Source organism: Cavia porcellus, unplaced genomic scaffold (genome assembly GCF_034190915.1).
Source record: "Cavia porcellus strain 051 isolate PalLab524CR breed Dunkin Hartley unplaced genomic scaffold, mCavPor4.1 scaffold_23, whole genome shotgun sequence".
In the NCBI taxonomy this organism is placed as follows: domain Eukaryota; kingdom Metazoa; phylum Chordata; class Mammalia; order Rodentia; family Caviidae; genus Cavia; species Cavia porcellus.
Window position 1 is genome coordinate 17,892,762 of NW_026947506.1, and position 72,089 is coordinate 17,964,850.

At 38.8% G+C, this 72,089-nt stretch overlaps 2 protein-coding genes across 2 annotated transcripts; both read right to left on the reverse strand.

Annotated features, from left to right (window-relative positions):
* Positions 1-4,709: 4,709 nt before the first annotated feature.
* On the reverse strand, positions 4,710-5,960 carry LOC134472350 (speckle-type POZ protein-like). Its single transcript, XM_063233683.1, has one exon. It carries the CDS (start codon positions 5,958-5,960, stop codon positions 4,872-4,874), a length of 1,089 nt encoding a protein of 362 aa, XP_063089753.1. The 3' UTR covers positions 4,710-4,871.
* Positions 5,961-23,683: 17,723 nt separating this feature from the next.
* On the reverse strand, positions 23,684-24,772 carry LOC100730731 (speckle-type POZ protein-like). The gene has a single exon (XM_063233684.1). The coding sequence runs from the start codon at positions 24,770-24,772 to the stop codon at positions 23,684-23,686; it is 1,089 nt and encodes a 362-aa protein (XP_063089754.1).
* Between the last annotated feature and the right edge of the window lie 47,317 nt (positions 24,773-72,089).

Sequence of the window (72,089 nt, forward strand, 5' to 3'; positions counted from 1 at the left end):
GACAATAGTGAGTCTGTATTCTGCACCTCTACACAAGGCAATTGTGAGAATAACAGGCAAAACTACCCAAGCTATGCTTATTCAGGGTCCCAAGTAAGAGCAGAAGGAATTGCATAGTTTGGTCATATAAATACTCAATTTTGGTGATCAAACATCCTGAACTGGTCTTGAATGTTATGATTTCTATCAAAATTCTTGTCTTCCGTGTTCTAAGCAGAAACTCATGCTGCAAAAAGTATAATGTGATATAGCTTTATCCATTAGGAGACATCCAAACATTTCCAAAATCTACCCACAAGAAATTCCCAAAGGCTCTTGAAATACATGGACAGGTATTCAAAGGAATCCATTTCTCTGGTGCCAATTTCTCTGTTGGTTACTATTGTCTCATTGTTGAAACAAAATATTTGACCTTTAAATTAGGGACCCAAAGATTAACTCAGTTTACCATCTTGGGAGCCTTCAGTCTATAATCCACAGTCTACAAGTCAGAATGAAACATGGCAGATGGTATCAGATCTCAGCAGCAGAAACCAGCACAAGCAACAGCAGCAAAAGGAGAAGAATCTTTAAGTCACTTATATTTTATGTAGTCCACTCAAAAATTTGAATGTAGCACTTAAACCTAATATCCTAGATTTGGATCATGAGTCATTCAGGCACACTATAAGCCTGCCTCCATGATTGCATGGGACTTTGTGGAACCACCAGACTCAAGCAACAACGCAGGTTCATCCAGAGAGACAACTGTTATTGTATTAATCTCTGATAGTCCTTTCAACATAATCCATATGTACTGCTATATTAATATTGGCATGCAAAATATGACAGATTTGTTTCTTTAGGTACACCTAGTGTATTTCTCTCTCTGTCTCTCTCTCTCTGTGTCTGTCTGTCTGTCTGTCTCTCTCTCTCTCTCTCTCTCTCTCTCTCTCTCTCTATATATATATATATATATACATATATATGTGTGTATATATATATATACATATATATGTGTGTATATATATATATATACATATATATATATATATATATATATATATATATATGTATGTATAGCAGGGTGTGAACTCACAGACCTGACACTTGCCAGGCAAACATGTATGCCAGTGAGTTAAATGAACAGTCCTATTGTTTCATAATTTTAATATCTGAAACTAACATAATTGTTAAGTATCAGTAAAATACAAAAATCAGTACAGTACAAAATTATATATTTTCTGCCCTCCCTTGGACATCTTTATGTTCTAAATACTCTTTAAATTATGATGACTTTGTCTTATTTTATTTCTGTAAATTTTGACATTTCCAATATATGCTAAATGACACTACAAATACTCCTGCATAAGGTGAAATGAGTTTCCTTATGCACAGATCTTTTTACAAAAATGCACCGCCATACTCACAGTCACACATACACCCAATAAGAGTGTCGTTAAGCTAATAAAATTCTACCGCGTCAACTGACTTTCAATTAAATGGTAGAGGAAACTTTATTCAGAAAATTGAATAAGTGTCTTCATTAGGTACACTAGGGAGGTTTCTCATTAATGAAATATTTGTCAGTCTTGAAAGAAGAGCTTGAACAGGTTTCCATCTAATATTTTGTGCAGAAATTCTGGGTTTCTACAATGGCCTTCGACAATGATAAATCAACGGTGGGAAACTTGCTGCTACATCTAATCCATCAATTGGGCAGCTGTTACAGTCAGTTGGCCCCAAAATAGACCAGATTTTTTTTTGTCTGAACTATAAGTAAACAAATAAAAAGAATTACATAGCATACATCTCATAAAAATAATATTACTGTGTCTTTTGAGACCAAAAGATGAGATCAACAGGAATTGACAGAATGTAGACAGTAAATTGGAGGAGAAGGAGGAGCAGGAACCTCAATGATTCAGGCTTCATGTACTTTAGGAATCAGACTCAGGTGCCCTCCATAGTGTTCAGACAGCTGTACTCCAACTGCCTTCTCTGGTGGCCAGATCCCTCTGCCTGAAGGTGCCTCCCACTATGGTGAGAACCGTCTAATTCTCCTGGCATCCCCCACCATCTCTTACTAATTTCGATGATTCACTGTCCCAGTTAACTTACATATTGATAATCAAGATATTTGTGTTTATAGTAGAATGAAGGAAGGGGAGTGGGTCCCTCAGCTTCACTGTGTCCAACTGTACTGCCACCTGGAAACTTTGTTAATCTGTTTGCTTTAGTCATCTAAGTGTTGAAATATTTACCCGAATGTCTTGTATTTTTATATTACTTTATTTTTATATCACTATGGACCTGTTGAAAACAACTGGGGTGCTACTCACATGTGTCCTTAAAGGCCCATGAAATTTAAATGTCCAGAGTGGTTCCAAAACCACACCAACAATGATTGTTGTTAAAGGTAAAAGGATGGTACCCAGGCATCTTTGGATGACACAGATAGGCTGGTGAGGTGAGTTCAGTCTTGCCAAGTGCAGTTGGACCTTGTTTCCTTAAAAGGACTGAAAATTGATGAGAAATGCTTGTTGGTCTTCTGCCATCAACTAGTTTTTATAGCATGAGAAATCAAACAGTGGCATTTTCACTAGAATCTTTTGCTATTGTTTAAAACACATAAATCTACGAGACTGGGATTGTGATATAGGGAGACAATTCTTTCCTGGGTGCAAACCACTTTTCAGTCAAAAAGATTCTGAAAGAGTGACACCAGCCTAAGGAGTTGATTATGCATCCCCAAGACCACTTGCAAATTCTTAAGAGCCCACCTCCCTCTCTTGCCAGAGAGCTAAACTAGACCTTAGATCACAATGATCCTGCCTCCAGCCACCTAAACTGCAGACCTTGCATGGCTTCATTTATCTTTGCAATTAAAACTATTTGTGTGTATTTGTGCTTCATTTTTAATTTCTATCTCTCCAAAATCATTTGACATTAAGTTACTGTGACATATACTTGCACTCTAGGAGTCTCAGAGTGTGGCACTGGTCCTGCACAATTGTAGGCTCTAATACACTCTGCTTCATTTCTTTCAACAAGTGAAATTTTCACTATGTCAGTTATTTCTTTGTTAGTTAATTTGAGGTAGAGATGGAACCCTGATTTTAATATGCAGATTTATTTTAAAAATAGCAATAATTTATATTTCCAAGAACAAAACACTTTATATTTGAATGTTCTGCTTTGTAGGAGGTGTGGTTAATGAGAAGATACTGCGATAGCTCCAACACAGGCAGCTAGTTTGTTATGAACAGCTGATGAATCTTAATATTTTTAAAAAGCATTTAATAGTAAATGTTTATTTTTCCTCTCAGTCGCTTTCCTTTGCATTTTCTGGTTTTAAAGAAAAGGGAGAAGGGAATGTAAGAGAAATAAATTCATCAAAATGCTTCAAAAACATTTCTGACAATATTTAAGGACCATAGACCTTGTGAAGACAAATGAGTGAAATGCTCTTTAGCATTCATCACTGTTATCTTGTTGCTGGAGCCCTCAAGAAAGACAGATTTCTGTGAGTGAGGTTGCAATGTTGAAGAACACACGGGTGTATGAAACCAACAAGTGCAGGCAGCATGGGGAAGTGTAGAGCAGAAGAGCCTCAGGGAGAGCCTCCTGCCTCTTTAGAATTTATACAAGTTGCTATCTCACATTTGCATTCTCATAGAGTGCCATTAAAGTTGATGTATAATTGAGGGCTACACATTTTTATATCACTATGCACCTGTTGAAGACAAGTGAGGTTCTACTCTCATGTGTCCTTAAACGCCCATGAAATTGAAATGTCCAGAGTGGTTCCAAAACACCACCAACAGTGATTGCTGTTAAAGGTAAAATTGTCAAAATAATCATCTTCCACATAAAACTCCTAATGCCTCTTTTATCCCCCATCCCTCATTTTTAAGATAGGAAAAGAATGTATATTGTGTTCTTGCAAGCAATAACTGTTAACAGTGTAAGGACTCCCTTGGATTTTGTACAACAAGGAGGCATGTTTACTAGCACCTTTATATTGGCAAAGTTGAAAGGATTAAAATTTGCTCCCCGAACATGAATTCTTGTGTAATACACAAATTGTCTCTATTATTTTTTTCTCTAACTTTTCGTTTTTCTTAAAATGGAACACTTTTCCCTCTCTTTGACCCAGGAACGTGATGATTGGTATGCTCCTTCAGAGGCAGGCAGTTCTTGCACTATCACTGCTGGGATGTGCAGGCCAGTGCCTGGAATGCATGGCAATGTCCCTCTGTCATACACAAGGGAGCAAAAAGATGCTTCACAGGTAATTCCTTTCGTCCAAATGTTCAAGTCCTGGGTGTTGTTCTTCTCCCATTCCTGAAGTTGATTAGTGCGAATATAAATCTGGGATTCCAGCACATGGGTGGGCTTCAAGGCATCTGGCCATCCTCAAATTTCCCCAGACTTTTAACTATTCAATGTACAAAAAGGAAAAGAACTCACACAACTGCATAAAGTAAGATTAAACTTTATTCATGAAAAAAAAATGAAGGAAGAGACAAACGTCCTACTTTCTTATGGCAGATCTACCCCTAGGTGTGTCTGTTTTGCTGCTGAATCCTTTGATTTTTACTTTGGGATCAACACTGCAAAAATTAGCATGCATTATATTGTAAAAGCCAGAATTCTGATTACCTCTAACTTACATTCTGAGGACTTTTCAAAAGTTACTCTCCTAAATTTTAAGTTCCTATCTGCTCATTATTAAAATTGAAAATTGGTACCATCTATTCCTAGGGACAAACAAAATTCAGTGTTTCCTTGAAGAAGTGTGAACACTCCAAAGATTGTCCTCTCTAGCAAAGGCTCAGTGGTAACCACTGTGACCCCTGTTTGTGGGAGATAAATGGACAGGTTGGATATTAGGACAGCCTTACACGCTTATATGGGGGTCCCAGGAAAGCACAATGCATGGAAGCCAGAGACTGGTAGGCTTCAGCCACCAAATGAGGGTGTGACACCACTAAGGACTTCCACTCCTCAGTCTCTAGGATGTCAGAAATATGCAAGTTGATGAAATCCACTGCACAAACTTTCAACTGATGTGCACTGTGGAAGTCAGCCAAGATGAGGATTTTGATGACATTCTTCACAGAGAGATTGCAGCAGAGGTGTTTCTCACACATGAGCTTCAGGCACCCCAGGCCATACCTGTCTGCAGCTGCCAGCAGATCAGGTGCCATTCTGCCAAGGTTTGGTGCCTTTCCAGTGTACATGAAGAACATTATTTCCTTGAAAACTTCAGGTTCCATATCACTGATTTCAACTCGATTGTTTTTGCTCTCCTGCATTTCATGTTGAAACATGGCCTTGAAAACTGGAGAACGAGCTGCTAAGATGGCTTTGTGAGCCTGGAATTCCTGGCCAGCCACAAAGAAGCAACAGTCTGCCAACAGGGAATTCTTCCACAGCCCTGCTAGATCACTTGCTAACCAATTCTCACAAGCCTTCACTATATTCTTGTGATTCAGGCTAAAACTGTCGGTAGTGTCTTGTGTCACTTTCACCTCACAGAAGAGGGTCAGCTTGTCATCAGGGAGTAGCCCATTGGTTGCATCCAAAAGAAAATCTCTAAGGATGAATTTTCTGAATCCCCATTCTGTGCCTGGATCAAATCTCTGAATTTCTTGACTCGATAGACCTTTGGTGTTCTGTCCTTTATCATTCACAATATAAAATGTGAATTTTGCCCAAGCTTCTCTCATCGGGCAGCTGATCAGTGCCAGACATAGGGACAGGTAATCTTTGCTTTCTTCATTGATCCCTTTTGGATATACTCGTAAGCACCATTTCAGGTTACCATTTGCTTCAGGTGAAAAGGTTGAACTTTCAATGGCACTACCTATTTCCTTTAGGGAAAAGCTAAAGTTACTGATGGTCCACATGTAGGAGAATTTCACTACTTTGATCTCTGTGGCATGCTGGTTCTCAGCTACTGGCCCACTGGACATTTCTTGAATTCCTGACAGCACCAGTGTGAAAGTGAAAGAGGGTCTCCCAGGTTTTCTTTCTTCACCAGACTGTAGACATGTCACTCTATTCAGCAGATCCAAGACAAGCAGGGAGATACGGCAGTCACAAACTAGATAGCCTGATGTGTAGATTTAAAAAATTAATTAATCAGACTTACATTTACCAATATTTACTTAATAATTAGTCACTATTCAGTCCTGTCTTGATTCCTTTAAAAAACAATTCACTAAAGAAATCCCCTTTTTAATATTTTTTGAGTACAGTTTGAGTTCTTCTGGAACAGATGTAACCCTTCCTTTTTTGCTTCCTTTTATGCAAAGGACTACAAGCAAGAGACACTTTCAAATTTCAAACAAAGAAATAAATGACAAATAAAAAAGAAATTCAAAAGTAGCAAAAAGTAATCTTTTTCTGTAGTGAGACAAAATACTGGTGGTGTAAGTATTAACTTAATCTGTTAATTTGAGTAAGCATGCCTAACTCCATGGGATTAGACCCACCCTAGGGTGGATACTCGCCTAAGTGGTATAAAAGGTGGGGATCCACCCTAGAGTGGGTATTCCTATGCTATTTAAATCCATTTGAGTTAGGCATGCCTTAATCAAATTAACACATTCAGTTAATACTTATACCACTATATATGCATATAATTTTACCACTCAGATGACTGTGGCATGAGAATCACTAAGCATTGAGTAGAGCTGGAACTCCACAGCAAAATTTAGTCCTACAAGCAGCAAATTACATTATTAAAAATCTACCTTCTGATGACATTCTATGACACAGTGCATCTTGTTTTGTTTTTTACTACTGGAGATTGAGCATAGAGACTGCCCACTGAATTACATGTCTTGTCCTTTTATTCATTTTATGGTGTTGAGATTCAGTCTAATTAATTCACTAGGCTTCCAAATTTGGGGTGCACTTTTCAGAGACCTCCTACGTAAATCCCCAAGAATGCTGGGATTACAAGAGCAAGCTAGCGTGCCTCTTGGTCAACTGTATCACTAACACCTTCCCATTGCTATTAACATTCTGAAGCAGTCCATGTGTTTGACGGGTAACTAGAGTGTACTTCAGAGAAACTGTGGCTCTGAAGCCATTGTTATATGGGCCAAATGAAACACCTTTCCTCATCTACGCTTTTGGCCTATGACACTGTATTGTACTTCACACAGAATTTTGGAATTTGATGGGTTAAAAACCTTCCTCAGGATAAGAGAAAAAATGCTGTACCTCTCTCTATTGTCCCTGCTCTGGCATTAGGAGCCTGTGATTTGACCAGCAGATGTCTATCCCACTCACTTGCTCTCCTTTGCTCCCTCTTTGATCCCAAATAACTGGGACAATTCTCTTCAGTATTCTCCTGGTTTATCAATCCTTTGTCCTCCTCTCCTACATGAGAGCAGCCAGGCTAATCTGGGTAACTTCCCCAATCCATCCCATTTGATTCATATAGTTGCAACTGGGAACAAATAGTGCACCTGGAATCAACCAAAGTCGCTGACAGAGGGACCTGGGTTCCCTATTCTCATAAGCAGTATGCACATCAAGCCTTCTAGAGGAGTCATTTACTTGTGCCCTTTGGCTGGCTGACACAGGCCTGCCACCACTAGGGAAGATCAACAGCTGAAGAAAAACTGAGGCTCATGGAAGAGAAGCTTGCCCATGACAAGGGAGAATTATTTTTCAGGACAAGTGACAGAAAACTGTCCTTAATGACATCATGCCAATCTTGGAGCTCACCCACTGTCTGACTCCCCTTAAGCATGTCCAGTCAGTATTCTTATTGCTTTCTAATAGTAATGCCATGAAGATGAATTAAAATGAAATAGTGCTGCTTCCACAAGGGCTCCTTGTTGATTTAAATCTAAGATACTATGATACAGACCAATGTAAACTACCTAAATTATCCCTACCTGTGACTGGCAGTGCTCTCTAAATAAACAGATTTAGTGCAATGTAATCAAATCTGCAAAAAGTTCGAAGAATACTTACCAAAACTGCATGCAGAGTCACATATGGGAGACACAAAAAGTCTGTTGTCAGGCTGAAGACACAGAGAATCCTGTTGAAGGCTTGGATCTGAGTTGAGAAAGGTGTGATTTCTTCTGGAAAAGATGTAACTCTTCATTCTTGGCTTCCCTTTTATACCACTTAGGCGAGTATCCACCCTAGGGTGGGTCTAATCCCATGGAGTTAGGCATGCTTACTCAAATTAACAGATTAAGTTAATACTTACACCACCAGTATTTTGTCTCATTAAAGAAAAAGATTACTTTTTGCTACTTTTGAATTTCTTTTTTATTTGTCATTTATTTCTTTGTTTGAAATTTGAAAGTGTGTCTTGCTTGTAGTCCAAGCAAGCCTTACACTTTCCATCATCCTACTGCCTGAGACTGTTGTGTTCTGGGACTGTAAACAAGGCCACTGGTCTTTTTCTTCTATTGCCTAATTTCTAAAGAGTTAAAGCACGTTTCTGAAATTTGAGTATTCATGAATCAACAGCAGCTAGGCGGGGTGGTACACACCCCTAATCCCAGCACTCCAGAGGTTGAGGTTGGAGGATCCTTGCTAATTTAAGACCAGTGAGAACTATATAGCTAGATCATTTCTCACAAGGACATATAAAGAATCAACAGTAATCAAACTATGCATGAAGGAGGGAAAGAAATACAGAAAGACTTCTGAAGACTTGAGAGGAATTAAACTCCCATATCATCATAAAAATTCAGAAATTCTACAAAGGGAAATGTGAGAATATAAGGCTGCACTGCAGGAATCTTTGTGGATTTGAAGTTCCAAGTAAGAGTAAAAGGAATTGAATAGGCTGAACCCTATGGACACTCAATTCTGGTGGCCAAAACATGTGTTTAGGAAGAAATCCCCATTTAGGAGAAACTTCTGTGGAAGTACAATCCTACCTGAGTTTGTCAAGAACAGAAAGTGCCAGTGATTCTGAAATTTCAGTCCTAAATAAAGAAGAAATTTTATAAGCCGGGCATGGTGGCTAAAGCATGTAATCCCAGCTCTTGGGATTACCCAGGCTCAGGTTGGAGGATTGTTATGAATTGGAGCCCAGCCTGGGCTCCAAAGTGAGTTCAAGGCCAGCCTGAACTGCATAGCAAGACCCTGTGTCAACAAAAGACAAAAGAATGAAGAAAAAATGCTATGAAAACAACCAAAATGTTTATTGGAGGATGTGTCCAGCTACTCTCCTTCCACTTTGCCTCTACTAGAGAAATAATTATCTCATGGATTGTGTGTGGAGGATATCAATTGTAGGGTTACATTCATGTTTGAAGACATAGGATCCATTTACACACACACACACACATACACACACACACATACATATACACACACAGATATTCAAACACACACTTCATGTGCCATGAACAAGCTAAAGCAAGCAGTTCATACAACTCAATGTAATGCAGTGGTATTATGATGATAAACAAGAATACAAAATAGAAATAAGCCACTGCATATTGGAGGTACAACCAAGTTACACATTTGGGAAAAAAGTATATTTTTAATAAAATATAGGTGAAATTTGAAGTAGTGTATCAGATAGAAAAGCTCTGAACATAATGTTGAAAACAGCACAATAACAACTTGAATATCCAAAAAAATTATCAATTTCTAAAGACGCTAAAATACCATTTTACAGGCTGCTTTTTTTTTTTTTTTTAAGGAATGGTGTTGGGGATTATACCTTGGATTATCATACCAATTCAGATTGTTTTGTTTGAAACAAGGTCTCACAAAGTTCCTAAATTGCCTAGGCTTTATCAAATATTTTAGTAAACCTATTTCACTACCAGGTGGCTGAGATTACTTCGGCACAGCTAAATTGAAATTCTAAAACCAAATATCTCCACACAGCACTTTTATCTGCCACTTCAAGTACCTTTGGATTGACTGGTCACATGACTCTGTTCCAGTTAATCCAAATCATCAATCTGATGAGATTAGGAGTCTCTGACTTGGGAACTACACTTCTGAGGGGACTCATCCATGGATGTTCATAGTTGAATGGGCTGTTAAGAGTTGGGGCCCCCTGGAGCTGAGTTGCAGTGGCTGTTCCTGGGGTGGGGGAGAATCTCTCACTGCTCTTTCTCTTTGATCCTTTCCTTCTTGCCATGAAAACGACAGATTTACTCTACCAGGAATTCTTTCACAAAGTTTCTGCCTGGAGCCACCTAAACTCTGAAGACACAAATCAAACCCACCCCTCCTGCTTTATGTTATGTGTCAAGCATATTTGTCTCAACAATGGAAATGCTGACCAGGGGCTCAGTAGTTTGCACAGCTGCCTGAATTATTGCACATTGCCATGGTTTTGGTATGGTTTGAAATTTTTTTTGTTTGTTTTTGGTACTAGAGATCAAATTCATGACTACATGCTTGAGAAATAGGAGCTTAGGCTACTGAGCAAAGTCTTGTGCTGATTTGAACTCTTAAGTTTCATTTTCCAGGAACTGGGTTCATAGTGTAGCAGTAATAGAGTAATGAAACCTTAAAGAGTTAGAACCTACTACAAGTTAATTAGGATATCATAGCACTACAATCAGGGGTAGAGAAAGTCTGGCTCACTCAGGGGAGTAGCTGAAGCTGAAAATGGATCACATGTGTGGCCAAAGCAAGGCTAGTAGGAAGAACAGGGTCTTCCTGAGTCAACTCACAGGGCTTACTGCTCTAATTTGAAGATCATTGTGTGCCTGAGACAAGTTATAGGGATAAGTTCTTAGATGGAGAGGTTGCACATGATACTGAATCTCCCAATGCTACATATAAATGTGCTACATCCAATGGAATGTGTCTTCCTCCTGCTCTTTCTCTCTCTCCTCCTGCTTTGTTGTAATTTCTATCAAGAAAGAGGCCTGCAAGTGGTCTCAGATTTCTGTACTGTGACCCTTGTGCTTTTTTCCCCATGCATACACCATTTGTATCCTAGGAAAATTGAAAGTTGCAACTCACTGGCATGGGTCCAATTACATAGGAATGAATTAATCTCCACAAGAATGAGTCATAACACTTGAGACTAATGCAGGCCATGAATAATTCAGTAGTAATAACTACTGTTATATCATCCATCCCTAGATTAGACAAATAGATGCCTGAAACATTCTCTTAAATCTCAAAAGCAATGAGCTAAGAAAATTACTTCAGAAACTACACTGCTTCATAAACGTTATTATATCAGCACAAAACACACAGAAATACCAGAATTCTTTGAAGAAATGACTGATTCCACATATAGGGTATAGAAAAGATAAATGTCCCTGAGATGACTTCTTGTGTTTAAACCCACAATAAAAATGAATAATGATGAAATACTCTTGTCTGTAAGAAATCCTAGAGAAATTATGTGGATCCTTTTCATTTGCACACTTCCAAATAGAACCCAATCTCATCATCACACTCGCTGGACAAAAACCTTAGATAATATGGTTTATCTGCTCAAAATGTGCTCAGCTAAACACTAGAAAACCAAAAGTAGAATAGATACTGGTGCTGGTAAGCAGTTTCTCCCCTGTCAGGATTTATGTCTGTGTCCCCCAGGCCTCATGAGTTTGCATTGTTTATTTGTGATTGGTTCAATGCCTAGTGCTTGAATTGATGGTGTCAGTGCTCCACACACATAGGGGTGGAGCCAAGAAGTGATGTAATGGCAGGAAGAAGGTATGTCTTGCTTTTTGCTGGTTCCTGTTTGCTGTTTGCAGCCACCATGGCCTGCACCCCAGCCATGCCCACCTGACTTGGAGCCAACTGAGTGTGGACTCAAACCTCCAAAAACTATAAGAAATAAACCTTTCCTATTCCAGATTGGGTTTCAGGTACTTTATGTCAGCAACAAGTAAAAAGTAACTAAGACAGAATTTGGTAAACAGGAACAGGGCCATTTGCTGTGAATTTACATGACCATGTTTTTTGAGAGGCTTAGGAAATGGCTTGTGAGCCGACTTTGGAAAGGTTCAAACATGTCACCTGGATGCATAGAGCTGGAACAGCTATGGCTATTCTGTAGAAGAGATTCTGGCCAGAGCTCAGGAGACCATCAGGCTGCTAGAAAGCCTCATGGTAAAGATCAGGCTTGCGAGGTTTATGCTGGGAAGAAGGACTGCATTAGTTGTTGGACCCCCTCATGGTTTGTGTTATGGATTGGCAAAAAGTCTGTCTGCATTTTGCTCCTGCCTAGACACTTTGCCTGAGCCTGTGGCAAAGGTCAATGGACTGATTAATCTTGAAAAAGAAATTAAAAAGCAATCAAACCTTGAGGCTGTGGCAATACTATTGTTGGGGTCTTTCAGCCAGCTATATGTTTCAAATCAAGAGCAAAGTGCCCAGCAGGATAACTTACAATGCTGTGAGTTTGGCCAGAAGGAAAATTCCAGAAAAGCTGTGTATTGTAAAGACAGAGTTGAGATTTTGATTGTTGATGGGAAACAGAGAAATAAGAAAGATGGCCCCTGGGCATCCCAAAAAAGCCAGTCCCCACCCTTTGCAGCCTCATGTCAAAGATGAAAGAATTTGTTCAGAGGAGAAGGCTGCAGAGCACCATGCTCCATAATGGCAACAGAGGCCACATGAGGTTCCAGAATGGCGGCAAGGTAGAGAAGATTTACTCACAATCAGGAAAACTGAGCCCTGTGATTCAGGCAACTGACCCCTACAGCCAAGAGAGAGAAAAGCCTGGCTACTGCTTCAGCTAGCAGCAGACCTTGGCAGCATCCAAAAGGTGCTGATTTTAGGTGCAAGGAAAATGCACGAATTCTGAGGGTAAGATGGCTTCCACCTTGATTGCAAAGGGCCTCGGAGACCAAGCAGTCTAACCCTGGGAGGGCAATTTGTGAAGATGTAAAGGGGAAGTGAAAGGTGCACTGGAGACCCCAGTAGTTTGTAAAAGCCAGGAACGTGGATGATCCAAGGAAAGCAACAAAGAGCGAGCAAAGGGGATTTAAGAAAAAAGCTGCAGAAGCTGAAATCCCAGGAAGTGCCATGGGGGTGGAATCACCCAAGCCTTTTGGAGCTTGTAACCAGATTTCTTCAAATGCTGAGCATGGAACTCTAGGACTTAAGGTTTGTCCTGCTGGATGTTGAACTTGCTTTGTTTCCAATGCTTTATATTCCCCTGTTTGTAATTTTTGGAATGGTAATGTTTGTCTTGTGCCTTTGCATTTCAGAAACGCTTAACTTTGTTTCATTTGTACAGGGGGTTACAGTTCAGAGTTTGCCATAGATGTTGGAGGAGATTTGGGACTTGGACTATTCAGCAATGCTGAAACTGTTAGGACTTTGGCATCTCTTGGAGGTGGACTAAATGTCTTTTGTATAAAAGATGTACATGAGTCTAGGGGGCCAGGGGTGGAATGTCATGGTTTATGTGTGTGTCCCCCAGGCCTCATGAGTTTGCATTGTGTATTTGTGATTGGTTCATTGCCTAGTGCTTGGATTGATGGTGTCAGTGCTCTACCCACATAGGGGTGGAGGCAGGATATGATGCAATGGCAAGAAGAAGGTATGTCTTGCTTTTGGCTGGTTCCTGTTTGCTGTTTGCATGCACCATGGGCTGTGGCTAGCCATGCCCACCTGCCTTGGAGCCAACTGAGTGTGGACTGAAACCTCCCAAAACTGTAAGAAACAAACCTTTTCTTTCACAGCTTGGCCTTCAGGTATTTTGTCTCAGCAATGAGTAGAAATTAACTAAGACCTACACCTCATACTCTTCTATTTAATAACCAAATATAAATTACTGGGTGGACATTTACTCCAAAAACTTAAAGAAAAAGAGATAAATAGCATCTAGTTTCCAATGTAAGTAATAAGATGTGGACAAATTTCCATATATGTATTACATAAATATTAAATTTTAAACTTGGAAAGAAATGATTAAGGATAATAATCAATTATAAAAAGTTGTAAATAAGTTAGCAGTTTCCCGTGTCTTTAAGTGATGAAGTGAATGTGTCCCAGTAAAAGAAAAGTGGTGGCTGAAAATGATGGGCTCAAAGACCCCAATGACTAAGCGTTTAGCCTTTTAGTTCAAAAGCAGAGCTGGATCCTGAGGGTATATAACACTTCTGAGTCAGGTAGAAAACTGGAACACACATCTGAGTATGTGAAAGCAGACAAAAGAGAAGCTTTTGAAAGAAGCAAGTGATATCTGTCTGTGAAGTGGTAGTCTTTCTTCCTTTCTTCTTCTTCCCTTTCCTTCTTCCTTCCATCCTTCCTTTATTAATTCCTTCTTTCTTTCCTTACTTTTTTTTTGGTTTTTGATCCAGGTTATTATAAAATGCCAAATGTCCTTGAAATTGCAGTGATTTTCCTGCCTCAGCCTACTGAATGCTGGCAGTATAGATGTGTGCTACCACATCCTGCAACTCAGGATTCTTGTTTTTGTAAATTTAAGGGGATAAAATTAAACACAACAAAACAAAACAAAATAGAACTTAGAGGAGATTTGCTTCTATTATCACTTTGAAGGCCAATACTTTTATCCGTGTTTTGCTTTGTTCTAAATAATGGTGTTATTTTAGCCTGTTTGTTTTAACTTAGCTTCAATATCTGAAAATATGGACAACTTTTTTGAAGTGAACTAGAGACTCTAGGCCAGTCATTAGTGACTTCCCTGTTGTCTGGTATCGAAGACCTAAAATGCCTCTCTTATTGTGTTCAGATCAGTTTTATATTATGTTTTTTTATGACTTCTCTGTAAGCCAAGGCATGGACAAGTATTTGGAATAAAACAAGAGATGATTTTATAGATGGTGAAGATCTGAGTTCATCTAGCTTTGAAATTTATATCTCTTACATTGCTTTCTTATGTCCTATTTTGTTCTATTTCGTTGTGTTTAATTTTAACCCCTTCAAAATACAAACACAATAATTCTGAATTGCAAGGTGTTTTAGCACACATCAATAATCCCAGCACTCAGGAGGATGAGGCTGGAAAATCATTGCAATTTCAAGGCATTTGGCATTACATACTAACCTGAATCAAAAACCAAAAGAATGAAAGGAAAGCAGGAAGGAAGGAATGGAGGAAGGGAAGGAGGGAAGAAGGAAGGAAGGAAGGAAGGAAGGAAGGAAGGAAGGAAGGAAGGAAGACGAAAGGAAGCCAGGAAGAAGGGCTACCACTTCAGGGATAGATATCACTTGATTTCTTCCAAAGCTTCTCTTTTGTCTGCTTTCACAAACACAGATGTGTGTTCCAGTTTTCTACCATCCTCAGTTTTGACATTTTCTCATTCTTGAATTTGCCTTTGGAGGTGGTTCCCCATGCAAACTTGTTGTTTTCCAGCTAGGCCTTCCATCAAGGATTCAATAGAAGGAGACCTGAATCCCACCTCACTGTTTTCCAGATGGCACATTAGAGATGTACTGAAAGTTTTTATTGTATCTATTTCTTTTGAATTTGTTTTATTTTTTTTACTTTCTTGTACTACATACTTTTCAGGCATATTGTTCACAGTCAACATAGAGAATGTGCACCTGTGCATAAGATATCAAAATTATGCTTTATGCCCATGTTCTTCTCATCTGCCTTCATTCAATTTTACCTTCACCATTTACAATAATTTCCATTTTATAACTCAATCATTTCTTCATTTCCTTTCCTCGTCCTATTCTTTTCTTCTCTTCCCTATTTCAAAGAATTCTTCTTAATTCTCAACATTTATCCTCTATTGCATTCCTTAATTAACTTTCCATGCATCCAACAACAGAAACAATATGATATTTAATCTCTGGTGACCAACTTCTGTCACTTAGATTTATTTGTATTGAAATAGATAAAGAAAGAAGAAAAGAAAATAGAAAAAAGTAGAATAATAAGGAATTCAAAAAATTAGCACTAAGAAATACCTAGTTGATATATTACATACTGATCTATGAGAATTAGTTCTTCAAGTTGCAAAATCAAAGCATAAAATATGGATAAACACTCAAACATTGAGAGTGCAGACTGTCTGTTCAGTTTTCCAACCAAAATTTAGTAACATGTACGTCTATATTAAACACTGTCATGGTTTATGTCTGTGTCCCCCATGCCTCATGAATCTGCATTGTGCACTTGTGATCGTTTTATTGTCTAGTGCTTGGATTGATGGTGTCAGTGCTACACCCACATGGGGGTGGAGCTAGGATGTGATGTAACGGCAGGAAGAAGGTGTGTCTTTCTCTTTGCTGGTTTGAGATGGCTGTTTGCAGCCACTGTGAAAGGGGGCCCAGCCATGCCCGCCTGCCTGGGAGCCAAATGAGTGTGGACTAAAACCTCCAAAAACTGTAAGAAATAATCCCTTCCTTTCCCAACTTGGGCATGAGGTATTTTGTCTCAGCGATGAGCATAAAGTAACTAAGATGGAATGTTGTACCAGGAGTAGTGTCATTTGCTGTAACTATACCTGACCATGTTTTTTGAGAGGCTTTGGAAATTGCTTGTGGGAAGAGTTTGGAAAAGGTTTGACATGTTGCCTGGATGCATAGAGCTGGAGAACCTTATGCTGTTCTGTAGAGGAGAGTCTGGTCAGAGCTGCAGACACCAGGAGGCTGATAGAAACCTCATGGTAAAGACCAGGCTTGGGAGGATTCTGCTTGGAAGGACTGCATTGGTTGTTGGACTCCACATGATGTGTGTTATGGCTTGGCAGAAAGTTTGTATGCATTTTGCTCCTGCCCAGAGACTTTGCCTCAGTCTGAGAAAAAGGGCAATGGATTGATTAATCTTGAAAAGGAAATTAAAAACAATCAAACATTCACACCGAGGCATGGCTCTTGTTGGGGGCTTTCAGCCAGCTTTATGTTTCTAATCAAGAGCAAAGAGCCTAGCAGGATAATTCACAATGCTGTGAGTTTGGCAAGAAGGAAAATTCCAGGAAGGCTGTGGATTGTAAAGACACAGTTGAGATTTTCATTCCTGAAGAGAAACAGAGAGATAAGAAAAATGACCCCAGGGAATTCCAGGTAGCAGGTCTCCACCCAGTGCAGCCTCATGGAAAATGTGAAACAATTTGCTCAGAGGGAAAAGCTGCAGAGTGCCATGCTCCAGAATGGTGACAGAGGCCAAGTGAGGTTCCAGAATGGCAACAGAGGCCACATGAGGTTCCAGAATGGCAACAGAGGCCACATGAGGTTCCAGAATGGCGGCAACACAGAGAAGTTTTCATCACAATCATGTAAACAGAGCCCTGTGATCCAGGCAACTGACCCCTACAGCCAAGAGAGAGAAAAGCCTGGCTACTGCTTCAGCTAGCAGCAAACCTTGGTGGCATCCATAAGGTGCTGATTTTAGGTGCAAGGAAAATGCACAAATTCTGAGGGTAAGAGGTCTTCTATCTCGATAGCAAAGGGCCTGCCTGGCCAAGCAGTGTGCCTCTGAGAGGGCAATTTGTGAAGATATAAGTGTGAAGCCAAAGGTGCAATGGAGACCCCAGAAGTTTGGGAAAGCCAGGAATGTGGATGATCCAAGGAAAACTGCAAAAAGCAAGCAGAGAGGAATTAAGAAAAAACTGCAGGAGTTGAAATTGCCAGAAGTGCCATGGGGGTGGAGTCACCCAAGCCAACAAGATTGCTTCAGATTTTGAGCATGGAACTCTAGGACTTAATGTGTGTCCTGCTGGATATTGGACTTGCTTTGTTTCGAATACTTTATATTCCCCTGTTTTTAACTTTTGGAATGGTAATGTTTATCTTGTTGCTTTGCATTTCAGAACTGTTTAACCTTGCTTTGTTTATACAGGGGCTTACAATTAAGAGTTTGGCATAGAATTTGGAGGACACTTGGGACTTGGACTACTCAGCAGTGCTGAAACTTAGGACTTTAGCAAGTCTTGGAGGTAGACTAAATGTCCTTTGTGTAAATGATGTACATGAGTCCTGGGGGCCAGGGGTGGAATGTCGTGGTTTATGTCTGTGTCCCCCAGGCCTCATGAGTTTGCATTATGTTCTTGTGATTGGTTTATTGTCCACTGCTTGGATTGATGGTGTCAGTGCTTCACCCACATAGGGGTGGAGCCAGGATGTGATGGAATGGCAGGAAGAAGGTAGATCTTGCTTTTTGCTTGTTCCTGTTTGCTGTTTGCAGCCACAATGGACGGCAGTCAGCCATGCCCTCCTGTCTCTGAGCCAACTGAGTCTGGACTGAAACCTCCAAAATCTGTAAGAAATAAACATTTCCTTTCCCAATTTGGACATCAGGTATTTTGTCTCAGTGAAGAGCATAAAGTAACTAAGACAAACACACACACACACACACACACACACACACACACACACACACACACATACAATTATACCCTTTAGAGCACTTTCCCTCCCTATAATTATCACAGTATCCATTATCCATTTAGGATCTATTATTTTTTCTGTGTTTTTACACTAGAAAGACAATGTGATATTTACTAATGGAACTCTTATTTCACTTATGATGATAGTCTCAAGTTGCCTCCATTTACCTTCAAAGCCCTCAAGATCATCCTTTTATAGCTGACTAGTATTCCTTTGTTTAAAAATACCTCAACTCTGTCACTGATGAGCATTTTAGTTGTTTGCAGCATTTAGTGATTACAAATTATGCTGCTATAACCATGGGTGCAAATATATCATGGCCTCATTCAGTTTTGGATCCACATGTGCATCCACTTTTCTACAAATGAGTCAAGATTATCAGCCTTCCTGCCAGAGTACTATTCTGTGGTATAAATATACTTTGTGTTTCCTTTATGAAATGCTTATTTCTTCATTTCCTTTCATATTAAAACCACTCAACGACTCCTAATAGTTCAATCATATTAAAATCTGGGAAGTCTCTATTAGTTTTCAATTTTTAAAAATTTAACTTCAAGGAGATAAAGACAAAAGGGGACACAACAAAGCATATCAGAACAGAACAATGTAAGTAACACAGGGTTTAGAGGACAATAGTGAGTCTGTATTCTGCACCTCTACACAAGGCAATTGTGAGAATAACAGGCAAAACTACCCAAGCTATGCTTATTCAGGGTCCCAAGTAAGAGCAGAAGGAATTGCATAGTTTGATCATATAAATACTGAATTTTGGTGATCAAACATCTTGAACTGGTCTTGAATATCACGATTTCTATCAAAATTCTTGTCTTCCGTGTTCTAAGCAGAATCTCATGCTGCAAACAGTATAATGGGATATAGCTTTATCCATTAGGAGACATCCAAACATTTCCAAAATCTACCCACAAGAAATTCCCAAAGGCTCTTGAAATACATGGACAGGTATTCAAAGGAATCCATTCCTCTGGTGCCAGTTTCTCTGTTGGTTACTATTGTCTCATTGTTGAAACAAAATATTTGACCTTTAAATTAGGGACCCAAAGATTAACTCAGTTTACCATCTTTGGAGCCTTCAGTCTATAATCCACAGTCTACAAGTCAGAATGAAACATGGCAGATGGTATCAGATCTCAGCAGCAGAAACCAGCACAAGCAACAGCAGCAAAAGGAGAAGACTCTTTAAGTCACTTATATTTTATGTAGTCCACTCAAAAACTTGAATGTAGCACTTAAACCTAATATCCTAGATTTGGATCATGAGTCATTCAGGCACACTATAAGCCTGCCTCCATGATTGCATGGGACTTTGTGGAACCACCAGGCTCAAGCCACAACACAGGTTCACCCAGAGAGACAACTGTTATTGAATTAATCTCTGATAGTCCTTTCAACATAATCCATATGTACTGCTATATTAATATTGGCATGCAAAATATGACAGATTTGTTTCTTTAGGTACACCTAATGTATTTCTATCTCTGTCTCTGTCTCTGTCTCTCTCTGTCTCTCTCTCTCTCTCTCTCTCTCTCTCTATACATATATATATATATATATATATATATATATATATATATATATGTATAGCAGGGTGTGAACTCACAGACATGACACTTGCCAGGCAAACATGTATGCCAGTGAGTTAAATGAACAGTCCTATTGTTTCATAATTTTAATATCTGAAACTAACATAATTGTTAAGTATCAGTAAAATACAAAAATCAGTACAGTACAAAATTATATATTTTCTGCCCTCCCTTGGACATCTTTATGTTCTAAATACTCTTTAAATTATAATGACTTTGTCTTATTTTATTTCTGTAAATTTTGACATTTCCAATATATGCTAAATGATGCTACAAATACTCCTGCATAAGGTGAAATGAGTTTCCTTATGCACAGATCTTTTTACAAAAATGCACCGCCATACTCACAGTCACACATACACCCAATAAGAGTGTCGTTAAGCTAATAAAATTCTACCACGTCAACTGACTTTCAATTAAATGGTAGAGGAAACTTTATTCAGAAAATTGAATAAGTGTCTTCATTAGGTACACTAGGGAGGTTTCTCATTAATGAAACATTTGTCAGTCTTGAAAGAAGAGCTTGAACAGGTTTCCATCTAATATTTTGTGCAGAAATTCTGGGTTTCTACAATGGCCTTCGACAATGATAAATCAACGGTGGGAAACTTGCTGCTACATCTAATCCATCAATTGGGCAGCTGTTACAGTCAGTTGGCCCCAAAATAGACCAGATTTTTTTTGTCTAAACTATAAGTAAACAAATAAAAAGAATTACATAGCATACATCTCATAAAAATAATATTACTGTGTCTTTTGAGACCAAAAGATGAGATCAACAGGAATTGACAGAATGTAGACAGTAAAATGGAGGAGAAGGAGGAGCAGGAACCTCAATGATTCAGGCTTCATGTACTTTAGGAATCAGACTCAGGTGCCCTCCATAGTGTTCAGACAGCTGTACTCCAACTGCCTTCTCTGGTGGCCAGATCCCTCTGCCTGAAGGTGCCTCCCACTATGGTGAGAACCGTCTAATTCTCCTGGCATCCCCCACCATCTCTCATTAATTTCGATGATTCACTGTCCCAGTTAACTTACATATTGATAATCAAGATATTTGTTTTTATAGTAGAATGAAGGAAGGGGAGTGGGTCCCTCAGCTTCACTGTGTCCAACTGTACTGCCACCTGGAAACTTTGTTAATCTGTTTGCTTTAGTCATCTAAGTGTTGAAATATTTACCCGAATGTCTTGTATTTTTATATTACTTTATTTTTATATCACTATGGACCTGTTGAAAACAACTGGGGTGCTACTCACATGTGTCCTTAAAGGCCCATGAAATTTAAATGTCCAGGGTGGTTCCAAAACCACACCAACAATGATTGTTGTTAAAGGTAAAAGGATGGTACCCAGGCATCTTTGGATGACACAGATAGGCTGGTGAGGTGAGTTCAGTCTTGCCAAGTGCAGTTGGACCTTGTTTCCTTAAAAGGACTGAAAATTGATGAGAAATGCTTGTTGGTCTTCTGCCATCAACTAGTTTTTATAGCATGAGAAATCAAACAGTGGCATTTTCACTAGAATCTTTTGCTATTGTTTAAAACACATAAATCTACGTGACTGGGATTGTGATATAGGGAGACAATTCTTTCCTGGGTGCAAACCACTTTTCAGTCAAAAAGATTCTGAAAGAGTGACACCAGCCTAAGGATTCGATTATGCATCCCCAAGACCACTTGCAAATTCTTAAGAGCCCACCTCCCTCTTTTGCCAGAGAGCTAAACTAGACCTTAGATCACAATGATCCTGCCTCCAGCCACCTAAACTGCAGACCTTGCATGGCTTCATTTATCTTTGCAATTAAAACTATTTGTGTGTATTTGTGCTTCATTTTTAATTTCTATCTCTCCAAAATCATTTGACATTAAGTTACTGTGACATATACTTGCACTCTAGGAGTCTCACAGTTTGGCACTGGTCCTGCACAATTGTAGGCTCTAATACACTCTGCTTCATTTCTTTCAACAAGTGGAATTTTCACTATGTCAGTTATTTCTTTGTTAGTTAATTTGAGGTAGAGATGGAACCCTGATTTTAATATGCAGATTTATTTTAAAAATAGCAATAATTTATATTTCCAAGAACAAAACACTTTATATTTGAATGTTCTGCTTTGTAGGAGGTGTGGTTAATGAGAAGATACTGCGATAGCTCCAACACAGGCAGCTAGTTTGTTATGGACAGCTGATGAATCTTAATATTTTTAAAAAGCATTTAATAGTAAATGTTTATTTTTCCTCTCAGTCACTTTCCTTTGCATTTTCTGGTTTTAAAGAAAAGGGAGAAGGGAATGTAAGAGAAATAAATTCATCAAAATGCTTCAAAAACTTTTCTGACAATATTTAAGGACCATAGACCTTGTGAAGACAAATGAGTGAAATGCTCTTTAGCATTCATCACTGTTATCTTGTTGCTGGAGCCCTCAAGAAAGACAGATTTCTGTGAGTGAGGTTGCAATGTTGAAGAACACACGGGTGTATGAAACCAACAAGTGCAGGCAGCATGGGGAAGTGTAGAGCAGAAGAACCTCAGGGAGAGCCTCCTGCCTCTTTAGAATTTATACAAGTTGCTATCTCACATTTGCATTCTCATAGAGTGCCATTAAAGTTGATGTATAATTGAGGGCTACACATTTTTATATCACTATGCACCTGTTGAAGACAAGTGAGGTTCTACTCTCATGTGTCCTTAAACGCCCATGAAATTGAAATGTCCAGAGTGGTTCCAAAACACCACCAACAGTGATTGCTGTTAAAGGTAAAATTGTCAAAACAATCATCTTCCACATAAAACTCCTAATGCCTCTTTTATCCCCCATCCCTCATTTTTAAGATAGGAAAAGAATGTATATTGTGTTCTTGCAAGCAATAACTGTTAACAGTGTAAGGACTCCCTTGGATTTTGTACAACAAGGAGGCATGTTTACTAGCACCTTTATATTGGCAAAGTTGAAAGGATTAAAATTTGCTCCCCGAACATGAATTCTTGTGTAATACACAAATTGTCTCTATTATTTTTTCTCTAACTTTTCATTTTTCTTAAAATGGAACACTTTTCCCTCTCTTTGGCCCAGGAACCTGATGATTGGTATGCTTCTTCAGAGGCAGGCAGTTCTTGCACTATCACTGCAGGTATGTGCAGGCCAGTGCCTAGAATGCATGCCAATGTCCCTCTGTCATACACAAAGGAGCAAATAGATGCTTCACAGGTAATTCCTTTCGTCCAAATGTTCAAGTCCTGGGTGTTGTTCTTCTCCCATTCCTGAAGTTGCTTAGTGCGAATATAAATCTGGGATGTCCAGCACATGGATGGGCCTCAAGTCATCTGGCCATCCTCAAATTTCCCCAGACTTTTAACTATTCAATGTACAAAAAGGAAAAGAACTCACACAACTGTATAAAGTAAGATTAAACTTTATTCACGAAAAAAAAAATGAAGGAAGAGACAAACGTCCTACTTTCTTATGGCAGATCTACCCCTAGGTGTGTCTGTTTTGCTGCTGAATCCTTTGATTTTTACTTTGAGATCAATACTGCAAAAATTAGCATGCATTATATTGTAAAAGCCAGAATTCTGATTACCTCTAACTTACATTCTGAGGACTTTTCAAAAGTTACTCTCCTAAATTTTAAGTTCCTATCTCCTCATTATTAAAATTGAAAATTGGTGCCATCTATTCCTAGGAACAAACAAAATTCAGGGTTTCCTTGCAGAAGTGTGAAAGCTCCAAAGATTGTCCTCTCTAGCAAAGGCTCAGTGTAACCACTGTGACCCCTGTTTGTGGGAGATAAATGGACAGGTTGGATATTAGGACAGCCTTACACGCTTATATGGGGGTCCCAGGAAAGCACAATGCATGGAAGCCAGAGACTGGTAGGCTTCAGCCACCAAATGAGGGTGTGACACCACTAAGGACTTCCACTCCTCAGTCTCTAGGATGTCAGAAATATGCGAGTTGATGAAATCCACTGCACAAACTTTCAACTGATGTGCACTGTGGAAGTCAGCCAAGATGAGGATTTTGATGACATTCTTCACAGAGAGATTGCAGCAGAGGTGTTTCTCACACATGAGCTTCAGGCGTACCAGGCCATACCTGTCTGCAGCTGCCAGCAGATCAGGTGCCACTCTGCCAAGGTTTGGTGCCTTTCCAGTGTACATGAAGAACATTATTTCCTTGAAAACTTCAGGCTCCATATCACTGATTTCAACTCGATTGTTTTTGCTCTCCTGCATTTCATGTTGAAACATGGCCTTGAAAACTGGAGAACGAGCTGCTAAGATGGCTTTGTGAGCCTGAAATACCTGGCCAGCCACAAAGAAGCAACAGTCTGCCAACAGGGAATTCTTCCACAGCCCTGCTAGATCACTTGCTAACCAATTCTCACAAGCCTTCACTATATTCTTGTTATTCAGGCTAAAACTGTCGGTAGTGTCTTGTGTCACTTTCACCTCACAGAAGAGGGTCAGCTTGTCATCAGGGAGTAGCCCATTGGTTGCATCCAAAAGAAAATCTCTAAGGATGAATTTTCTGAATCCCCATTCTATGCCTGGATCAAATCTATGAATTTCTTGACTCGCTAGACCTTTGGTGTTCTGTCCTTTATCATTCACAATATAAAATGTGAATTTTGCCCAAGCTTCTTTCATTGGGCAGCTGATCAGTGCCAGACATAGGGACAGGTAATCTTTGCTTTCTTCATTGATCCCTTTTGGATATACTCGTAAGCACCATTTCAGGTTATCATTTGCTTCAGGTGAAAAGGTTGAACTTTCAATGGCACTACCTATTTCCTTTAGGGAAAAGCTAAAGTTACTGATGGTCCACATGTAGGAGAATTTCACTACTTTGATCTCTGTGGCATGCTGGTTCTCAGCTACTGACCCACTGGACATTTCTTGAATTCCTGACAGCACCAGTGTGAAAGTGAAAGAGGGTCTCCCAGGTTTTCTTTCTTCACCAGACTGTAGACATGTCACTCCATTCAGCAGATCCAAGACAAGCAGGGAGATATGGCAGTCACAAACTAGATAGCCTGATGTGTAGATTTAAAAAATTAATTAATCAGACTTACATTTACCAAGATTTACATAATAATTAGTCACTATTCAGTCCTGTCTTGATTCCTTTAAAAAACAGCTCACTGAAGAATTCCCCTTTTTTAATATTTTTGTTGAGTACAGTGTGAGTTCTTCTGGAACAGATGTATCCCTTCCTTTTTGGCTTCCCTTTTATGCCACTTAGGTTGGGATCCACCTTAGGGTGGGTCTTCCCATGCTACTTAGATTTGATTGAGCTAGGCATGCTTGAATCAAATTAACAGATTCAGTTAATACTTACACCACCATATATTCATATAATTTTACCACTCAGATGACTGTGGCATGAGAATCACTAAGCATTGAGTTGAGCTGGATTCCACAGCAAAATTTAGTCCTATAAGCAGCAAATTACATTATTAAAAATCTACCTTCTGATTACATTCTATGACACAGTGCCTTTTGTTTTGTTTTTTTCTACTGGAGATTGAGCCTAGAGACTGCCCACTGAGTTACATGTCTTCTTCTATTATTCATTATGGGGTTGAGATTCAGTCTAATTAGTTCACTAGGCTTCCAAATTTGGGATGCATCTTTCAGAGACCTCCTACTTAAATCCCCAAGAATGCTGGGATTACAAGAGCACACTAGCATGCCTCCTTTGTCAACTGTATCTCTAACACTTTCCCATTGCTATTAACATTCTGAATCAGTCCAAAACTTTGACAAGTGACTAGAGTGTACTTCAAAGAAACTGTGCCTCTGACAACACTGTTATATGGGCCTAATTGAACACCTTTCCTCATCTCCATTTTTGGCCTATGACACTGTATTGTACTTCACACAGAATTTAGAATTTGATGGGTTAAAAACTTTCCTCAGGATGAGAAAGTGCTGTACCACTCTCTATTGTCCCTGCTCTGGCCATAGGAGGTTGTGATTTTGTCAGCAGATGACTATCCCACTCACTTGCTCTCCTTTGCTCCCTCTTTGATCCCAAATAACTGGGACAATTCTCTTCAGTATTCTACTCGGTTATCAAGCCACCATTCTCCTCTACTACATGAGAGCAGCAAGGCTAATCTGGGTAACTTCCCCACTCCATTCCGTTCGGTTGATACAGTTGCAACTGGGAACAAATAGGGCATGGAAACAACCAAAGTCACTGAGGAAGGGACCTGGGGCCCTTATTCTCATAGGCAGTATGCACATCAAGCCTTCTAGAGGAGTCACTTACTTGCGCACATTGACTGACACAGGCCTGCCACCACTAGGGAAGAGCAGCAGCTGAAGAAAAACTGAGCCTCAGGGAAGAGAAGTTTGCCCATGACAAGGGAGAAATATTTTTGAGGACAAGTGACAGAAAACTGTCCTTAATGACATCATGCCAATCTTAGAGTTCACCCACTGTCTGACTGCCGTTGAGGATGTTCAGTTGGTAACTTTATTGTTTTCTCATAGTAATACCATGAAGATGAATTAAAATGAAGTAGTGCTGCTCCCAAAAGGGCTCTTTGTTTTTCTAAGGCTATTTAAATCCAAGATACTATGATACACACCAATGTACACTACCTGAATTATCCCTACCTGTAACAGGCAGTGCTCTCTAAATAAATAGACTTAGTGCAATGTAGTCAAATCTGCAAGAAGTTCAAAGAATGACTTACCTATCTTGCATGCAGAGTCACATATGGGAGACAGAAGAAGTCTGTTGTCAGGCTGGAGAAACACAGAACCCTGTTGAAGGCCTAGGTCTGAGTTGAGAACAGTGTGATTTCTTCTGGAACAGATGTAACTCTTCTTCTTGGCTTCCCTTTTATGTCACTTAGGTGAGGACCCACCCTAGGGTGGGTCTTCCTGTGCTATTTAAGTCCAATGGAGTTAGGCACACTTACTCAAATTAAAAGATTTGGGGCTGCTGATTTAGCTCAGTGTCATAAGTGCCTGCTTCAAAAGCAGGCAGTCCTGAGTTTGATCCCTAGTACTGTAAAAAAAAAAAATGAATAGATTCAATTAATACACCACCAGTCTTTTGTCTCATTACAGAAAAAGATTACTTTTTGCTACTTTTGAATTTCTTTAGTATTTGTCATTTATTTCTTTGTTTGAAATTTGAAAGAGTGTCTTGCTTGTAGTCCAAGCAAGCCTTAGTTTCCATCATCCTACTGCCTGAGACTGTTGTGTTCTGGGACTGTAAACAAGGCCACTGTGTCTTTTTATTCTATTGCCTAATTTCTAAAGCAGTAAGGCAGGTTTCTCAAATTTGAGTGTTCATGAATCAACAGCAGCTAGGTTGAGTGGTACACTCCCCTAATCCCAGCACTCCAGAGGTTGAGGTTGGAGAATCCTTGCTAATTTAAGATCAGTGAGAACTATATAGCTAGATCATTTCTCACAAGGACATATAAAGAATCAACAGTAATCAAACCATGCATGAAGGAGTGAAAGAAATACAGAAAGATTTCTGATAGACTTGAGAGGAATTAAACTCCCATATCATCACAAAAATGCAGAAATTCTACAAATGGAAATGTGAGAATATAAGGCAACACTGCAGGAAGCTTTGTGGATTTGAAGTTCCAAGTAAGAGTAGAAGGAATTGAATAGTCTGAACCCTATGAACACTCAATTATGGTGAACAAAACATGCTTATAGGAAGAAATACCAGTTTAGGAGAAACTTCTGTAGAAGTACAATCCTACTTGAGTTGGTCAAGAACAGAAAGTGCTAGTGATTCTAAAATTTCAGTCCTAAATAAAGAAGAAATGGTATAAATCGGGTGTGGTGGCTCACACCTGTAATCCCAGCGCTCGGGATTACTCAGGCTGATGTTGGAGGATTGTTATAAATTGGAGCCCAGCCTAGGCTGCAAAGTGAGTTCAAGTCCAGCCTGAACCGCATAGCAAGACACTGTCTCAACAAAAGACAAAAAAAAAAAAAAAAGAAGAAGAAGAAGAAGAAGAAGAAGAAGAAGAAGAAGAAAAAATGCTATGAAAACAACCAAAGTGTTTATTTGAGGATGTGTCAAGCTACTCTTGTTCCACTTTGCCTCTACTAGAGATATAATTATCTCATGGATTGTGTGTGGAGAATATCAATTGTAGGTTACATTCTTGCACATGTGTGAAGATTTGAGATCCATTTACACACACACACACACACACACACACACACACACACACACACACACTTATATGCAAACACACAATTCATGTCCCATGAACACGATAAAGCAAGCAGTTCATACACTTCAATGTAATGCAGTGGTATTATGATGATAAATAAGAGTACAACATAGAAATAAGTCACTGCATATTGGAGGCACAACAAAGTTACACACATGGCAAAAAAGTATATTTTTAATAAAATATAGCCAAAATGTGAATTAGTGTATCAGAGACAAAAGCTCTGAGCACAATGTTGAAAATAGCACAATAACAACCTGAATATCCAAAAAATTAATCAATTTCTAAGGACTTTAAAATACCATTTTTACAGGGGGCTTTATTTTAAGGTATGGTGTTGGGGACTATATCTTGGATTATCATACCAATTTAGATTGTTTTGTTTGAAAAAAGACCTCACTAATTTGCTAACTTGCCTAGGATTTATCAAATATTTTAGTAAACCTATTTCACGACCAGGTGTCTGAGATTACTTCAGCCCAGCTAAATTGAAGTTCTAAAACCAAAAATCTCCACACAGCAATTTTATCTGCCACTGCCCCTTCAAGTAGCTTTGGAGCGACTGGTCACATGACTCTGTGCCAGTTAATCCAAATCATCAATTTGATGAGATTAAGAGTCTCCTGATTTGGGAACTATACTCCTAAGTGGATTTTTCCATGAATGTTCATAGTTGAATGTGCTGTTAAGAGTTGGGGCCCGCTGGAGCTGAGTTGCGGTGGCTGTGCCTGGGGTGGGGGAGAATCTCTCGCTGCTCTTTCTCTTTGATCCTTTCCTTCTTGCCATGAAAACAACAAATTTGCTCTACTAGGAAGTTCTTTCATGAAGTTTCTGCCTGGAGCCATCTAAACTCTGAGGATACAAATCAAACTCCACCTCTCTTGCTTTATGTTATGTGTGACAAGTATATTTGTCTCAACAATGGAAATGCTGACCAGGGGCTCAGTAGTTTGCACAGCTGCCTGAATTATTGCACATTGCCGTGGTTTTGGTATGGCTTGAACTCCTTTTTTGGTACTAGAGATCAAATTCATGACTACATGCTTGTGAAGTAGGAGCTTAGGCTACTGAGCAAAGTCTTGTGCTGATTTGAACTCTTAAGTTTCATTTTCTGGGAACTGGGTTCATAGTTGTAGCAGTGATAAAGTAATGAAGCCTTAAGAGTTAGAACCTACTACAAGTTAAATAGGGTTTTAGAGCACTACAATCAGGGGTAGAGAAAGTCTGGCTCACTCAGGGGAGTAGCTGAAGCTGAAAATGGATCACATATATGGCCATAGCAGGGCTAGTAGGAAGAACAGGGTCTTCCTGAGTCAAGTCACAGGGATTACTGCTCTAATCTGAAGATCACTGTGAGCCTGAGACAAGTTATATGGATAAGTTCTTAGATGGAGAGGTTGCACATGATACTGAATCTCCCAGTGCTACATATAAATGTGCTACATCCAATGGAATGTGGCTTCCTCCTGCTCTTTGTCTCTCTGCTCCTGCTTTGTTGTAATTTCCATTAACAAAGAGGTCTGCAAATGGTCTCACCATTCTGTACTCTGCCTCTTGTCCTTTTTCCCCATGCTCACACCATTTGTATCCTAGGAAAATTGAAAGTTGCAACTCACATATGGGTCACATTTCATGGGAATTAATTAATCTCCAAAAGAATGAGTCATCACAGTAGAGATTAATTCATGCCATGAATAATTCAGTAGCAATACCTACTGTTATACCATCCATCCCTAGATTATCACCTGAGACAAATAGATGCCTGAAACATTCTCTTAAATCTCAAAAGCAGTGAGCTAAGTAAATTACTTCGGAAACTACACTGCTTCATAAAGCCTTTTATATAAGCACAAAACACACAGAAATACCAGGATTCTTTGAAGAAATGTCTGATTCCAAATATAGGGTAGAGAAAAGATAAATGTCCCTGAGATGACTTCTTGTGTTTGAAAACCACAGTAAAAATGAATAGTGAGGAAATACTCTTGTCTGTAAGAAAGCCCCTAGAAATTTTGTGGATCTCTTTCATTTGCACACTTCCAAATAGAACCTAATCTCATCATCACACTCACTGGACAAAAAGTTAGGTAATATGATTTATCTGGTCAAAATGTGCTCAGCTAAACACTAGAAAACCAAAAGAAGAATAGATATTAGTGTTGGTAAGCAGTTTCTACACTGTCATGATTTATGTCTGTGTCCCCCAGGCCTCATGAGTTTGCATTGTGTATTTGTGATTGGTTCATTTAGACAGTGATTGGATTGATAGTGTCAGTGCTCCACCAACAAAGGGGTGGAGCCAGGATGTGATGTAATGGCACGAAAAAGGTAGGACTTGCTTTTTCCTGTTTCCTATTTTATGACTGCAGCCATGATGGATTGTGCCTCAGCCATGCCCACCTGAATTGGAGCCAACTGAGTGTAGACTGAAACCTCCAAAAACTGTAAGAAATAAACCTTTCCTTTCCCAGCTTAGCTTCAGGTATTTTGTCTCAGCAACAAGTCAAAAGTAACTAAGACATACACCTCATACTATTCTATTTAATAACCAAATATAAATTACTGGTTGGACATTTACTCCAAACACTTAAAGAAAAAGAGATAAATAGCATCCAGTTTCCAATGTAAGTAATAAGATGTGGACAAATTTCCATATCTGTGTTACATAAATATTAGACTTTAAACTTTGAAAGCAATGATTAAGATATTAATCAATTATAAAAAGATGTGAATAAGTTAGCAAGTTTCCCATGTCTTTAAGTGATGGAGTGAATGTGTCCCAGGAAAAGAAAAGTGGTAGCTAAAAATTATGGACTCAGTGTCCCCAGTGACTAAGCATTTTGCTATTTAGTTCAAAAGCAGAACTAGATCATGAGGGTCTATAAAAGTTCTGAGTCCTGTAAAAAACTGGAACACAAATCTGAATATGTGAAATCAGACAAAAGAGAAGCTTGTTAATGAAGCAAGTGACACCTGTCTGTGAAGTGGTAGTCTTTCTTTCTTTCTTCTTCTTCTTCCCTTTGCTTCTTACTTCCATCCTTCCTTTATTCATCCCTTCTTTCTTTCTTTGCATTCTTTTGGTTTTTGATCCAGGTTATTATGTAATGCCAAATATCCTTGAAATTGCACTGATTTTTCAGCCTCAGCCTACTGAGTGCTGGCAGTATAGATGTGTGCTACCACATCCTGCAACTCAGGATTCTTGTTTTTGTAAATTTAAGGGGATAAAATTAAACACAACAAAACAGAACAAAGTAGAGCATAAGAGGAGATTTCCTTCTATTATTTCTTTGAAGGCCAATACTTTTATCCATGTTTTGCTTTGTTCTAAATAATGGTGTTATTTTAGCCTGTTTGTTTTAACTTAGCTTCAATATACCTGAAAGTATGGACAACTTTTTTGAAGTGAACTAGAGACTCTTGGACAGCCATTAGTGACTTCCTTGTTGTCTGGTACTGAAGATCTAAAATGCCTCTCTCATTCTGTTCAGATCAGTTTTATATGTTTTTTTAATGACTTCTCTGTATGCCAAGGCATGGACAATTATTTGGAAGAAAACAAGAGACAATGTGATAGATAGTGACGATCTGAGTTCATCTAGCTTTGAAATTTATATCTCTTACATTGCTTTCTTATGTCTTATTTTGTTCTGTTTTGCTGTGTTTAATTTTATCCCCTTTAAAATACAAAAAAATAATCCTGAATTGCAGGATGTTTTAGCACACATCAGTAATCCCAGCACTCAGGAGGATGAGGCTGGAAAATCATTGCAATTTCAAGGCATTTGGCATTACATACTAACCTGAATCAAAAAACCAAAAGCATTAAAGGACAGAGGGAAGGAAGGAATGGAGGGAGGGAGGCAGGAAAAAAGGAAGGAAGGGAGGAAGCAAAAAAGGAAGGAAGGAAGGAAAGGAAGAAGAAAAGAAGAAAGCCTACCACTTCAGGGATAAATATCACTTGATTTCTTCCAAAGCTTTTCTTTTTTCTGCTTTCACAAACTCAGATTTGTGCTCCAGTTTTCTACCATACTCAGAAGTGTTATACAGCCTCATGATCCAGTTCTGCTTTCCAACTGAATGTCAAAGTGCTTAGTCATTGTGGTCATTCTGAGTCCAATATTCTAAGCCATCACCGTTGTTTTACTGGAAATCACTCATTCCATCTCTTCAAGACACAGATAACTGCTAACTTGTTCACAGCATTTTACAATTGATTATTATATGCTGTATACTAGCAAAAAGAGCTTCATTATATTTGTGTTGTGTTTTCCAATGCCCAAGTTATATGACAAAATTACTTATTAATTCCCTTTGCAGAAATAACCATTTTCTACAACCGTACTCCCTGGGGCACCGACCACATTGTTATAAAATATCTGTAGTGCCATCATACTGTTCTGAATGCACCATCATTGTGGGTGACTTAACTGGTATGTTAGCCATTGCTCCTCTCTGCAAAGGATTGTAAGTTCCTGGGAATCTAACCTGATTGATATGTTAACCATTTTTCCCTTCTGCAAAGGAGAGATGTAATCTAAAATTATGTGTTAAAATTAGCTGACAATGAATTGTAAATGACCAGGCCTGTGAGTAAATCCACGGAGGCCCTAGAAGGGGAGTGGGGATGAAAAGGGAGCAAGAGACACAAAGAGCCAGAGACAAGATGAATTCCAATCAAGTCTCGGTTATTCATGGAAGGAGTAGCAAATATATAGGATATTGGGGAGGAGGGATTTTGGGTGCTGAGACATCAGAAGGTAACTTAGCAACAGTGGCAAATGGAGATTCTTAGGTCAGTTGGAATTTCCCACATGCGGGCTCAATATGCATAGTCCCTGAATAATGGGGCAGGCTAAACAAGTTATGCAAGATGCTGCTTAATTACCAAACCTAACTCCTAGAGGGCATTAAGTTGGTACAGCATGAAGATGGTAAGGTGGCTGTCAATTTCAGGGCTTCCCACATGTAAATTCCTATGAAACTTCTCTGTCCTCAAGCAAAAGAAAACAAAAGCCTTAACTGAACTTTCTATAAAAGTCTGTAAAATGTTTTAAGCAGGTTACACAGCTTTGCACTGTGTCACTATGCCAGGTTAAATAAACAGTGCTCCTTTTTCTTCACAAATCATGTCTTGTTCCATGTTTGGACAACATATTTTGGGGCTTGTTTTGGGGTTACAACATTTGGGGGCTCATCAGGGATAATAGGGGACCCTCACCAAATTATATTTCACCAATCAATCATCTAAACATCTGTAAGTATTTGGATCTTTTAGCCTGTTTGTCATTTGGGTGCACACACTTGTAACTTCAGATGGAATGGGATACCTTCCAGGGGCTTTTTGCATATTTGTAATTTAGCGCTTTTGCCCATGTATAACTTGGGCCTTTTTGCCTGTGTGTGATTAGGGCTGTTGGCCAGTCTGTGTTTTTGGCTTGTTACCCGTTTGTGATTTGGGATCTTGCCCGTCTGTGCTTTGGGGCCCGTTTTTGCTTTGGGGCCTGTTTGTGCTTTGGGGCCTGTTTGTGCTTTGTGGCTTCTTGCCCATTTGTGCTTTGGGGCCTTTTTGTGGCTTGGGGTTGCTCACCGATTTGTGATTTAGAGCTTCTTGCTCATTTGCCTTTATGTTCAGTGTTTTTTACTTTGGAGTTGACCACCAATTTGAATCTATTACTAACTTTGGAATTCTTTTTTTTTTTTCCCATTTGAACTTGGCGAATTTGTTACTAACTTTTAGGGACTCATTGATCATTTCTGTTGCAGGATCCATGTGCTCATTGGACTCAAGGTTCATAATGAAAATTATTTCCTTTAGATCACCAAACTGTGGACAGGAAAATCTTCATTTGTGTCTTTAATGTTGGTCTTGTTTTTGTGATGCCTTGTTTAGTGTTTTAGTCCTCAGTTGATTACTTACAAGCTCGACATGCTTTTAAAAGTATTTTTATTTCTGGTTAAAATTATATATATATATATATATATATATATATATATATATATATATGTTTTAAGAATCATATTAAATTTACCAAGGGAAACCAGGTCATACTGTAATTGAACCAGTTAAGAAAGTTAAAGTTTTTAAAGTGTAGCATTTTAATGTAATGAAACAACATGAAATGATTAAATATGTTTGAGACTACTAAATGAATGTCAATTCAATGATTTTGTTAAAGGTTTTAATATTGTCTAAAAAGCCAGAGAGGAGGTAATTGACTGGTGGTAAGCTAAAAAAAAAAAAAGAAAAAGAAAAAAGGGGGATAAAGGAAATGGTTTTGTCTTAAAGTAAAAATGCCTGGCTTTGCCAGAATGTAAAAGAAGAAATGCTTTCTGGCACAGGAATTTGGGTTCCCCCACCTAAAGGAAGACTTGGTATTGTGCAGGAACAATCTTATCTAAATTTAAAAGGAATAAGAATAACTATTGTGCCTAATTTGATTGGTGATTACAAAGGTAAAATGCAAGTTCTTAGATGTGCTATGCACATCTGGGAGACTATATGGTACAGATAAATTTTGTTACCTATGAAAAAGCTCTTTTATTAAGTATATAATTTCAGTAGAACAATGGCCTGCCACATGGCACCCTGGGACAAAAAGCAATGTGCCATCCAGATGAAACCTGTCCTCTGATCCAAAATGCCAAAACTGTGTTTTCCATTTGTCCCACCCCAATTGGACAACCAGTGGTAAGGAGGTTCTCCCTCGGTATCACCATCTAGGTAGCCATGATGGGCACTGAAGAAAACCCACCAATTTTCCCAAGGTAGAAGAAGTGAGACAATTGGCTAATGAGTCTCCCTCAGGGTTTTCTGAAAAGATTGCAAAAGGCCTATCACATTTATACACCGGTAGCACCTAAAAATGCAAGAGCCATTAATATTGCCTTTGTAACCCAAACAGCCCCTGATATTAAGCAAAAATTGCAAAAATTTGAAGGTTTTGAGGAAATGTCCCTCAGTCAGTTATTAGAGATTGCCCAAAAGGTATTTGACCACCAGGAGGACCCTTAGCACCAGAAGTAGAAAAAGGTTCTGGAAATGCTAGTTGAAAAATTCACCTAGTCTGATGCGAAGTCTCATATGTCCTTAGATAAAGTCAATGTGCTTATTTCTAAGAGAAGGGGCATTGATGAAAAGACTGTCTGAAGATCTTCTGTGGGCTTTAGATGTGCTGCACTATAGGGTCTCTGCAAAAGGTCCAAATAAGCCAAAAATATGTGACCTACCTAAGTAACCAAATCCAGGAAGGAAAATGGACTCTTTCCTCCAAGTGGGTGCAAGCCAGCCAACAGATTCCAGTTTCTGTGACTAAAAAGCAACAGCAAGAATTTCTAGGAGTCATAGGACTGACCCAGAGTTTGAGACCCTGGCAGAGGCCTGCTACCTACCTTTCCAAGAGACGTAATTTTGTGGTAGACACATGGCCACCTTTTCTGAGGGATCTTTCCCCAGTGGTCCTCTTGGAAGTGGAAGCTCAAAAATTGACTTTTAGACAGAAACTCTTAATTGTCCCTTCCCATTCACTGGAGACTCTCATCAAGGCTTCACGAGACTGATGATTGCCCAACTCGCAAGTCATGCATTATCAAGCATTACTTCTGGATCCGACTACAATCAGTTTTAAGGGGACAGTAACTTTAAACCATGCTACTCTTCTGCCTAATGATGAACCCTCCTTGCCCTGCCATGACTATACTGGGGACCAGACTTGACAGATGAGCCACTATCCGGGTTCCATCATATTTCACTAATGGAAGCAGTGACATCTATCAAGATAAGCAGGTCGTGGAAGCTGCCATCACCACAGACCTTCAGATTCTATGGGAACAAACCATGGAGCCAGGGACATTAGCAAGTAAACTGAACTCATTGCCCTTACTGAGGCCCTCAAGCTGTTAGAAGGTAAAGATAGAAATATCTATCCCGATAGCAGATATGCATTTGCTACAGCTCACGTTCATGGGACTATTTACCAGGAATGGGGATTATTGACTTCTGGGGACCACAAGACTAAAAATGCTCCCAAATATTTGGACTTGTGGGATTCCATCTTGATGCCAAGGAAGGTGCCTATTATCCATTATAGAGCCCATCGGCAGGAAATGACCTTGTTATATGAGGAAATAATTTGGTAGACACCACCTTCTGAAAGGTAGCCACAAAATCAGTGAGGATTGAGATATCCCTTACATGACTGTTGATCCCACCTACTCTTTCAGAGCCTGTTTACATTTGAAAAGATTTGCATCCGTCTGCTCAATTTTGAGCAATCCCTGGGAGTTAATATCAAAACATACCCAGTCTGTGAGTCTCAGGTGCTCTCAATGTGAATTAGTGAACCCAAAGTGACTGCAACAAATAGAAACCACTGGCTACCATGGGACTATGCCTGGAGAACATTGGGAAATAGGTTTCAGAGAATTATAAAAGCCTGGACTTCTAGGGAATAAGTACTTATTAGTAATGATAGATAATTTTCCCTGGATCGGTGGAAGCTTTGGCTACTAAATCTGAGTCCACACTGACAGCAGTTTCCCTGATTTGGCCTCCCCTAATCCATGGGGTCTGACAATGGCCTGGTTTTTATAGCCCAGATAACTCAAAAGGTAACCCATGCTTTGCAGATTCATTGGAAACTCCAGTGTGTTTTCTGGCCTCAAAGTTCAGACAAGTAGAAAGAATAAACAAGACTTTAAAAACCGTAATAACTAAGATGGCCTTGGAAACTGGTGAGAACTGGTTAAGTCTACTTCTTTTTGCTTTTTTGTGTGGGTGATGAGCCCCATATGTTGCAGGTGTTTCCCCTTCACAGGCTTTGTATGGGAGACCCCCCTCCTCTTATTCCTAAATTTTCTGAGAAAAAAATTAGCTGATTTAGCTAATCAAGATCTTATTAAGTTGTTCCATGGCCGTTCAGCCAGTTCTGACTTCCATCCAACAGTTATTCAGACAACAACGTCTTCAGCCTGCAGGCCACTATGAGGACGAATGCCCTGCAGTAGAACCTGGGACACTAGTCCTCATCAATAGGCATCACTGTGAATATCCTGAGCTGTAATGGGAAGATCCCTACACTGTGGTCCTCAGCACTCCAACTTCTGTCAAAGTCACTGGAAAGCCTGCCTCGATTCATCATTCCCACTTCAAGCTGGTCATGGCATCTGATGGCGATCAACCTACAGATAAGTGGACTGTCGTTCCCTCCAAGGACTTGGCAAAGCTTAAGATTGCCAAATGTATGTGACAGTCTTGTTCTTATGTGTTCTCCCTTATGGAGACCCCAAGGAGATCATTACTTTTCTTTACATGGGAGACCCCAAAATCCTACACCCTCAACCAGTGTAATCTTATCACTTTCAGATTCTTTAAATTCACTGGCTGACATGGTTTTACAAAAACTGGTGGGGTCTTGATTTCCTATTCCTAAAGGAAGGAGGCCTCTTTATGGCTTTAGAAAAAAAAAATTGTTGCTTGTATATCAATCATTCTGGAGTCATGGCTGACCTCAAAAATCAATTGCAAGAACAAGCCAGGCAGGCAGAACCGAGCTTGTTTAAATGTTGGCTTTTTTTCCTCCCTTCAGTTAACAGCCTTAATAACAGCAGTGAACAGGACCTTTGCTAATCCTCCTCATCTGTGTAACTATTGGACCTTTTATTATAAACAAATTGTTAAACTATGTCAAAGCTCAGATTCAAAATATAAAGCTCATGATTTTAAAGACACAAGGTTATAATCAGATACCTATGTCTGGAAAACCCATGAGTAAATGATTTAGTTCACTGACAAAAAATCAGTGGGGAATGCTGCACACTAGTAAAAAGAGCTTCATTGTGTTTGTGTTATGTTTGCCAATGTCCAAGTTATATGACCAAATCACTTGTTAATTCCCTTTGCAAACATAAGTGTTTTCTACATTTAGACACCCTGGGGCACTGAGCACATTGTTATAAAATAGCTGTAGCACCATCATACTGTTTGGTATGCAACATCTTCCTGGGTGAACTAATGGATATGTTAACCATTGCTCCACTCTGCAAAGGACTGTAAATTTCTTGGAATATTACCTAATTGATGTGTTAACTGTATCTCCCCTCTGCAAGGAATGTAAATTCCTGGGACTCTGACCTGATTGATATGTTAACCATTGTTTCCCTCTGAAAAGTGCAGATGTTATCTAAAATTAAGTGCTCAAATTAGCTGACAAAGGATTGTATATTCCTGCAAAACTTCTCTGTCTTCAAGCAAAGGGAAACAAAGGCCTTCTTCATTATATTTTCTATAAAAGTCTGCAAAATGTTTTAACCAGGTTACACAGCTTTGCAAATTGCAGGTGCACTGTGTCACTGGTGCCACAGCCCTCCTTTTTCTTCACAAAACATGTCTTGCCCATTGTTGTACACCATTTTGGGGGGCTAATATTTGGAGTACAACATTATCCTTAATCATTGCTTTCTGATTTCAAAGTTTACATTTTATGTAACCCACATATGGAAATTTATCTACATCTTATTATTTACTTTGGAAACTGGATGCTATTTATTTCTTTTTCTTTAAGTGATTGGAGTAGATCTCCATACAGTAATTTATACTTGATTATTAAATAGAATACTAGAAGGTGTAGAAATTGCTTATCAACACCAATATCTATTTGGGTTTTGGTTTCTTAGGTATAGAAAGAACAACAATATCTATTCTGCTTTTGGTTTCCAAGTATTTAGTTGAGTATATGCTGCCCAGACAAATCATATAATCTAACCATTTTATGCAGAAGTGTGATGGTGGAATTAAGTTTTATTTGGAGGTATGCAAATGAAATAGATCAACACAAATTCTGGGGGCTTTCCTGCAGACCAGGGCATTTCCTCACTATTGATTTTCACGGTGATTTTCAAACACAAGAAGTCACCTCAGGGACATTTAGCATTTCTCAACCCTTTATGTAGAATCAGTCATTTCTTCAAAGAGTCCTGGTATTTCTGTGTGTTTTGTGCTGACATAACAGTGCTTTATGAAGCAGTGTAGTTTCTGAAGTAATTTTCTTAGCTCATTGCTCTTGAGATTTAAGAGAATGTTTCAGGCATCTGTCTCAGGTGATAATCTAGGAATGGATGGTATAACAGTAGTTACTGCTACTGAATTATTCATGGCCTGCATTAATCTCAACTGTGATGACTCATTCTTTTGGAGATTAATTCATTTCCATGAAATGTGACCCACATCTGTGAGTTGCAACTTTTAATTTTCCTAGGATACAAATGGTGTGAGCATGGGGAAAAAGGACAAGAGTCAGAGTACAGAATGGTGAGACCATTTGCAGACCTCTTTGTTAATGGAAATTACAACAAAGCAGGAGCAGAGAGAGAAAGAGCAGGAGGAAGCCACATTCCATTGGATGTAGCACATTTATATGTAGCACTGGGAGATTCAGTATCATGTGAAACCTCTCTATGTAAGAACTTATCCATATAACTTGTCTCAGGCTCACAGTGATCTTCAGATTAGAGCAGTAATCCCTGTGACTTGACTCAGGAAGACCCTGATCTTTTTATTGGCCTTGCTTTGGCCACACATGTGATCCATTTTCAGCTTCAGCTACTCCCCTGAGTGACCCAGACTTTCTCTATCCCTGAGTGTATTACTCTAATATCCTAATTAACTTGTAGTAGGTTCTAACTTTTAAGCTTTCATTACTTTATCACTGCTACACTATGAACCCAGTTCCTGGAAACTGGAACTTAAGAGTTCAAATTAGCACTAGACTTTGCTTAGTAGCCTAAGCTCCTACTTCGCAAGGATGTAGTGATGAATTTGATCTCTAGTACCAAAAAAAAAAAAAAAAAAGTTCAAACCATACCCAAACCATGGCAATGTACAATAAATTCAGGCAGCTGTGCAAACTACTGAGCCACTGGTCAGCATTTCCATTGTTGAGACAATTATACTTGACACACATAATGTAAAGTAGGAGAGTTGGAGTTTGATTTGTATCCTGAGAGTTTAGATGGCTCCAGGCAGAAACTTCATGAAGGTCTTCCTGGTAGAGCAAACTTGTTTTCATGGCAAGAAGGAAAGGATCAAAGAGAAAGACCAATGAGAGATTCTCCCCCACCCCAGGCACAGCCACTGAAACTCAGCTCCAGGGGGCCCCAAATCTTAACAGCCCATTCAACTATGAACATCCATAAATGAATCCACTTAGAAGCATAGTTCCCAAATCAGGAGACTCTTAATCTCATCAAATTGATGATTTGGATTAACTGGTACAGAGTCATGTGACCAGTCACTTCAAAAGTACTTGAGTTGACAGTGGCTGATTGAGAGACTTTTGGTTTTAGAACTTCAACTTTGCTTGGCCGAAGTAATCTCAGCCACCTGGTAGACTGAAACAAGTTTGCTAACATATTTGATAAAGCCTAAGCAATTTAGCAACTTAGTGAGATCTTGTTTCAAACAAAACAATCTACATTTATATAATAGCCCAAGATTTAATCCCCAACTTCATCCCTTTTTTAAAAAGTAGCCTGTAAGTATGGTACTTTAGAGTCCTTAGAAATTGTTAAATATTCTGGATCTTCAATTTGTTATTGTGCTATTTTCAACATTATGCTCAGAGCTTTTGTGGCTTTTATACTCCTTCATATATAGGCTATATTTTATTAAAATATACTTTTTATTTCCATATGTGTAACCTTGATGTGCCTCCAATATGCAGGGACTTATTTCTATTTCACTCTCTTCTTTATTACCATAATAATGCTGCATTACATTGAAGTGCATGATCTTCTTGCTTTAGCTTGTTCATTTGACATGAAGTGTGTGTTTGGATATCTCTATGCGTGTGTGTGTGTGTGTGTGTGTGTGTGTGTGTGTGTGTGTGTATGTGTAAATGGATCCCAAGTCTTCACAAATGTTCAGGAATACAAGCTACCACTAATATCCACCACACACAAAACCCTTAGATAATTATTTCTCTATTAGAGGCAAAGTAGAACAAGAGAAGCTGGACTCACCCTACAGTAAACTCTTTCATGGTTTTCATATCATTTCTTCTTTTTAATTATTTATTCTTGAGATGAGGTCTTGATATGTATTTCAGGTTGGCCTTGAACTCATTTGTAGCCCAGGCTGGTCTCAAACTCGTAACAATCCTCCCACCTCAGCCTGAGTATTCCCGAGTGCTGGGATTACAGGCATGAGCCACCATGCCCGGCTTATAGCATTTCTTCTCTATTTAGGACTGAAATTTCTGAATCCTTGGTGCTTTCTTTTCTTGACCAACTCAAGTAGGTTTGTTCTTCTTCAGAAGTTTTCCAAATGGGGATTTCTTCTTACAAGCATGTTTTGGCCACCAGAACTGACTGTTCATAGAGTTCAGTCTACTCACTTGTACTCTTAATTGGGATTTCAAATCCACAAAGCCTGATATTCTCACATTTCCATTTGTAAAATTTTGGAGTTTTTTTGTGATGATATGGGGGTTAATTTCCTCTTAAGACTATCAGAAGTTTTTCTGATAGTCAGATCAGAAGTTTTTTTCACTCCTTCATGCATAGTTTGCTTACTGTTGATCCCTTTTATGTCCTTGTGAGACAGAGTCTAGCTGTGTGGGTCTCACTGGTGTTAAACTGGAAAGAATCCTCCTACTTTATCCTCTGTAGTGCTGAGATTAGGGGAGTGTACCATCCCAATTAGTTGCTGTTGATTCATAAATACTCAAATTTCAGAAACCTGCCCTACCTCTTTAGAAATTAGGCAATAGAAGAAAAAGACACAGTGGCCTTGTTTACAGTCCCAGAACACAATAGTCTCAGGCAGCAGGATGATGGAAAGTGTAAGGCTTGCTTGGACAACAAGCAGACAGTCTTTTAAATTTCAAACAAAGAAATAAATGACAAACAAAAAAGAAATTTAAAAGTAGAAAAAAGAAATCCTTTTCTGTAAGGAGACAAATGACTGGTGTTAAGTATTAACTGAATCTGCTAATTTGAGTAAAGCCTGCCTAGCCCAATTGGATTTAAATAGCATCTGAAGATGCACCAGAGGGTGGATCCGCACCATTGTGGCATAAAAGGGAAGCTAAGAAGGAAGAGTTGCATCTATTCCAGAAGATCTCACACTGTACTCAACTCAGCTCCAAGACTTCCACTGGGTTCTCTGTGTCTCCAGTGTGCCAACAGCCTTTTTTGTCTCCCATATGTAACTCTGCATGCAGGATCTGTAAGTCAGTCTTCGACCTTCTTGCAGATTTGTTTACTTTGCACTAAATCTATTTACTTAGAGAGCACTGCATATCACAATAGGAATAACTCAGGTACTGTACATTGCTCTCTATAATAGTATCCTAGATATAAATTGGCTTAGAAAAACAAATAATCAATGAGCCCTTGTGGGAGCAGCACTAACTCACTTTCTTTCATCTTCACGGCATTACTATTAGAAAACAAAAGGATATAAGCTGTACATCCTCAAGGGCATTCAGACAGTGGGTGAGCTCCAAGACTGGCATGATGTCATTAATGACAGTTTGGTGTCAGTTGTCCTGAAAAACTTTTCTCCCTTGTCATGGGCAAGCTTCTCTTCCCTGAGGCTCAATTTTTCTTCAGTTGTTGGTCTTCCCTGGTGATTGCAGGCCTGTGTCAGCCAGCCAAAGTGCACAAGTAAGTGACTCCTCTAGAAGGCTTGATGTGCATACTGCTTATGAGAATAAGGATACCAGTTCCCTCCCTCAGTGACATTGGTTGTTCGCAGGTGCCCTATCTGTTCTCAGTGGCAACTATAACAACAGAAGTGGCTGGACTGGGGAAGTGACCCAGGTTTGCCTGGCTGCTCTCATGTAGGAGAAGAGGACGGTGGTTTGGTAAACTGCTAAGACACTGAAGCGAATTGTCCCCGTCATTTTGGATCCAAGAAGGAGCAAAGGAGAGCAAGTGAGTGGATATGCATATGCTGGCCAAATCACAACCTCCTATGGCCGAAGGAGGGGCAATAGAGAGAGTTAGACACACTTTTTGTCTCACCCTGAGCAAGGATTTTAACCAAAAATTTAAGATTCTGTGTGAAGTACAATACAGTGTCATAGGCCAAAAGTGGAGATGAGGAAAGGTGTTTAGTTAGGCCCATATAACAATGTCTTCAGAGGCACAGTTTCTTTGAGGTACACTCTAGTTAACTGTCAAAGTCTTGGACTGTTTCAGAGTGTTAATAGCAATGGGAAGGTGTTGTTAGAGATAAAGGTGACCAAGAAGGCACCTGAGCATGCTTTTGTAATCCCAGCATTCTAAGAGATTTAAGTAGGAGGTCTCTGAAAGGTGCACCACAAATTTGGAAGCCTGGTGAATTAATTAGACTGAATCTCAACCCAATAATGAATAAAAAGACAAGACATGTAACTCAGTGGGCATTCTCTAGGCTCAATCTCCAGTAGTAAAAAACAACAACAAAAAAATGCACAGTGTCATAGAATGTCATCAAAAAGTAGAGATTTAATAATGTAATTTGCTGCTTATAGGACTAAATTTTGCTGGGTCATTCCAGCTCTACTCAATGCTAAGTAATTCTCATGCCACAGTCATCTAAGTGGTAAAATTACATGCATATATGGTGGTATAAGTTTTAACTGAATCTGTTAATTTGACTAAAGCATGCCTATCTCAATTGGATTTAAATAGCATAAGAAGAACCATCCTAGGGTAAATCCCCACCTAAGTGGCATAAAAGGGAAGCCAAAAAGGAAGGGTTACATCTGTTCCAGAAGAACTCACACTGAACTCAAGAAAAATATTAAAAAGGGGATTTCTTCAGTGACCTATTTCTTAAAGGAATTAAGACAACATTGAATAGTGACTAATTAATTACTAAATCTACATAAATGTAACTCTGATTAATTAGATTTTTAATCTACACATTAGGCTCTCTAGTTTGTGAATGCAATATCACCTTGCTCGTCTTGGATCTGCTGACTGGAGTGACATGTCTACAGTCAGGTGAATAAAGAAAACTTGGGAACCTTCCCTTCAGTTTCACACTGGTGATATCAGGAATTCAAGAAGTGTCCAGTAGGCAAGTCGCTAAGAATCAGTTCACCACAGAGATCAAAGTAGTGCAATTCTCCTACCTGTGGACCATCAGTAACTTTAGATTTTCCCTAAAAGAAATAGGTAATGACAATGAAAGTTCAACCTTTTCACCTGAAGAAAATGATAAACTGCAATGGTGCTTAAGAATATATCCAAAAGGGATCAATGAAGACAGCAAATATTACCTGTCCCTATGTCTGGCACTGATCAATTGCCCAATGAGAGAAGCTTGGGCAAAATTCATGTTTTAAATTGTGAGCCATAAAAGACAGAACACCAAATGTCTGTCGAGTCAAGAAATTCATAGATTTGATCCAGGCATAGAATGGGGATTTAGAAAATTCATCCTTAGAGATTTTCTTTTGGATGCAACCAATGGGCTACTCCCTGACGACAAGCTAACCCTCTTCTGTGAGGCAAAAGTGGCACAAGACTCCACTGACCGTTTTAGCCTGAAAAACAAGAATATGGTGAAGGCTTGTGAGCACTGGTTAGCAAGTGATCTAACAGGGCTGTGGAAACACTCCCTGTTGGCAGACTGTTGCTTGTGTGTGGCTGGCCAGGAATTCCAGGCTCATAAAGCCAGTTTAGCAGCCCGCTCTCCAGTTTTCAGGGTCATATTTGAACATGAAATGCAGGGGAGCAAAAACAGTTGAGTTGAAGTGAGTGATATGGTACCTGAAGTTTTCAAGGAAATAATGTGCTTCAGGAGCACTGGAAACTCACCAAAACTCAGCAGAATGGCACTTGATCTGCTGCCCACTGCAGACAGGCATGGCCTGGGGTGCCCGAAGCTCATGTGTAATAAACACTCTGTGGCAACTCTCTGTAGAGAATGTCTTAAAAAATTCTCATCTTGACTGACTTCCACAGTGCACATCAGTTGAAAGTTTGTGCAGTGGATTTCATCAACTTGCATATTTCTGAAATCCTGGATACTGATCTGGCAGTTCATGGTCGTGTCAAACCCTAACTTAGTGGCTGAAGCCTACCAATGTCTGGCTTCCATGCAGTGTGCTTTCCTAGGGATGTCATATAAGCGTTCAAGGATATCCTAAGTTTCGACCTGTCCATTTATTTTGCCCAAACTGTAGTCACAGTGTTTGCCACTGTGCCTTTCCTAGAGAGGACAATCTTTGGAGCTTTCACATTTCTACAAGGAACCACTGAATTGTGTTTATTCCTAGGGGTAGATGCACCACTTTTCAATTTTAATAACAAGGAGATAGGAAGTTAGAATTTAGAAGAGTAACTTTGGAAAAGTCCTTAGAATGTAACTTAGAGGCAGTCAGAATCCTGACTTTTATAATATAGTGCATGCTGATTGTTGCAATGATGATCCCCAAGTAAAATCAATGCATTCAGCAGCAAAACAGACACACCCATGGTGTAGAGCTGCCCTAAGAAGGTAGGATCATGGCCTCTTCTTACATTTTTTGTGTGAATAAAGTTTAATCTTACTTTATACAGTTGTTTGAATTCTTTTCCTTTTTCTACAATGTAGTGTTTAAAGACTCTGAATATTAGAGGGTGGTCAGGTGACTCAAGGCCCACCCATAGGTTCGATACCGCAGATTTATATTCACACTAAGAAACTTAGGGAATGGGAGAAGAAAAACACCAAGGATGTGGACATTTGGAACATAGTAATTGCCTGTCATGCATCTCTTTGCTCCCTGGGCGTGACAGAGGGACACTGGCATGCATACTAGGCACTGGTCTGCACATTCGAACGGTGACTTGCAAGGAACTGCCTGCCACTGAGGGAGCAGACAGATCATCAGATTCCTGCAGCAAAGGGCGGGGGGGGGGAGTGCCCAATTTTAAGAAAAAGGAAAATAAGGAGAAATAAATAGAGTCAATTTGTGTATTATACAAGAATTCATGTTCAAAGGAGCTAATTTTAGTCCATCCACAAAGGTGGTAGTAAATATGTCTTCTCATTGTACAAGATTCAAGAAAGTTCTGACACTGTTAACAGTTACTGCTTGCAAGGACAGAGTATAGATGCTTTTCTATCCGATAAGGGAGGCATGGAGGGTAAAGGAGGAATTAGGAGTTTTATCTGGAAGATGAGTGTTTTTCACAATTTCACCTTTAACAGAAATCAATGTTGGTGGTATTTTGGAACCACTCTGAACATTTCAATTTCATGGGCATTTAAGGACACATGAGAGTAGAACCCCACTTGTCTTCAACAGGGACATAGTGAGATAAAAATGTATAACCATGAATTACATATCCTCTTTAATGGCACTCTATGAGAATGTAAATATGAGATAGCAACTTGTATAAATACTGAAGAAAGAGGAGGCTCTCCCTGTGGCTCTTCTGCTCTACGATTCCCCATGCTTCCTGCTCTTGTTGGTTACATACATATATGTGGTCTTTAACGTTGCAACCTTGTTAAACAAATTTCTCTTTCTCGAGGGCTCCAGAAACAAGATAACAGTGACGAATGCTAAAAATCATTTCACTCATTTGTCTTCACAAGGTCTATGGTCCTTACATATTTTCAGAAATGTGTTTGAAGCATTTCACCAAATTCATTTCTCCTGCATTCTCTTCTCCACTTTTCTTTAAAACAAGAAATTGTGAAGGAAAGCCACTGAGAAGAAAAATAAAATTTTACTATTAAATGCTTTTTAAAAATATCAAGATTCTTCAGCTGCCCATAACAAACTAGCTGGCTGTGTTGGAGCCATCCCACTATCTTCTCATTAGCCCCTCTTCCTAAAAAGCAGAACATCCAAATGTAAAATGTTTTCATTTTGGAAATATAAGTTTTTGCTCTTTTTAAAAATAAATCTGCATATTAAAATTACAGGTTTCTGTCTCGAACTCAAATTAACTAACAAAGAAAATAACTGACACAGTGAATATCCCTCTTGTTGAATGAAATGGGGCAGAGTGCACTAGCACCTACAATTATGCAGGACCAGTGCCATACTCCAAGTGTCTTAGAGTGCAAGAGTGTGTTCCAGTGACCTAGTGTCAAATGATTTTGTAGAGATGGAAATTAAACTAAAGCACAAATATACAGAAATTGTTTTAACTGCAAACGTAAGGGGAAGTCCAAGAAGGTCTGCACTTAGGTGGCTGGAGGCAGGGTCACTGTGATTTGGGGTCTAGTTTGGTTCCTGGCAAGACAGGGAGGTCAGGTGTTAAGAATTTGCATTTGGACTGGGGGATGGCGGATCAATTCCTTAGGCTGTTGTCACTCTTTCAGAATCTTTTTTACTGAAAAGTGGTTTGCACCCCAGGAAAGAATTGTGTCTGTGCGTAACAAGCCCAGTCACATAGATTTCTGTGTTTTAAGCATTAGCAAACGATTCTAGTGAAGATACCACCTGTTTGATTTCTTATGGTATAAAAACTAGTTGATAGCAGAAGATCAACAAGTGTTTCTCTTTCAATTTACAGTCCTTTTAAGGAAACAAGGTACCAACTGCACTTGGCATGCCTGAAGTCACCTCATCAACCTATCTGTGTCATCCAAAGATGCCTGGCTACCATCCTTGAGCGACAATGCAAGGCATCCTGTTAAATTTTTCAACACGTAGATAACTAAAGCAAACACATTAACAAAGTTTCCAAGGGGCCCAGGTGTTGTTTTTGGTGGCAGTACAGTTAGAAACAATGAATCTGAGGGACCCATTGCTTTTCCATCATTCAACTATAAACAGAAATGTCTTGAATATCGATGTGTAAGTTAACTGAAATAGTGAATCATTGACATTAATGAGAGATTGTGTGGGAAGTGAAAGGAGTTATTGGGGCTTCACCTTAGTGGGAGGCATCTTCACCCAGAGGGATCTGTCCACCAGAGCAAGCAGTTGGACTAGAGCTGTCTGACCACTATGGAGGGCACCTGAGTCTGATTCAGGTTCATGAAGCCTGAATCATTGAGGTTCCTCTCCTCTTTCTCCTCCTTTTTCTGTCTGTGTTCTGACAATTCCTATTGCTCTCATTCCGTGGCCTCAATAGACACAGTAATATTATTTTTATGAGATGTATGCTATGTAATTCTTTTTATTTGTTTACTTATAGCTTAGTCAATTGAATCTGGATTTTTTGGGTCAATTGACTGTAACAGCTGCCCCACTGGTTGGTTAGAGGCAGAAGCATTCATTTCTCACATTTCATCTACACTTCCAGAAGTTCAGCTTACCCAGCATTTCTGCAGAAATGTATTAGATGGAAATCTGTTCAAGCTTCTCTTACAAGACTGACAACTATTTGCATTAAAGGTGAAGCCTCCTTAGTGTAGCAAATGAAGACTTTTATTCAATTTTCTGAATAAAGTTTCCTCCACATTTTAATTGAAAGATAGTTGATTTGGTAGAATTTTATTAGCTTAACCACACTCACATTGGAGTGTATGGGTGCCTGTGAGTGTGGCAGTGCATTTTTGTAAAAAGAACTGTGCAGAAAGAAACTCATTTCACTATATTCAGGAGTATTCGTAGTGTCATTTATCATAGGAAGGTATCTGTGGAGATTGGAATTGTCAAAATTGTACAGAACTAAAGTATGACTAAGTTATCATAACTTAAAGAGTATTCACAACATAAATATATCTAAGGGAGGGCAGAAAATATATAATTTTGTACTGTACTGATATTTGGGCATATACTGTTTGCTACTGATTATATTAGTTTTGGGTACTAAAATCATGAAAAAATAGGACTGTTGATTTAACTCACTGGCATACATGCTTGTCTGGCAAATGTCAGGTTCATGAGTTCACACCCTACATTTGCATATGTATATAAATATATATGTATACATATATAAATATATTTAAAAATATGTCATGTGTACCTAAAGAAACAAATCTGTCATACTTCGCATGTCAACGTTAATATAGCAGTGCATGTGGGTTATGCTGAAAGACTATCAGAGATTAATGCAATATCACTTGTCTCTGTGGGCGATCCTGTGTTGTGGTTTGAGCCTTGTAATCCCCCAAAGTCCCTTGCAGTCATGGAGATGGGCTTCTAGTGTGCCTGAATGACTCATGGTCCCATGCTGTGATTTTAGGTGTGAGTGCTACACTCCAGTTTGTGTATGGCCTACATAATATATAACAGGCAGAAAGAGTCTTCTGCATGTAATGTTCTACTCTTGCTGCTGTTGCTTCAGCATGTGATAATCCTTGTACATGACTTGATGCCACAAACCTGTAATGCTGGCTACTTAAGCTAGAAGAGCCTATCTGTGAAGACCTGCCTTGATAAATTCCCAACACTTGCTCTCAAATAAATATTTAAGTTTAAAAAAGGGTAGCTTTCTAGGGAACACAAACAAAACTAAACTAAGAATTGGAAACAAAACCCTGCATGAAAAGCAAAAACAATTAAGAAGATGTTGGGAGCTCTTGAAGCTAGAGCCTGATTACATGTGGGGGGCTAAAGCAAGCCAGGAACCAACAACCCCAAAAAACAGAGAGACCAAAACAAGCTATGTAAACAATTACTGCAGTATCAAGAAGACAAGGGCCCAGGACTGCCAGGCAAGTACGTTGCTAGGCTGTGGGGTTGAAATTGCCACTCTTCTGTGGATGGTACATATAAACATGCTGCTCTGGTTGAGCAGTACTTTTCCTCCGATGAGGAGGATAAGGACTCCACCTACTCCAGCTTTGTTTCTTTTTTTATTGTTTTCTACCACTGATATTCCATAACCCTAAGAACATGAGGAGCCACTTTCGGTCATGATAAGATTTAAAATTTAATGGAAGCACTCTTTGATAATGTGCTGACTTAGCTTGCGGACTGTTAAATCCAGGAAAATTTAAATGGCAAGCTAATTGTTTGATAATATAAGAACTTGTGTAAAATTCAGTTTATTTGCTATGTAGCAACTAATGCAGTATAGAAATGTAACTATTTTTCCCTGTGACAGAGGCTTTTGATCAAGAATTCCAAGACCACTGCCTTAAACCATGATTAGTGTTAGACTAATTTGAAGAAAGATACATGGGTTTCACTCCTCGTGCTAAAGCTTGAATGATGATAAAATAAAATGACAAGAGTAAAGAGATGAAAATAATAGCTAACAGTTACAAATCATTTACCAATTATTGGACATTTTTATCCACATAAAAAATGTGAAATGTAGGATATAGCCAGCAATGTTGCAAAATTCAAAATACTAGAGGGCTCAATGAGAAAATGTGACAAATTCATTAGTTTAACACATGACTCATCTAATTTGTGTTCACAATATATGTTTGTTCATCAAAAGAAAGACTTTCATTTTTATATATATTTAGAGGTTAATGCCACGAATCTGTCTGCGAGGGCAGAGCTGAGAGAAAGGCACTTATTTATTCAGCGACAGTTTCACAGCTTAGCCTACAGGGAAAACAAATTCTAGACTATCAGAGAGCACTGTTCACAGGAACAGTTGTCAACCTTATCAGTAACAGTACAGAAGTCAGCTTTGAAGGAAATCAGATGTGAGAGAACCCATAACACCACAAAATTATGCCTGCAAATGTATAATTCTTAAAGATACTAGTGAAATAATCAGCAACTACAAAGGGTGGCACACTATCTGAGGGGAGATGTTCAATCCTGGAAGGAGAAAAACATTTTAATTTCTGCCCCACATTCACTGTGCAAAAAGTGTGCTGGCAGGGAAATGGACCACAATGCAAACACCAGAGACTGTATAAGGCACACCTTCCTCTGCTGAGTTCTAGGATCTTGCAGTCATACTCCCTATGCAACTTGTTTGTTTTATGCTTTATTCAAGTATTTACATCCATTCTTTGGATCTGGATTAGTCAAGATCTTAATCATCATAAGCTTATTGAGGCAACCACAGAGAAATTCAAGCTTGGCACTATTTCATAATCATATTCTTAGCAGGAGAATGAAGGTGGAATGGCAATGTTACTGATTATGTCTTGATATTTACCCACAGCATCATAGAGTCATGGAGGTAAACTTCCTAAGGTTCTTGATTGATTTGTGTTTCAATGCTGGACTTTGTGTGAATGTTACACACTTTATTGATTGGAACCACAATAGGATATAATGTTGAGAAGATGTGTTTCTCTCTTTTGATGTTTGTGCCTTACTGTTTGCAGTGGACATGAATTGCTGCCCTGCCATGCCACTCTGCCTTGGAGCCAACTGAGTATGGACTGAAATTTCCAAGAACTGTAAGAAATAAATCTTTATTTCCTTAACTTTGAGCATCAGGAATTTTGTATCAACAGAGTGTAAAATATGACGAAGACAACTTCTATTCATCAGGATCCAGATGAATGTTTTCAGAAGTTTACAGCACAATTTTTTAAAGTTCATGAGAGAAGAATAGCTGACAAATATGGTAGTAAATTAATAGTTCAAAGGTGGCTCTTTAAAATTAAAATAAATGAAATGAAATAAATATCTGAGATTATGTATATTTGTGCAGATAATGAACCTGCTATACACAGGAGGCTGCCCTGGCAGCAGCTATTGCTCAGGTGATTAAATCACCACAAGAAAGAACAGGAAATAAGACTACTCCTTCTTGTTTTAGAGATGAGGGACCTGTTGCTCAAAATTGTTTGGCTACCTCACATGGGGAGATAACATGGCCATTATCTGTCCCACAACAAAACCTTCAATTATCTGTCCAAAGTGTAAATGAGGACATCATTGGAACACTCAGTGTAAATTTGTAACTAAAGTCTAAGGCCTACCTGTTTGAGAAAAACTTCCAGTGGGGTCTGCAATACACAAGCCAAAGAATAGAGATACTATGACTTGGACAGTTTCCCTGAGATTACAGAGCCCTCGTTGATGTGGCAGGATCCTTAAGTGTAGGGAATAGTGTGGACCTGATTTTCAGTTTGCTGATTTTGTTGACAAAATATTCTCACAAAACACAACAAAAACTAATATGTAAAACTTCTAAAAATTCCATCCAAATGTACTGAAATATGGGTTATTGCAAAAATGTTTCCAGGCTTTACAAGTCTCAGAAAGAGCTCTCTCACTGTTAGCACTTACTGCTTGAAAAAAACAGAATACACAGTTTTATCCTCTCTTGAAAGTGAGGCACTAAGGAGAAAAATGGAATTAGATGAATCTATTGGTTAGACGAATGCTCTGACAATTTGGCTTTAACAAATATTATTATTATTTTTTTTTTTTTTTTTTTTTGGTTTGGTGTTGGGAGTCATTGAAGCTGGAGATTCATCATAAGTGTGGGGTAAAGCAAGGCAAGGCCAGTAAAAAACAGATACCAAAACAAGTTATGTAAACAAGGTCTGCCAGTACTAACACATCAGGCAGCCCAGGCCTGCCAAACAATTTTTTGCTAGGCAGATTTCCCAGTATATAAATATATTTGCTACAGGGTGTTCAAATCTTTCTCTGGTCCTTAACTCCAAGAACCTCAGAAGCCTCATGGGGTCAAGGAAAAAGGCACCAGAACAGGGATGGTGTGCGTAAGACATTGAGGGGAAAGGACATTTCTCAGGTGCCCAAAATTTAGGGTGAAAAATGCATTAGTATAGGTCAATAGTCATCTCTGCAGTGTGTTGATATTAGGTTCATCAGATGTAAAGTGTTGGACATTGAAACTTCCTTATTCTTTAAGGCCAGTCATAAATGAGCCTGGGAGAAAACCCTTTCTCTGAAAAGAAAAAACAGGAAGAGGAAAAAAGAAAGAGGTACATTAATTTTCTCAGTTAACTATGGGACAAACTTATTCAAAAGAATGACTAATGTATGAGGAAATATTTGTCATATGGTTGATTCAAGTATTAACATTCCTTCTGTGGATCTGAATTAGACAGGTTAGATATAATAATCTTAAAATTCTTGAGAGAATTACAAGGGAACTGGATCCAGGCACTGTTTCTGAATCAGGTCCCAAGCAGGGAAAAGATGGCTGCATATCCACCACCCTGAGAACTTTAACTGAGCCACTACATGGCCATTCAGCAAAACCTCCAACTATCCAAAGTGTAGATGACCATATCATTGGGCCACTCAATGTAAATTCAAAGCTGATATGGAAGATCATCCTGTAATAAAAAAAAATTTCCAGGAGGGCCTGTACCAGCTATGCCAAAGAGTAGGGGGGCCACAGCTCAGACAGCTTTCCTAAGATGGCATGGCCCTGTCTGGCCAGGCTGGATCCTAATGGTTATGGGATAATATGGCCCTGATTCATGATTTGCTGTTTTTTGTTTACAAAATGCTCTTACAAAAAACAATCTAAAATAACCAATAGGACTACTACACTTTAAAACTTCTAAAAATTCAACATTTGGCTTTTACAAGCTGATAATAGTCTGGCTGCAATATCTCACTATGGCGTTGTAGTAAGTCTTGATAGCTGGTAGTGTAAATTCTAAAACTTCACTGTTATTCAAAATTGTTTACTACCCAATTTCTTGTCATTAATTTATGATTAATTGTAAGTCTACATTTATTTAGGTCCTTTCTGCTTTCTTAAGTCAAATTTAGTTTTCAATACTGACACTATATAGGTTATTAAGTTTCCTGAGTTTGTCTCCAGCAGAAGAAATATAAATTTTTCATGCCTGGGAGTAAATTGGAAAACATTTTAGAGCAAGACTGAGGCATAAAATAAACCAACACAAATCTAGCTGGACCTCTGCACATGTAAAAGGCTTGTTTAATCAAAACTGCTGCTTCCACTGCTCTTATTATTTTTCACAGACCATAGGTCCCAAGGTCTCATGCTCTCACTGGTCCCTAACCGCAAGAATCTCAGGATCTGTATAGGTCACAAGAGATTAGAACCAACTTGACTAATTCAAAGCTCACGGGAATGTTAGCACCTGTGAGAATGTGATCCACTTGCCTTGTACAGATGTTCTAGTGTCAGAACTTGACTGCTTGCTGTGTAGGAGTCAGTTCCCTTACTTCTTATTATTCACTCTTCCTACAAGGCAAAATATAAAAACATTGCATTTTAGATAAAAATAATCACTAGTTTCTTTAAAAAATCTGCACATAAAAATCACAGGGTTCTATTTTTAACTCAAATTAACTGACTAAGAAAATACATGACAAATTGAAAGTTCTTCCCAGTAAAAGAAATACAGTAAGTGGATTGGAACCTAAGAAAGTACAGGATAAGGACAAGATTTTCTGGCTTCTTAGAATACCAACATATGCCACAATGACTTAGTGTCAAGTGCTTTTGTACACATTGTAATATAACATAAATAAATTTACAGCAATAAAGTTTTAATTGCAAAGATAAAGGGAAGCCTGGCTAGGACTCCAGTTCACATGGCTGGAGGGTGCTCAAGTGGTATGTACATTCTACTAAAAGTAAAAAAGTTAGGTAAAATCTTCTAACGTGCTAGATAAGGGTGATTTACTAAAAAGAGGTAGCCAATGTTAAAATGCAAAGTCACAGTTGTTGGAAAACGTCATCAAGATTGGCATGCTATAATGTTATGCTTGGTTGTGATTTCTAATTTTCTGTGTAAAATATGCAACGGCTTGTTAGCACTCAGTAGGGATTCAAATATTTACACATTCATGATTATTAGAAAATTATGAATCTATTTTACATTTTAAGGTGTTTGATATCTAGATAATATCATTAAGACTGATACCTGTATTGCTCTGTGCTGTTTTCAGTGTTTCCTTTTGGATGTTCAACTACTGAGGTTTGGAGACAAATTTTAGAGAAACGTGCTCAGAAGAGCCCTCCAAGGTCAATGAGGACCCAGGACACAAGTAACCCCTATAGGATCATCCTATATTCAGGATTGTCTGGTTTTTGATCAAGATTATGAGTCCACAGAGTAATGTGATCATCAGTAAGTACAGTCAGCAGGAGAGAAATATCTCCAAAGCTTTAACTGAAAGCAAATGCGCCTAGCAATGGAAAGGTATCTGACACAGCCAGAGGAGTTAAGCGGTGTTATGCATGGTTCCAGGGGTTGAGGAGGAGACTTAACCAAATGATACATAACAAAAACTGACTATATTTAACACACATCTCACTTTAACTTGATTTTGAGTATTCTGCACGAAAGTAACAATATAAGAGTTATAAACAGTGTTGCCTTCCTATAAAAAAAAAAAAAACTCAAATCACTAAAATCTTCTTAAAATTGCTAGTCAAATGGGTAAATCTCTATTGCTATGGATTAGTGAGATGTACAGAGATTGAATTGTGGAATGCAGGGATTAAAATTCCTTAGACTACACTAAAAAGAAAATGGTTTGTGAATGAAAAGGTCTTCTACACAGTTGTCTAAATGCAGCTCCTCCAAAAAACTGGTCTCCAAACACACACTACATCAAAACAAAAGAGAGGAATATGTAGGGAGACTCTCAAGCTGGAATTTGAGCACACATGAAGGACTGGCATATGACCTCCCCCAGAACAAAGGGCATGAATGTAAGCCATGTGAATATGGTGTTTCAACCAAGAAAAACACCACACCCCTAGACAATAGGAACAAAAAAATAATCACTGGATCAAAACTTAGGGAAGGATACTGGCAATTTCAAACAACTGTAAAGGTCGTGCTTGTATTTTTCAGTTACTGCAAGGCCAAAAGTTTGGCACAAAGTTTGACAATGGAAAATAGACCACTTCACAGGCTATGGGTTGGGTTTGAAATATCCCAAAAGACCTTGTGAACACAGGGTTTTTCAAGGTTTGGTTTCAGCCCAGCCCTAGTTGTGATGTTTGAACTTTAAAATGTTAGGGTCCATTTCAGGGAAGGTAACCACTGGGATATGTCCCTGAGAAGAATACAGGGACCACAGACCTATGCCAATTTTTTTCTTTCCACTCTGGCTGCTGTTTAGTGAACTAGCATCCTCTACCACATAGCCACTTCATGGTAAACTGGGTCACCGCAGGCTCAGTGCATGCAGGCCAAGCAAACATGAACTAACCTTCTCAACCAATGAAACAAAATAAACTCTTTCTTTCATTTAATTGATTTCCTCAGGACTTTTTGTGACAGAATGCTAAATAGTATAGAAAAATAATAATCAATACAACCAGCTGTGTGACATATAGTTTTAACTTCAAGCACTCTTGATTTCTGAGCCAGAGGAAACATTGTCTCATCCTGGGCATTTAGTAATTTAATAAACCTGTTACAGATTATGTCTATATATTCCTATGCAGTCATAGTTGGGGCTTTTTCAGAGATGGATGGATCTAAGGAGTATGTCTCTGCAATATTTAGGTAATTTTCATTTCTCTCGAACTTTCCTCAAAAGGCTTAGCACATAAACAGCTACTCTAACAACCCACTTCACAATTGATTATTGTTGTGCTTCTGGGTTTAAGAGGCATTTATTCTCACATCATTTTTCATCTTTCTAACTAGCCCATTTATTTCTTTTGTAGCCTAGAATCTACTCTCTTCGTATCTTCTCTGAAATTATTCAAATGAGACTGCTGAAGAAAAACTGCTCATCATGGTAGCCTCACAGGATTCTCTGTCCTGCATTGCCCATCTGCACTTGATAGGTAAAATAGACAGTGTGTCCTGGCCCAGTCAGCACAAACAGCAGCACACAGGTGTTTCTGCCCCCCTGCCCTACCATATTCTCTCATGAGGGAGGCAGATGGTAAATGACAAATCTCTCCATGCAGACACCAAAATGCATCAAGTTTCACACTCTAACATACCTTACTGTTAGTGTTTTTGACCCATCTCTTATATCCTCCTTCTCTGCCACTTTCACTTGGACCACATTATTCCTTTTCTTGACAACATCCTCTTTATCCATTAAGGTGTAAGTCACAAGACAAATTCTGGGATGTGAATGTGCTATAACATTTAATAAACCATAAAAGGAAAAGGAAATTATTCAACCTGAAATGCTAAATTTTGTGCTAAGAGAATCAATACTAGATAGTCAAATTCAGACATGAACACTTACTAAGTGAGATCAACACTTTCAGAGGAGCTTGGAAAATGCCTGAGAGGAACCTGATTGATAAAAGAGACAGAGTTCAATGATGTGACCAATATTCCATATTTTTGTAACATTATGTCTTGGTTGCATTTTTCATGTTGCTGAGACAAAATGGCCAAGACCCAAGGTTAATGTAGGGAAGGATTACTTCCATCACATTTGGAGGAGGATTCAGTCTAAAATCAGCTGGCTCCAAGGCAATGTGGCAAATGGCAGCAGGAAACACCAGGTGTTGGCAGCAGAAAAAAGCACAAGGAATGAGAGGAAAAAGGGAGGAGCATGGAGTGAAGATGCATTTTGTCCCTTATTTTACATGCATGCCACACTATCTTGGGTACAGTGCTCAAACCCATAATCCCAGCATTGCACCATTAGCCACTCAGAAACTCTACAAGCCTGATTCCATAACTGGATGAGGTTTTTTAAGGACATGCAGACTCAAACCATAATACATTACTTTATGAATATCTTTATACCATTCACATTCAATTCCAATTTCACTTTCAGTAAGAGCTTTCAAGTGTAGTAGCCTTTTCAAAAAAGAAAAATTTAAAGGTTGTCTGTGTAAGTCACAAGTGCACCCCTCCTCAATCAGGAAATACTTTAGGAGCCAACCTCAATTTCTCAATCATTCTGTTTGCTCTTTTTATCTATGTATAGTAGCATATTAAAATATAGATGGTTTTAAGAACATAAGGGATACTAGACTTGAAATTAAAGGGCCTGATCTGAATAGAGTGAAGATGGAGTATGAAAAAGAAGATTGGATTTGGTGGGGACGTCTCTGACAGAGAAATTACTGTACTATGTGTCCTGGTCTTCCTGTGAGGAAATTCAAGCATATTTCTTTCATATCACTACATCCTATGTCCATCTGGGGACTTCATACATATGGTTTTCAACACTGAGATTGTTGTGCTTTACAGATTTTAATATGATTGAACTATTAGATGTCATTGAATGGTTCTCATATGAAAGGAAATTAAGAAATATTCATTCAGTAAAAAAATGCAAATATATTAAACCCACAGAATAGTAGTCTGGCACGAAGGCTGATAATCTTGACTCATTTGTAGAAAAATGAATGCACATGGGGCTCAAAAACTAAGTGACACCATGATATATTTGCACCCAGGGTTATAGAAGCATCATTTGTGATAGCTAAATCTGGCAAACAAAATACTCATCAACTACAGAGTAGATGAAAAACATGAGATAGTTTTAAACAATGGAATACTACTCAGCTATAAAAATGATGATCTTGAGGACTTTGTAGTTGTATGGAGGCAACTTGAGACTATCCTCATACGTGAAATAAACAAGACTCTCATTAGTAAATATCACATTGTCTTTCTAGTGTAAAAAACACAGAAAAATAATAGATCCAAATGGATCATGGATACTGTAATAATGAAAGGCAAAGAAAGTGCTCTAAAAGATATAACTATGCCATATATATATATATATATATATATATATATATATATATATTACACACAGATATATATGTATCTGTGTGTAAGATAGATGTGCATGTTACTAAATTTTTGCTGGAACATTAAAAAGGTGGTCTGCACTGTTAATGTTTGAGTGTTTATCCCCACTTTTTGCTTTGATTTTTGCCTCTTGAACAATCATTTCTAATAGGCCAATCTGTAATATATCAACTAGCTATTGCTTAGTGTTTTTTTTTAATTCCTTATCATTATATTTTTTTCTATTTTCATTTCTTCTTTCTCTCTTTAAGTACAAATAAACCTAAGTGACAGAAGTAGGTCACCAGAGAATAAATATCATTCTGTTTCTCTTGTTGGCAACTTGGAAACTATAATTAAGGAATGCAATGGAGGAAAAATGTTGAGAATTAAGAAGAATTCTTTGAAATGAGGAAGGGAGGAAAAAGAGGAGGAAGAAAGGAAATGAAGCAACAATTGAGTTATAAAATGGAAATTATTGTAAATGGTGTGGGGAAGAGTGAGGGAAGGGAGATGAGAGGAACACGGGCATAAAGCATAATTTTGTTATCTTATGCAGAGGTGCACATTCTCTATATTGAATGTGAACAATATGCCTGAAAAAAATTTAGTACAAGAAACTAAAAGAATAAAACAAATGCAAAAGATAGATGTAAAGAAAACTTCCAGTACATCTCAAATGCGCTATCTGAAAAACAGTGAGTTGGGCCTGAGGGCTTCCTCTATTGCACCCCCGATGGTAGGGCTAGCTGGAAAACAATGAGTTTGCACTGGGGACCTCCTCCAAAGGAAAATGCAAGAATGACAAAATGACAGAACAGTGCACGCTTTGCAAATTCAAAATCCCTACTAAGAGCAGAAAGAATTGAGTAATCTGAATCCTATGAACACTCAATTATGGTGGTCAAATCTGCTGAATCTGGTAATTAATGTCAGGATTTTGTATATTCCAGTCTTCTGTATTCTGAGCAGAATCTCCTATGGAAAATTGTGTAAAGTGATCCAGCTTTACTCATTCAGAGGACATCTCCAAATCTTTCCAAAATCTTCCCACAAGCCATTCCCAAAGAATGTTAAACCACATGGTCAGGTGTGGTCACAACAAAGAACCCTTTCCTCTTGTCACAAATTCTCTGTTGTTTTCTTTTCTTTCAATGCTGACACAAAACACCTGACATTCTATATTAGGGAGAGAAAGATTTATTTATCTTACTGTCTGTGGAGTTGTAAGTCTATATTCAGCACTCTGCAAGTTAGAGTGACACATGGTATATGGCATCAGATGTCAGCAGCAGAAAGCAGCACAAGCAACAATAGCAAAAGGACAGGATCATAGAGAGATTCTTTATGTTCATTATATTTTAAGTAGGCCACACACATGGGTGTAGCACTCACACCTACAACTACAGAGTTGGACCATGAGTCATTCAAAAACTCTCGAATCACACATCTGTGATTGCAGGAGTCTCTGTTGTCCTTCAGACTCAGAATATAACAGAGGCTCATTGACAGAGACAACCACTAGTGCATTAATCCCCAATAGTGTACTCAGCATACATTAAGTGCTCTGCTATATTAATGTTGATATGAAAACTATGAGTTTTATTCTTTAGGGTAGACCTGATGTATTGGTGGATATATACCTTGGATCAAACTCACAACCTCACACTTGCCAAGTAAGCATGTACACCACTGAGCTAAGTCATCTGTCCTACTTTTTCCTAATTTTAATATCCAAAACTAAAATAAGCTTTAACTTCCATATCAGTACAATACTTAGACTACAAATTTACTGCCCTCTATTAGATATATGTTCTAAATACTCTTTAAAATTTGCTCAACTAGCTGTACTTCAGTTCTCTAAATCTTGATATTTCTAATCTCAAAAAAAATTTTTCTTATGCTAAAGGAGAATACAAATAATCCTGAATAATGTGAAATAAGTTTTCTTTTGTGAAGCTCCTTTTAAGTAATGGGCCAGAGCATTCACAGTAACTAATACAAACCGGAGTGTGGTTAAGCTAAAAAAAATTGTAGCACATTAACTCCAATTTTCAATTTAAAGGTGGAGGAAATTATACCCTAACCAGAAAATTGAATAATGGACTTTACCTGGTATATGCAGGAGGCTCCTCCTTCCATGGAAGTACATGTCAGTATTGTAAGAAATCTTGAACAGCTTTCCATGTGATATATATCTGCAGAAGTGCTTGGTAAGCCAGGATTCTGGTATGACAGATGGATGGTGAGCAAACTGCTGTTTCTGCTTCTACCCCACCACCAGGGCTGATGTTACAGTTAAATCAGCCAAAAAATAATCCAGATTTCTGGGCAAAACAGAAATGAGTATAAAAAAGAATAACATATCATATACCTCATAAAAAGTAATATTTCAATGTCATTGTGGTCATAGGAAAATAGCAGCAGAAATTGGCGGAAAGAAAACAGGAAAAAGGAGAGGGGAAAAAAAAAAGCAGGAAACTTCAATATTTCAGGCTTCACATACATAATGAATCAGACTCAGGTGCCTTCCATAGTGGTCAGACAGCTCTAATCCACCTGCCTGCTCAGGTGGCCACATGACTCTGGATCTAGGTGACTCCAATTGTGATCAGCCACCTCTAAACTCTCTGGTGTCCCACACCATCTCTCACTAGTGTCAAGAATTGAATATCTCAGTTAATTTACACAAAGATAACCAAGATATTGTGTTTATAGTTGAACGAAGGAAAGGGAATGTGTCCCTCAACTTCACTGCTTCTGACTGTACTGCTACCACTAACAACACCTGGGCATCCTGGGAAACTAGTTTATTTATTTATTGTTTTAGGCATTTAAATGTTGAAACATGCAACAGCATATGTTGACTTGTAGCTCAATGACAGTTGACAGACATCTTTGGATGACACAGATATGTTGATGAGGAGACTGCAGGCTTGCCAAGTGCTGTTGGTGGCTTGTATCGCTAAAAGGACTGTAAATTCATGAGAAATGTTTGGGCATCTTCTACCATAATTTTGTTTTACTCAACAGCAATCAAACAGATGATATCTTTAATACTATCTTTTGATTTTAATGTTTAAAATACAGAATTCTATGTGACAGGCCTCACTACACAGAGACAATTCTTTCCCAGTGATAAGACCACTCTTCACTCAAAAGGATTCCAGAACCATGACAATAGCCCAAGGGATTGATCAGGGCTACCCAGGCTCCCTGCTAACCCTTAACAGCTGATCTCCATCTCTTGCAGGATAGCCAGTCTAGACCCCAAATCACAATGACCAGCCTCCAACCACCTAAACTGTAGTCCTTACCTGGCTTCCCTTTACATTTGCAATTAAAAAAAAAATTGTGAATTTGTCCTTTGGTTTAATTTCCATCTCTACAAAAGCATTTGAAACTAAGTAACTGTGACAATAATTTTTACTCTAAATAGCTGGGAAGACTTGCACTGGCCCTGGATACTCTTACCTGCTCCCTTTATTTTACCAGTGGGGATTTTCAATTTGTGCATTATTATTTTTTTTTTACTTAATTTGAATTATGGAATCCTGCAATTTGTAATATGCAGATCTTTTTTTTACAAAATACCATTTATATTTCCAAAAAGAGCACAATTAACATTTGGATGTTCTGTCTTGTAACAAGACCGGGTAATGAGAAGAAACTATGCTGGCTCCTCCACATCCATCTTAGGCACAGACAGCTGAAGAATCTTAGTTGTGATTTTTTTACTCAAAGCATTTAATGATAATATTTCTGTTTTTCCTCTTTATGGTTTTCTTTTGTGCATTCTTGTTTTAAAGCGAAGGGAAAAATGAATGGAAAAGAAATAAATTTGGGGTTATGCCCCCCAGTTTTCCCACTGTATTTAAGAACCATAGTTCATGTAAAGCAAAACAAACACAGAGTGAAATATTTTTTTCAGTATTACTCACTGTTATCCTGTTTGTGGAGGCCTAGAGAGATTTGTGTAAGGTTGTAAGGTTTAAGAAAACACATGTGTATGTAACCAGGAATAGCAGGGAGCATGTGGAAGTGTAGAGCAGGAGAGCCAGAGGGAGAGCCTCCTGCCTCTTTTGTATTTATACAGGTTTTGACCTCACATTTGCATTTTCATAGAGTCCATTGAAGTGCATGTGCTGACTCATGATTGCATAACTTTATCTCACTATGCACCAGTAACACTAGTGAGGTCCCACTCTCCCCTGTCCTTACATGCCGCTGAGCTTTGAAACTTTCAGAGTGGTTCCAAGGCAACAAGAGTAATGACTTTTTTTGTCTTTTCCTTTTTATTGGTACTGGGGATCGAACTCACAACTGCCTGCTTGCAAGGCAGGTGCTTATGCCGCTGAGCTAAACCTTCAACCCCAACAATAATGACTTTTCTCAAATATAAGTTTGTTACAACACTCACCTACCAGAAAAAAAAAAATGTCTAAATTCCTCGTTTTTGACATCATGCCTCACTTCAACAAAGGGAAAAATGTATATTCTATCCTTACAAGTAGTAATTTCTAGTAATGTGGGGACTCTCTTGAATGTTGTACAATGAGGACACTTTCTTACTAACACTGTAATACTGGAACAGCTGGAAAGACTAAAATTTGCTTCCCTGAACATTAATTGTTGTGGAATATGCAAATTGAACCTGTGATTTTTTTTTGTTTTGTTTTTCTTTTCCATCGTTTTAAAACTGAGCACTTTTCCTTCCCTGTAAGTCAGAGCCTTGATGATTGGTCTGCTGCTTCAGTATCACTACTGGGATGTGCAGACTAGTGGTTACAGTGCATGCCAGTGTTCCTCAGTCATGGCAAAGGGTGCAAAGAGAAGCATCACAGGAAATTCCTTTCTTCCAAATGCTTAAGGCCTGTGTATTTTTCTTTTCCAATACCCTCAATTGCTTAGTGTCAGTATAAATCTGGGTTACCCAGTACATGGCTGGGCCTGAAGTCACCAGGCCACCCTCAGATTTTCCCAGACTCTTGACTGTCAGATGTAGAAAAAGGAAGTAAAATCAAAGAATTGTGTAAAAAAACATTAAATTTTATTTACAGAATAAAGAGCAGGGGAGACACAAAGACGCTGTGAAGAGAGTGGGACCCAGAGCTGGGTGATAGAGAAGAAGGCCTGATAACCAGAATTCATGAAGTGAGGTCAAGATCCCTCCTTTGGAGGCAGCTCAGCTGCATTGGTTTATCTGTCTCCTTCCTGAAGAATTTGATTTTAGTTTGGGATCCATAATGTAACAATCATGATACTAAACATTATTCAAGCCAGGTTTCATATTGTCTCTAAGTTTCATAGGTAGAACTTTGAAAAAGTTAAACTTCTCCCAAATTCTAAAGGGTCTATCTCTTTTTCTTTAAAATTGAAAAGGTGCTCTATCTAACCCTAGAGAGGGACAATTCAATATTTTCTTGTACTGGAGTGAAAGCTCCAAAGATTGCCCTATCTAACAAAGGTTCAGTGGAAACAACTATTACCACTGTTTGGAAAGTTAAGAGGAGAGGTGGTATCTTAGGCCAGACTTGGAGGCTTGCATAGGGGACCCAGGAAAGCACACTGCATGGAAGCCAGAGACTGGTAAGCTTCAGCCAGCAAGTGAGGGTGTGACACCATCATGCACTTCCATGTGGATGTCTCCAGGATTTCAGCAACATGATAACTATTTAAATCCAGCGTCCATATTTTCAATTGATGTGCACCATGGAGGTCAGCCAAGATGAGGATTTCCATGGTATTCTCCACAGAGAAGTTGCTGTAGAAGTGGTTTTCACACATGAGCTTCAGGTGCTCCACACCAAACTTATCTGTAGCTGCCAGCACATCAGATGCCATTCTACTTACTTTCCTTGCCTTTCTAGTGTAGATGAAGAAAATTATTTCATTGAAAACTTCAAGCTCCAGATCAATGATTTGAACTGGACTGTTTTTGCTCTCCTGCAGTACCTGTAGAAACAGGGCCCTAATACCTGGATAGCCAGCTGCTAAGATGGATTTGTGAGCCTGGAATGCCTGCCCAGCCTCATGCAATCAACATTCTGCCCTCAGGGAATTCTTACACAGCCCTGCTAGATCATCTGTCAAGGAGAACTCAGGAACCTCCATATTCATGTTATACTGGCTAGAAATGTTGGTTGAGTCCTGTGTCACTTTCACCTCACACCAGAGAGTCAGCTTTCTTCTGGCAGAAGCCCACTATTTCATCCAAAACAAATTCTCTCAGGATGAATTTTCTGATTTCCCCAGTCTATGCCTGGCTAAAAACTATGAATTCTTGACTCCACAGACTGTTGGTTTTCTGTCCTTTATCTTTCACAATATAAAATGTGAATTTTGCCGAAGCTTCTCTCATTGGATAGCTGATCAGTACCAGGCACAGAGGCTGGTAATCTTTGCTTTATTCATAAAGTCCTCTTAGATACACTCATAAGCAACATTTCAGTTTATCATTTGGCTCAGATGAAAAGGTTGCACTTTCAATGCAAATACCTATTTCTTTTAGGTAAAAGCTAAAGCTACTGAAGGTCCTCAGGTAGGAGAGTTTCATTGCTTTGGTCTCCATGGTGTACTGATTCTCATCTACTGGACAATTTGACATTTCTGGAATGCCTGCCATCACCAGTGTGAAAGTGAAAGAAGGTTTCCCAAATCACAGGGAAAAGATTTCTTTCTTCACCATATTTGAAAATGTCACTTCAGTCAGCAGATCCTAGGCAAGTACAGAAATATGGCTGTCATGAGTTGGAGAGCCTAATTTGAAGGTTATATATCAGTCACTACTCAGTTTTTTATTGATTCCTGGAAGAAAAACTCATCAAAGAATTCTCCCTTTTTGATTATTCTCATGATATTTGCCTGTAATTAAACCATTTTGGAGATGAAGGAAGGAGAATTGCTAAGCACTTGAGGAAATCTAGAACTCCAGTGCAAGATTCAGTCCCATAAGCAGCACAATATTTTCCTAAAACAATCTATGTTAATAATATTTTATGACATAGTGTATTTTGTTTTGATTGTTGCTACTGTAGACTGAACCTAGAGACTTGCCACTGATTTATGTCTCTCATCCATTTATTCATTTGGGGGAGAAGATTAGGTCTAATTCATTTGCTAGACTTGCAAAAATGGGATTGATTTTTGTTAGTCTTCATACTTAATTCCACAGGAATGCTGGGAATTGGAAGCATTCATCAATATGCCTGATTGGTCTTATGTTTCTCTAACACAACTTCTCTTTCCTGTTAACCTTCCAAATCAGTCCAGTGCTGTGAAACAGATAACCGGAGCATGCTTAGAACAAATTGTGCCCTCTGAAAATTTGCGGATGTTGCTGTGATATGGAGCTAAGGGAATCCAGATCAAAATTATGTGCAGCCTCCAGCAGTTCAGTTGCAATTATCCCTAGGTTTGCTGCCTTTCCAATGTGCATAAAGTATATCATTAACTTAAAAAATACAGGTTCCATGTCACTGATTTCAACATGATTCGTTTAGATCCCTTGCTTTTAATGTTCAAACACTGCCATGAAAAATGGAGAATGAGCTGTTAAGATGGCTTTGTGAGCCTGGAATTGTTGGCCAGCCACACACAAGCAACAGTCTGTGAGCTGGGATTGCTCCCACAGCCCTCCTAGATCATCTGCAAAGCAGCCCTCAGGAATCTTAACCAGCTTCATAATATTCTGGCTGGAATGATTGGTGGGATCTTGTGCTACTTTCACTGCACAGAAGAAGGAAAGCTTGTCATTGAGAGAAGCCCATTGTTTGGATCTAAAAGAAACTCTCTAAGGATGAAATTATTGAATACCCAGTGCATTCCTTGCACAAAAGTATAAGCTTGTTGACTTGAGAGCTCTTTTGTTTTCTCTCCTTTGGCATTCAGAATGGAAAAGGTGAATTTTGCCCAAGCTACCCTCCTTGGACAGCTGATCATTCCCAGGTATAGGGACAGATAATCTTTGCTATATTCATCAAGGCCATTTGGGTAGACTCGTAAGCACCATTTCACTTGATCATTTCCTTCAGGTAAAAGATTGAACTTTCAATGCAGTCATCTATTTCCTTTAGGCAAAATCTAATGTTATCAATGGTCCACAGAAAGGACACGTTTACTAATTTGATGTCTGTGGTGTACCTGCTGTCCACTGCTGGCCCCTGTGACATTTCTGCTGGGCCTGAGGTACTGGAAACCCTTAACATCAGCAGAGTGAAAGTGCAGCAAGGTTGTCAAGTCACAGGAATCAAATTTCTTCTTCAACAGATGGCACAAATTTCACTGCAGTCAGCAGTTCCAAGACAGGCAGGGCAGTATGGCAATCACAAGTAGAGAGCCTAGTTTATAGATTAAAAGAAATACTTATTTAGAAATAAGCTGACCAAGATTTCCTAGTATATAAGTCAATTCTGAAATGTTTCTTGATCACTCAAAGAAATAGCTCACCAAAAGGCACAGACCTGAAAATATGAAGCCTTGCTGAGTCCTGTCTGATTGCATCTCAGGAGGCTAATTCATCTGGGCTAGAAGCAAGGACATGAACTCCAAGTTTCGAGCTGGGAACAGCTTCCTGATGGAAACAGAAAGGATTCATCCTTCTTGGTATCACTTTTGTAGCTCTTAGGAGAGGATCCACCTTATTGTGTTTTATCCCACCCTATTCTAATCCAATTGCCCTAGGTGTGTCTGACTAAAAATGTGAGATTCGGTCAGTTTTCATCCTACATGTCTTTTCTATATGTTTTTAGAAGCAGTCTGCTATACTACCCCATAATTTCTATTTTTTCTTGCGTATGGCGGAGTTCCCTGGTCTATTGTCTTCCTATCATTCACAGAAGATGAGAGGCTGTGGTGGAGGATAGTAACTCCATCATGCCACTATTCTCAGTAGGCCCTCTGTGTTTATTCCTTTCTGGTGGTAAGGAGCAAAGCAGGACAGAGAGGACAATGAAGCAACTTTTTAGGGTTTCCCTTGGGATCACTTGTGGGTGAAAGCCAGTTGCAGGGAGGTAATATGGAGGGAGCAGATTCAAGGCTCCATGAGAAATAGGTGTGTTGGAAAGGAAGAGGTGGTTCTTCTGGGTAAACTGATTCAGTGGCAGGAGCAAGGGACATGGATTTGGGACAAATCCATGGTACAAACAGTGAATATTGGCAGAATGTCTCTAAACCTAAAGTCTAGAGAGAGAAAACATTAAATACTACTTTTGCAGAGCTCTTAGATCTCCTCTTCACCCAGTTCACTTCTTGGATCCAATGTCAGGACTAGTAACAATATTGAGTTCCACTGGCATTTCCTGGGACATGGGCCATGGTGGGAATGCCAGGAAGCCAAGCAAAGCCTCTCCCCACGGTGAGCAGCTGTGAGCCTGCCAGCATGCAGGCTGAGAAACAAACATCACATCTTCTCCCCCCTCCCCTTAGCAAGTGGGAGCCAGTAATCTGGACGTCCCTTGAGAGGTTGACTCTAGGCAATGTAGTAAGACGGGGATTTAATTTTATCATCTCTCTGAAGCAAAATACTTTTATCCATGATTTGATTTGTCCTATATAATAGGGTCTTTTTTATCTGGTGGTGTTTACCTGAGCTTCCACATACATGAAATTATGCACCGGTATTTTGTACCAAACAAGAGATTCTAGGACACCCAATAGTGATTTCCTTATTGTCTGATTATGAACACCTAAAACTGCTTTCTTATACTGTTTGGATTAATTTTATACTATGTTGCTCAGTATGAATTCTCTGTATGGCAAGACATGGACAACTGTTTGGAAGAAAACAAGAGACAACATGATAGATAGGGAAGAACTCAGATCATCTATCTTTGAAATTTATTTCTCTTACATTGAGTTATGTCCAATTTAGCTGTTTTGATGTGTTTAATTTTATCTCCTTTGACACAAAAACAACAATGCTGAGTTGCAGGTGTGGTAGCACACATCCCATCACTCACAAAGGTGAGGCAGGAGAATCACTGAAATTTCAAGGACATATGGCATTAAATACTAACGTAAATCAAAAACCAAAAGAATGAAAGGACAGAGGGAAAGAGGGAAAGTAGGAAGGAAGGAAGGAAGGAAGGAAGGAAGGAAGGAAGGACGGAAGGAAGGATGGACAGAAGGAAGGAAGGAAAGAAGGAAGGGAGGGAGGTAGACAGGAAGAAGAGTTACCACTTCAGGGATAGATATCACTCACCTTCTTCCAAAAAATCTCTTGTCTGTTTTACATACTCAAATGTGTGCTCCAGTTTTCTACCCTACTCAGGATTGTTATATACCCTCAAGTACTCGGCGACCTTATTGGGAGGAGCACAGCAGTTCTAATTCCTAACAGATTTTAAAAATCTATGTTTCTTTTGATTTTCTACAAACTTGTCTATGATACATGTGCACGTAGATTTCTTTTAATCATTGCTGAGTGAATTACTATATGCCTCAATTATTGGTATGTTAAATTCCTTTTCTCTACCAGGAAAGCTTTCTGTCATGATGTTTACAAATTGCTTTTAATGTCATTTGTGGTATCTACTTGTCAGTAATTTTCAATATGTACTCAATATCTGAAGTCCTTTATTCACAATGGAATAAAGTGATCTGAATTATTACAATGGAATTTGTTTTTCTTGGATATTTGTTTGAATCTATTTTATGAGTTCATTTATTTCTTATCTTGTGCTTAAAAAATTTGTGTAAACTCATCTGTATTTTTGTCAGTGTCTGAACTAACATCACTAAGCATGTTGTGTATTTTGGTAATCTCTGTAGTTACTTGTAGGTACTGGAGAGATTATTTCTGACTTAATATTTTACACAGCCTCATTCAATTGCCTTATGCCACATTGAAGTAACCTTCCATTAGGTTTTCAAATTTTCCAACCTCATTTCCCCCCAGGTTTGCTTTGGTGGCCTGGGTACCAGAGGATTAGTCACATTTGTGTGTTCTCATGTCTTGTCTGTTTCAGTTGAATTCCTAGAGTGATACTTGCCAGTTTTCTAGCAGTATGAACTGAATTTGTGAAGATAGAACAGAATGCAAACAATGATGAACAATATATAAATTCATGATATGTCCCATCTGTCCTCAAGGGTTAAGATTCAAAATATATTTTGGAGAAAGCAGAGTAATGGCAAAAGGGAAAGAGATTACAATAAAACAGAGCTGATAGATGGATCCCACCGACTGGGGGAAACTAATGCAGAAGACTAAAAGAGATTTGAAAGAGAAAACTTTAAATCCAAAAAAAGCATACCCACAAGGAAGTTAGGACTCACAGTCACCCTCAGAAATTAAGAACAAAATAAAGGAGAAATAAAAAGCAGATGAATAAAACAAGAAAATACCAAACAAAAAAGAAAATGAATGAAAAAAAAATTGTTCTCTTCCAGGATTCTCTCTAGATTCATTATTAGATGCCCTATGGATACAGTGTTCTGAGTCCTGCCACTCTTTCCCATCAAACCAGGCCCTGCATTATGATGGAGTAGTAGACAGCATTAGCCAGCCTGCCTCAAGACGAGACTCATTGGAATAAGCTCAGTCCAATCAATTTCCATGGGTCTGCACATGACTAGGATCTTCTAAATGAAGCCAGCAGCTGTTCTGGTTAAGGTTCATCCGACTTCACTTCAATACGGCTCCCGCCAAACATTCCCTCCCACTGAATGACAAAATCCTTCTCCATTCTGTGCCAGACAGTAAAGACCCCGATGCCTGATGCTTACCTCCACTGCTAAGTCTCTCAGCAAAGTCCAGTGGGCTGACCAGCTGCCACTGTTACCATGAACAAGAGTCCCCAGGTCCAAACATCTCCCCTAACTAGTGTTGATGATTTCCTGAGTCTGCAATAACTAGCATAACTGAAATAGGTTCAATGCCCATATCAGTACAATACCCAACCATCATCATTGCTGTGCTCTCTTAGTTAATTTTAGGTTCTGAGTTTTATACAAGATATGTGCACTAGTTGTAATTCAGTTGTGTAGATTTTGATATTTCTACATTAAGAAGATACTTTCTTGTACAAAATGACAAGAAAAATAGAAATCATGGGTGTAATTTGCAATAAATTTTCTTCTCTATAGCTTCTTTTATAAAAATGAGCATAACACTCACTATTAGAGATAAACACACACACACACACACAAAGTGTATTAAAGTAATGAAATGCAAGCTCTTGAAGTGCCTTTTAAATAGGGTAAAATTTTTCGAAAATTAACCCTTCTTAGAATATTGTATAAGTTTCTTCCTTGGATACACTGTGGAATTCCATTTGCATGGAAAATGTCATCAGCCTTGTAGGAACATTTTGTACATTTTTTCACGAACTCTCTTTGTGCAGCAATGCCTTTTAAACCAGGCTGATGAAAGGTGGGAAAATGCTGCTTTTGTTTCTAATCCAGCCCTAGATCTGTGTTAGAACTGAAGGGGCAAAAATTTTTCCACATTCTTGTGTACAGATACAAGAGTATTGCCTGGCATATACCTTGTGATACGTAGTAAGTTGCTGTTTATTGAGATTGCAAGATGACAGCATAAAGAGTAGGATGAATTACAAGTGCAAAATGGAAAGTAAAGAGGAATAGAATCTTTAAAGATTCAGGGTTATAGTACCTAAGAATTTAGACCGAGATGTCTTCCACAGAGGTGTGATAAGGCTAATCCATGTGCCTGCTTTCAAGGTCAGGTACATTTGGCTCCTGTTGCTTCCTATTTTGGTTAGAAAACTCTAAATCTGTTCCAGGTTTTCCTAGGGTTGTTGATTTGCTGACTGAGAGATCACTACGTGCTAACTATACACATAAATAATCAGTCATGTTGTGATTAGAGTGGAATGAAGGAAACGAAATGGGTCATGCAATTTTACTATTTGTCACTAGTCTCCTACCACTTTCATCATCCGGGACTCCTGGATAGATACTTTATTTATTAGTGTGTTGTTTGCACATAAGAGTTGGAAGTGTCACAAGATGCCTTCACTAGTAGCTCGAGAATGTGTGACACACAACTTTGGATGATACAGGTAAATTGGTGCCTCCGGGGACTTTGGCAGGCCTTTCAGTGCTTGCCAAATGCAGTTGGTGATTTCCTTGCTTCAGAATGCCTGGAAAGTTATGGCAAATTCTTGTTCATCTTCTGTCATATATTTTTCTTAGAATTAAGCAGTCAAACAAGTGGTTTCTTCAAAAAAGTCTTCCGCTAGTAATGTTGGATTAGCATTAACCCCCATGGAATCCCAACATCACAGAGGGATGATTGTTTTCTGGAAACGGGAGCACATCAGCCTTCAAGAGTTCACAATTGTGACACCAACTGAGGGAATGAACACGCATTCTCAGTCCTAACTCCTAATGCTTAACAGCTGGCATGTCATTCTCACAAGAGTGTTAATATAGCGCCATATCTCACTGGTTGCCCTTCAGCCACTTAAGCTGCAATTCTTGCCTGGTTCCTCTCTAGAATTGCTAGGAAAACTTTCTTTTG

Excerpts from the sequence above, each read along its gene's own strand:
- LOC134472350 (XM_063233683.1), bottom strand. The coding sequence starts at position 5,960 with ATGTCCAGTGGGCCAGTAGCTGAGAACCAGCATGCCACAGAGATCAAA.
- LOC100730731 (XM_063233684.1), bottom strand. The coding sequence starts at position 24,772 with ATGTCCAGTGGGTCAGTAGCTGAGAACCAGCATGCCACAGAGATCAAA.